Source organism: Pan troglodytes, chromosome 7 (assembly GCF_028858775.2).
Source record: "Pan troglodytes isolate AG18354 chromosome 7, NHGRI_mPanTro3-v2.0_pri, whole genome shotgun sequence".
NCBI lineage: Eukaryota > Metazoa > Chordata > Mammalia > Primates > Hominidae > Pan > Pan troglodytes.
Window position 1 is genome coordinate 92,689,510 of NC_072405.2, and position 72,089 is coordinate 92,761,598.

The following is a 72,089-nucleotide window of genomic DNA, read 5'->3' on the forward strand; positions in this document are numbered from 1 at the left end:
ATTTCTATGAATTAGGAATGCTGAATCTTGCCTCCTTGGTGGAGCCAGGAGAGCATGACAACTTCGTACTAAAGTCAGACACAATTTTGACAGCTGCCTCTAATACATAAACATCTGAGTAAACTTGGGCAAATTCTTTAACTTGTTCATGTCCAATTTTTCCTTATATTAAAATGGAAATAATAAAAATATCGACCTCAAAGCATTATAATAAGAATTAAATAAAATTGAACACAAAAATCAGGGCCGTGTCCAATAGATATTTAAAGATTTATAAGCATCTCTCTTAATGAGTTTTGCTAAATTATTTTCCAGACACTCAAGTAAAACCCATGCAGGGGAAATTCGATCTAGATGTCTCTAGTATTGAATCTACTCCCCTGGGATAGTACTGTATAGTCTCAATTGTGAGCATCTCCCTTTTGGGAGTTACAGAAATCTTGAGACTTTCCTAGATCCAGTCTATAACTATTCCCAAGAGACAAAAGTACTTAATAACCCTGCTCAAAATGACTGGATGGAACCGAACCAAAAAATGTCACTTCAAAATTGGTAGTGAAATTAAATAAAGGGAATTAGGCAAAATAAGTTTTTTCCTATATCAAGGATGTATTCTGTTGTCATTCTCAAAGAAGAAAATGTTGTTAGATGATGAGACTGATCTCAAGTATATGAATAATTATTAAATAGGAAATATTTAGCAGCAGGTTTTTTAAACAAAAAGTAAAATAAGAAGAAATAGGTTTAGCTGGTAGCATCAGAAGAAGTCATTGAAAGAAAGATGATATCTCACACATTGCAAATCTTCAAGATATTGATTGTCTCATTATCTGGGGTAGTTTAGGTAAATCCCTGCTGCTGATGGAAGAACGAGTTACATAACCCATCTACCCAGTTCTCACTGCTTCTATGATTCCGCAACTGCACTTTTAGAGCCAGCATGTAAAAGTAACAAGGGAGGACATCAAAGTTTCTCCTGGAAATAGACAACTTCCTGACATCTACAACATTTATATATATAAATAGATATATATATAAATGTATATATATATATTTTTTTATTTTTTTTAAATTCCTGTCCTAGGAACAACAGCAGAAGACAAACAGGCCCAGGCACTGTTGTAACCTGGCTGGGTGTGTGCACACTCGGGGCAGCACTGACATGCTAGCCCCCTGCCATCTCAGCCCCCTCCAGACTTTGGGCACTGAGGAGCACAGGAGAGAGGCCAAGGTGGGGTTGAGGGTAGCTTGGCACTGGGCTGCAGATGCCCCTTGACACAAACAGCCTGGGTTTCAGGAACAGCAGCAGAAGACAAACAGGCTCACAGATGGAAAGGGGTGGGTCCCCAGTGCAGCCCCATCTCCAAGGTGGGGAAGGCCTGAAGCCTGGTGGCCAGGCTACTAGTCCTGTCAACCATATATATATATATACCTCCACAAGGTAGCTGATTTTTGAAAAACATTATATGTTCAATTCACATTTTGCTCTTTAAAAGTTTAAGTGCACATTACTCATTACTAGTGAATAAAAATTTACAAAGAAGTCAATTTGCTAGGCTACCTTCACCTTTGGGAATAAGAAATATTTTTTCAGATGTTAATACATTACAGTAACAGCTATAATGCAATGTAGTATTGAGTAGTTTGACTTCTTATAAAGAGCAGTGTACTTTTTTTTATTTTAAAATAGCAATAACTTCTATTTTCTTAGAAAATCTTCCTTGTCAGTAGTAATAAACCACAGCCACCTCTAAGTTATTAAGTGTAATTGTCTGCACTGTGGAGCACTTGACCTGGTGTTTCTTCCACTCACTCCTCAAGATAACTTTCATTTTGGCAATTTCACTACTCATCCAGAACTACCCCAGTAGGTGAGCAGAGAAATAAAAAAGAGATATAAGATCCATCAGCTAATTGTCTCCTTTTTAATAGCTTAGGAACAGTTTGATGGAGCTTGAATATAGTTGGTAAAATAAGGTTTGAGGATTATCTGTGATTGACATAACACTTTCTATAGTCAGATGAATTACAATGCATTATCAAGGTTTAATTGAACTAAACTATAATTAGGTTTCTGCTTTGTATGAGGATTCTATGTATCCCAGATCATTTTTGTCATGGATTTTTAAAAATTCTGATACCCTCCAAATATTTTCATTTTTCCTTTTTCTTTTAGGCATTCAAAAGTTGTCCCCATGTGACTTATTTAAATAATCAAACATAAAAGAAATAAATAATATCAGGATTGATACTTATCTTCTGCCTTCATTGACAACAGCCAAGAGCATATTCTGTTTTGCTGCTTCTTGATTTGGAGTAAATCAAAACTTTGCCCAGGGAATATTTGTCTTTCCCTCAAACTGATACACTTCACTTTAAATAATTAGCTAACACTGAACTTAAATTTGCTTTCTTATAGGTCCACCTCCTTGCCACTTCATAATGCCTCTAAACTACCTACCATGAAGGATTATCTCCTCTAAGAATACAAATATTTGTAGTCAGTCACCGTAGCCTCCTGAGTTGTTTTTTCAGAAAACTATTCATATTCAGTTATTTTAATATTTTTCCAAAGTCAGTCCCTCCAACCACTACATTTGTATTGCTCTTTTTAAAATTCCTGTCCTAGTTTTTATTGTATGTTTTCAAGGTTAAGAAGTCAATGAAATATTTTAAGCTATCTCTCTGGAGCTGTGCAAAAAAGATTGATGACCTTCCAATTCATTCCAGAAGTGGTGTGGCTCCCCACAATTTCTTATCAGTTTATATAATAATGATAGCAGCCATGGCCAGACTCTAGTGGTCACTGTGATGATGCCAGCTGTAGTGAGGGAGGTGCAGCCCACGCTGCACACTTCAGGAAACCAGCAGGACCTGAGAACAGGCAGAAGCCTCATTCCCTTCTGAGTTGGCAGGGTGGGAGCCTCTCTCTCTTCGGGTGCAGCTATAGCTGCCCAGCAGTGGCTGCAAACGCAAGCATCCCTGTGCTCTTGGGGGCAAGCAGCAGGAAGGAGCCTTGCTCTCACAGGAACAGCTGCAGCCACCCAAGCCGTGCTGCAGGCCCAGGCACTGTTGTAACCTGGCTGGGTGTGCGCACACTCGGGGCAGCACTGACACGCTATCACCCTGCCATCTCAGCCCCCTCCAGACTTTGAGCACTGAGGAGCACAGGAGAGAGGCCAAGGTGGGGTTGAGGGTAGCTTGTCACTGGGCTGCAGATGCCCCTTGGCACAAACAGCCTGGGTTTCAGGAACAGCAGCAGAAGAAAAACAGGCTCACGGGTGGAAAGGGGTGGGTCCCCAGTGCAGCCCCATCTCTAAGCTGGGGAAGTCTTGAAGCCTGGTGGCTAGGCTACCAGTCCTGTCAACCACCTATAGCTGCCCATGGACCAATCAGCATGCACTTCCTCTTCTCTGAAGCCCATAAAAACCCTGGACTCAGCCAGGCTCAAAAAGAGATGATGGGACAATCAGCTGCAGAGAGGAGCTACCCACCCCAGGGTCTCCTCTCTACTGAAAGCTGAAAAGACATTGGAACATCCAGCTGTGGAAAGGAGCTACTGACCACAGAGTCTCCTCTCTGCTGAGAACTGAACACTCGTCAGGACACCTTGGCTGCAGAGAGGACCTACCCATTGTGGGTCTTGTCCGAGCTGTACTATTGCTCAATAAAGCTCCTCTTCACCTTGCTCACCCTCCACTTGTCCATGTATCTCATTCTTCCTGGGCATGGAACAAGAACTCAGGACCTGCCAAATGTCAGGGCTGAAAAAACTGTAAAACAAACAGGGCTGAAACACACCCCTTGCTCACCACATTGCAGGTGACATGAAAGAGAAAAGAGCTGTGGCCCTTCAGGGACCCCAGACCTAGGAGCTCCCTGGGTCAGGGCTGTGACAACCTCTCTGGGGCTCTGCAGCTTCTGGTGTCTCCAAGCTTCCAGGTGCCATGATGTTCCCCAGTGCCAGCCCTGGAAGCTGCTTATGGTACATCTGGACTAGCTGCAACCTCGCAGCATGACTGGCTGTGCGTGGTGTCCAGACCTCACTCTCACTTGCTCACACACCCCTTGCTGCTTTGCTCCCAGGCATAGGATCCAGGCCAGTAGTGTGAGCCAAGCACAGCCTGATAGGCCAAGTGGGCCCAGTGGGCCCAAGCAAAACTTGGGCAAAGGCACCATTGGCCAAAGAAGTTTCCAGCTGAACAAGCTACACTCCAGGTACCCCATAACAAAAATGTACCAATAATTCAATAGAATCTCATTCTAGATGAAAAAACAAAGAGAGAGTGGGAACAAAGGCAATTCATTCCATAACAGTCATTGAGAGCTCATTTTTCTCCCAAAGGACTGGAAATGTGATGAATGATCTGATCTATTGGGAAATAGCCCTGAAAGAAAATTTCTGTGGGATTTCTGAAATGCTTTCAAGACTTTTGTCTAAAATTACTAATATCATTCAATTTGTTCTCAAAAATGAAAAGTGATCTCCAGTCTTTTCTTCAACCCAACCTAAAAATAAGGAAGTAATAAACATTACTGCTTTAGATAACTTGTGTTTCATTCTTTTTTTTTTTTTAAGAGACAAGGTCTCTCACTCTGCTGCCTGGGCTGAAGTTCAGTGGATGATTATAATTCACGGCAACCTTGAACTTCTGGGTTCAAGTGATCCTCTGGTAAGGTGAGCTCCTGAGAAGCTAGGACTAAAGAAATTTGCCACCATGCCTGGCTAATCTAGATAATTTCTAAAGATACAATTTACATAATACAGTTGTGACTGGAGTTAGCTAGTTCATTTTAAAATATATTGGTATCAATGAAGTCTACTATGGGTGCAGCACTTCTTCCCTATGCCCTACCTCCCACACCAGCACTCCCTTTCTCCAACCAAACTCCCACACACAGACAAACCCTTAGATAACAATCTCTAAACAAACTCCCCTGAGTAAGTGCCTTGGTAAGAGATGCTTTTTATTCATCTATTCATTCTTGTATCCTTTGAACCCAAATAGGTATGTAAATACAGGTTGTTGATTTAATTAATTATTTACTGAGTGAAAATAAGATAAATGAGACTGTGTGCATGATCAAGGCTAAAACAAACGCTAGGAAAAGAAATCAGAAAATATTTTTAAAAATCAATACCCACATTCAAAGCCAGAGTCTAGAAATCACATTTCTAATTGTCTTCTTGATTTTTCTTTTATTCTGGAAAAGATTAAAACACAACTTTTTATATGTATTTAATCCTCTGTTTTCCACCCATTTCATTTAACCTCTGAAATATAGATATCTTGCTTATTCAAAACAGCACACAAAAAGTTAGTTACTGGAAAAAACTATTCTAGTAAGTGTCATTACCCTAAGTAGCACCTAGATCTTTTCACTTATTATAAACACTCTGATAAACCATGCATATGGGGAAAACCCGTAGGCTCAAAATAGAATACAGTATACTATTAAAACTTGCAGAAGCTTTATTTAAAAAATAAAAATAAAAAATCAGCTAGATTGGAGGTGACTAAATGACCCATCTGATTAGTGATTTCCCTAAAACAATGTACAGTGGATTTTGCAGAATAAAATGAATTTATCTTGCAAAACACTCAGACATGAAGTTCAGATGTTTTCAGTGATGTAATAATAAAAAAAAGTATTCTTTTGATCTCTGTGTGATTTTTCTCATTGCAAAACATAAAGAAGGCTAAAATTAACTCTTGTTAAAGCTTATGTGATGATGTATTCTGATCTCATTTATGAATATATACTTTTTGAAATTTTGGACATCGATTTCCAAACTATACCAGATAATGAGTTTTTTATACGATTTTCTAATTTTCCTATGAATAATAAATACTTTTTCTGGAAATTAGATAGATAAAGCTCTATTATTTTACTTCAATGCTCTTCAATGCTTTTCAGTGACCTTCTATCTCTCATCTCTTGTCTTTGTCAACGATTTCTCCTTTTCTGATACTAAGAAGCTTATTTGGTCCTTTGATTCTTTTCTCCTTTTTTTTCAGGTATAATTTGCAGCATGCATTTCACACTTACTAAAATTCTCTATCTTTTATGATAGAAAGCAACATAATTTTAATATTATTCCTTAATGTTTGACCCAGAAAAGCCCCTCTGCTTATGACAAATATTGGTTAATAATTTCCCTGTCAGTTCTAGACTCTTATTGAATCAAAACTGAAGCAACTGCGGAAATCTCTTGGCTTCTATTGTTCTTGATTCCTAAACTAACATGTGCTGGCCCTAAGCTATAACAGGCTGAATGTGACCATAGTGGCCAGAGGTAAGAAGCTGAATTTATATCTGCTGCAGAGTCTCTTGATGACTGTACATAAATTTCATTAGAAAAACCAATATAATGTTGACTAGTAAAACTAATGATACGCCAGGCACAGTGGCCCATACTTGTAACCTTAGCAGCTTGGGAGGCCAAGGTAGGAGGATAGCTTGAGCCCAGGAGTTCAAGACCAGCCTGGACAATGTAGTGAGATCTCATCTCTATAAAAATGTTAAAAAATTAGCTGGTGTGGTGGCACACACCTGGAATCCCAGCTACTCAGGAGACCAAGGTGGGAGGATCACATGAGCCTGGGAGGCAGAGATTACAGTGAGCCATGATTGTACCACTGCACTCAAGCCTGGGCAACAAAGTGAGACCCTGTCTCACATACACATGCAAAATCTAATTATATTATAAAATTATGTAAATTAATTTTAATATGTGTTTTGTTTCCACATGATAACTAGCATTAATCTAAAACCTTTTAAGAGGTAGAAACTTATAATCATCAGGTTTGTTTTTTCTTAATTTAAGTAAATAGCACTTTTGTTTAACCATACTTCTTCAAGGCCAAAGTTTCACTTTCATCTTACTAGTTCTATTCCATGCATCAAGTTATTTTTCCTTACGTTTTTAAAAACCAAAAGCTAACCCTTGATACACATATCTCTCTTGATGATACTTCTTTTCCTGTTTCTTGGGAGATAAAATCTGTTCTATTTCTCAAATTTTTATTAATTTGATATTTTAAAATATTAGCAGTAAATCATGACGTTATATTTTAGGTGCATCTGTTTCACACCTTTCATCATTAAAAATTAAAATAAACTTAAATCACATATTTACATGTATCTGTGGGAGTGTTTACAACATTAATATTAAAAATATGCCTGATAAGTGAATTTTGCAAAACACTGTTAAACAAACTTCATATTTGTTTTTGTTTAGAGAGTAATATTTAAATGATATTACAAATAAACAAAATCAGATTATGTTTTTCAGAATACAACCATTTAACAATTTACAATAATACTATACATGTGAAGGGCATAATAAGGGCTTATGCTGACAAGTTGGACATAAAATTGAGATCTGAGATTTTAAGTATAAAATATACATAACACATCACAGGAGAAATAAGCAAAGTCATGTTGAAATACATAAAGTGTTCAGGGTCAATATAAAAAATTTATTTCAAGGAGATGCATTAAAGGTATAAGTCAAAAATAAGTATTGGAGAGCCATGTTTTGGCAAGGATCACTGAAGCCCTGTCCAAAGGAAATGGCTTCGCTGCCAATGGCTCAATCACACCAGGTCCTCTGGCAAATCTAGTCCTCTCATATTCAGATGCCAACAAATATCTGGATCGTAAGACTTTCCTGCCCTGCTTCAGCAAACTTCAACATATAATTTGGCTTCCAATGTAGACCAGCTTAAAGGGAAAGATTGTGCTGGCTACACTCCCGTAAATATGCATGCACACATGATAGCTCTATTTATTTTTGGAAATTAGCATATTGACATTCTGGTTTTAAATTTTTTGCGATGTATAATTTGAACCCATACTCTGATACATGTTAAGGGCTAAAAGTCATTCATTACATAAATAAATGAATAAATAAAAGGTAGATCTACATACATTGTTCTAATAAATTTAATATTGTGAACCTCTCAATGTGAAAGCCAGACCAAGTGAATTATTCAAGGTATAAGATGACAGGTGAAGCTTATTTGCAATCTGACTGCCGTCTTTTCCTAGAGGTACATCTACCTCATGTAGTGTTTTTCCTCTAAACTTTTACTTCAATCATATCAATGTCTCTGAGAACAACAAGAACACGTTTGCATTTTCCCATAAATGAAGAGAGAACAATACACACTCTAAAAACACATAAATTTGGTGGATCAAAAACACACACTTAAGTATTTCCTCTGCCAAAACCTAGCATTAAAATTATTTTTAGACATAAATTTACAAGGTCAAATAGTAACTAAGTCTCACAGGACAGTAAAAGAGACACTAGAATAAAAGTTTGGAATTGGAAAGCAGAAGAAATGTGGGAACTCATTTAGCAAAAAGTAACACATTTTAAAAAGTTAAAACCTCGGTATCTAAAACTAGTACTATAGGGAAGGCAGAGTAAATTCATTCTGAACTTCTAATAAGCCTGGAAGCAGGTGGCATCAGGGCTTCTGGAGACAGAAATGAAAGCTGCAATAAAGGCAGGAGAGCTGGCTGAAAGTCTAAGCAGTTAGGCCACCCCACAGGTCTCCTACCCACACCATCCAAATGAGTCATGGTGCCTACTCACACTGGCAAAAGATTTGAAGTTCAATTATCTGAAGAGAGTAAATCAGAGGATCTGTGGACTGGGGATACCAAACATGATTTGCAGTCAAGATCTTTTACTGAAAACAGCATTAAACATAGGCTTATAAACAGAATGTTCAGATCCCAGCCCTCTTTTATCATTCAGTCCTTAAAACTCCACTGCCAAGCTTATATCTTATTAGAAGATAAGGGGAAGAAACCTTCTCTGGAGAATCTGATCGGTCAATGAGAAAATACATAAGCATCTTGACATTAGGTTTTCCCCAATAAATTGGCTGTTCCGCCAGCTCAGCTTGCAATCCATTTATTCAATAATCACTAGGCCCTGCTCACATACAGAAATTCTTGTAGGATTATTTAAGTGAAGTTCATTGCAATAAATTTGTATAAAATTGGGTCTTTCTAAGTGTACGATTCAATGATCTCAGACAAATATATACTGTAACAACCACCACCAATATCACAATATGAAATATTTCCATCACCTCAAAAATTATCTTCTGTCCCCTTGCAGACAATCACCTCCTGACACTCTTGAGTTCTTGACAACTACTGATTTGTCTTTTGTCCCCATAGTTTTTTTTTATAAATGTGATACAAGTGGAATCGTAATTTATGTATGCTTTAGTATCTGGTTTCTTTCAACAGCGTAATAGTTTTGAGATTAATCCATGCTGATGCATGTATTAGTAGTTTGTTCCTTTAATTGCTAAATAGTATCCCATTGTATAGCTATCACAGCTTAGTTTTCCATTGACCAATCAATAGAAATTTGAGTTGTTTACAGTTTTGTAGATATTATGAATAGTGTCTAATCTCCCATGAACATTTATGTATGTATGAGTGCCTCTATATATACGTGATATCTTAATAATAGTGTTCTGATATATTAAATATATATATATTTATTTATCTTGGATAGTACATAGTTGTAGAATTGTGGTGTCATATATAGTAAGTTTACTTAACTTTAAAAGAAACTGCCAAATTATTTTCCAAAGTGGTTGTATTATTTTGCCTACTTACTAACCATGTATGAGTATTCCAGTTGCTTCATATCCTTACCAAATATTGGCATTGACAGTCTTTTAATATTATCCATTTCACCTATATGTAAACTGTCGACTTATTGTGATTTCAATTGCATTAATTAATTTGATAGCTTATGAAACAGAGCATATTCTCATGAGATCAATTGCTACCAAAATATTTTACTTGGTAAAGAATCTGCTGGATGTTTTCTTCTTGGGTTTGTGTGTGTGTGTGTGTGTGTGTGTGTGTGTGTGGTTTCTTATTAGTGTCTTTCAAAGGGCAGAAATTTTTTATTTTGTTGTAACCCAATGTGTTAATTTTTTGTGTATGTGATTGGTATCTTCTTCATCCTAAAGAATACCATGCTTGCCTAACTCAAGATGCAAACGTTTTTTGTTTTGTTTTGTTTTTTTCTAGAAATTTAGCTTTTATACTAATTCTCTGACCTGTTTCAAATTAATTTTTTGTGATGACATCAAGGTGATGGTTATGGTTCTTTTGTTTGTTTTTTGTTGTTGTTTTTTGTTTTGTTTTGTTTTTTACCCTTTTTTTTTTTTACCCAGCTTTATTAAGGCGTAACTGCCAAATTCTTTGGCTTTATATTTCATTCCATGTGTCAGTTGTTAAGCCAATACCACACTGCCTTGGTTATTGTAGTTACATAAGTATCTAAATCAGGTAGCATAGTGTGAATTCTCAACTTTTTATATTGAAAATCACTTGGCTTTTCTAGGTCTTTTGAAATTCCATATAGATTTGTTATCTTATCAATTTTTATAGAAAAAAGGCTTCTGAAATTTTACTGAAATTGCACTAAATTTGTAGATCAACTTGCGGAGAATTGGTATCTTAATAATACTTAGTGTTCTGAGATGTGAAAACAGATCACCATTTACTTTACTCTTTTTAAATATACCTCAGTAACAGAGTGTAAATTTTAGTTTACTTGTCTTGCACATATTTTATAAAATTTTCCTAATTATTTCATATTCATATAATATTCTAAATGACATCATTTTCATATTTTAATGTTTAGGTACTTCTTGCCACCCCACATATTTTATTTTTGTATATTGATCTTGTGTCTTGTGAAATTGATAAACTTGCTTATAGCCCTAGTATTCTTTTTTTTATATGCCTTAGGGTTCTTCTGTATAGATGACCATGTCATGTATGAAACAAGATAGTTTCTGTTATTTTGTCCCAAATTTATTTTTCTTGCCACATTGAAAAGAAAAAAGCTATGTAAATGCTTATGACCTCCATCACAAAGTTGAATAGAAGTGGTAAGTTGGTAAGTTTGGACATCCTTGTCTTATTCCCATCCTCAGTAGGAAAGTATTCAGTGCTTCATTATTACATATGAGGTTAGCTATAGATTTTTCTTAGTTGCCTTTATCAATTTGAGGAAGTATCAATCTTACTAATTGCTTAGAGTTCTAAATGTAAACTGATGTTAAATTTTATCAAGTTAACAAGTTTTCCTCCATCTATTAAGATTATTATAAAGTTATCACTTTGTCATGTTTTGAGGATTTTTGTTTTGTTTTGTTTTGAGATGGAGCCTGGCTCTGTCGTCTAGGCTGGAGTGCAGTGGCGCGATCTCAGCTCACTGCAACCTCTGCCTCCGGGATTCAAGCGATTCTACTGCCTCAGTCTCCCAACTAGCTGGGCTTACAGGCGTGCACCACCATAGCCAGCTAAGTTTTGGATTTTTGATAGAGATGGAGTTTCATCATGTTGGCCTGGCTGGTCTTGAACTGCTGGCCTCAAGTGATCCACCTGTCTCGGCCTCTCAAAGTGCTGGGATTACAGCCGTGAGCCACCGCTCCCGGCCTGTAGTGTTTTGATATGATAAAATACACAGAATAACTTTCAAATTTGAATCAAACTTGCATTCTTAGGGTAAATTTTACCTGGTCAAGATGTTGTGAATCATTGTATTGGTTATTAGTTGTTTAGTTTAGAATTTTCATGTCAATGTTCATGAGGAAAAAATAGTTGATAGCTCTCTTTTAAGGTCTGTATATTTGGTATCAGTAATGCTGACCTAATAAAATAATTTGGAAACATATCTTTATTCTTCCAGTTCTAAGATGAGTTCTTGTAGAATTGGTATTATTTCTTCCTTAAATATTTGGTAGATTTGTCCAGTGAAGCCACTTGTGCCTGATGTTTTATTTTTAGACATTTTTGGGGATTACGGTTTGTTAAAAAAAAATTGTTAGTTTTTGTCTTCCAAGGAATCTGGTCATTTTACCAAGTTGTTGAATTGGCTGGCACTAAATTGTTTTATGTTTCCTTATCATTAATGGCCTTAGAATCTATAGTGGCATTCCTTAATTTTGGTGACTTGCATAGTCTTTATTTTTTTCTTAATCCATCTGGCTAGAGTGTTCTTTCACTGTGAAATTTCTTCTTTGACTTATAGATTCTTGAGAAATGTATTGTTTAATTTCTAAGCATTGCAGATTTTTCAGGTATTATCTATAAATTTATTATTATTTATTAAATTTATAGCTTCATGTTCTTTTGCTCTGAGAACATACTTTGAATGGTTTCAACATTTTGAATATATTGAGATTTACTTCATGACCCAACATAAGGCCTATTTTGTGAATATCACAGTTACACTTTAAAATAATGTTTATTCTTCTCTTTTGACTTTAGCATACTAAATGTCAATAAAGATAACTTGATGAATTGTGCAGTTAAATATTCTGTAATGTATTATTTGTTTGCTTGTTTATATTGTCTATCAGTTCTTGAATACTCTATTTTGTTGATTTTTAAAAAAATTTTTTTCTTTTTGCTTTACTTTGTAGAATTTTCACTGACCTTTCTTTCAGTTCATTGATTTTTTTCTCAACCCTGTCAAATGTCATGATAATTACATCAAAGGTATTTTTCATTTCTGACATCATGTTTTTCATCTTTAACATTTTCTTTGCACTGTTTAATGAAGTTTCTATTTATCTGTTAAAATTCACCATCTGTACATGAAGGTATTTTACTTTGTAACTTTTCATCTTGCATTATTTAACATATTAATGATACATAATTATATTAAATTAATGATATTAAAGTCCCAATCTATAATTTTCAACCTTTTGATTTTTCTCTGAGTCAAGATTTTTTGTTATCTGTTTGTTTTGTTTGGTCTGTTTTGCCCTCTTAGCAATGGATTCTACTCCTATGCTTTGTTTCCTTGCACAGGTAGTCCTCAACTTACAATGATATGACTTACAATTTTTTGACTTAACAGTGGTGTGAAAGCAATGAGGATTATGTAAAAAACATAATTCAAATTTTGTGTTTTGGCTCAAAATAGTTTATAATAACTTTACTATAAAATAAGCTTTGTGTTAGATGACTTTGACCAATTATAGGCTAATGTAAGTGTTCTAGGTTTTAGGTAGGCTAGGCTAAACTATAATATTCAGTAGGTTAGGTATGTTAAATGCATTTCCTACTTATAATATTTCCAATTTAGGATTGCTTTATCAGGGTGTAACCCTATTGTGTTAGTCAGGGAGCATCTGTATATCTCATATTTTTTACTGAATGCCAGATGTTATACTTAAAATAGTAGATGCTGAGGTAAATAATATTTATGCTCAGAAATATGCACATCTGTTCTGTTTCTTTCTATTAGTAGAATCACTGTTGAGTCAATCAGTCTCAAGTTGAGCTGTGGTTGGATTTTTACTGTTACTACAGTTATTGCAGTGACTTCCAGTTTCTTCAATTGTAAGCTGCTACTTTTCTGTGCAGAATGTGACATCTGAAATATTGGGAGGTTTTTCTGAGTATTCACGTTGTACCCCAAATAGGCCCTATATAACTTTGCTACAGAAGTGTCTCTCTTCTCTTACCTATTCCATAGAAACAGGTTGCTTTTTCTTCTTAGTCATTACAAAAATAGTGGTATGACACTGAGTTTCTCAGTTCCCTGGTTCTCTTAGGAAAATCCTCAGCAATTGAGCTCAGAGGTAGAGTTTTGTTAGAATTCTCACTCTTCATACAGTGATAGTAGAATTCTGCTCTATATGAGTGCAGGATCCTGAACCTAAGCAGATGGTTCTCTTACACCACTCCTCTCCGATGCAGTAGCAGAACTCCACTGCATATTGCATATCGATTAGGGCAGGGCAGGGGGGAAGGTCATCAGCATGGGAGAAAATACGTGAAAGCAAGTTTCCTGTCCTTCCCCTAGTAGGTCATTCAAATTACATTGTCATAATCATAAACCAAAATGTAACCTTTACTTATGACAAACTTGGTAAAATAATGATAGGTGGATGACATGTTTAAAACAATTTGAGATAAATTTCTAGTGCCTGAGCTCCTACATCACTTAAATTATCCTCAATTTTTTTTAATGGTGTGCTCATTACAGTACTTGTTTCCTCAAAAAGCTTATGGAGTGTAATTTTTATAAACAACTGGTGCAATGAGGAGGAACAAAATCAGCCAACAATGCAATGTTTTCAAACACCAGCCTAATGAAAAATCTCAAATAATTTAATTGACAAAAATTCTGAAGGTATTAGAGCTTGCCTCATAAACTGAAGTTAAATTTACAGTGCCAACGAATAAATGAAATTCCCAGTTGATAGCAATTATCATAAGGGGAAAAGCCACTGTAATAGGTGCGAGTTGGCAAGTGGTACGTTAGTTGGCAGTCTCGGTCAATGCCACAGACTGAATCGACATCCTCACTGAACTATCATCTCACCCATAGAGGTGTTCTGTATACAACATGGTTGACACGTTTTTATAAGAGTACTGAAAAGCTCTTTTGCTATGCCTATTCGGTGTCTGTTCTGTAAAAACATCATAAAAAATAAAGAGGATTTTGTTTCGTTAAAATATATTTTATGTCTAGAAACACTGGCATATTTACTTTTTCAAATTTTATTGACAGGTACAATGTTTTTTAAATGTGCATGTGTTACTACAAAAATAGGTTTGCCATTTAAAAAATATTTCTACTTTACTTACCCGGAAACCTAGGCTAAATTCATGCCAAAATCTCAGGAGCAATTGCTTATTTTATTGAAGTTAAAAAAATATTGAGTTGCTAAACTACAGAGAGCAGTTACGGTGTAAAACAGTAACAGAAAGGCTACCAGCAGGAGGAAGAATTTAAGAAACAAGTTGTCTGACCCAAATGAATAGGCTCTAAACATAGAACAGCTGAGCTGCACCTTCCTAATATTGCCAGGCAGTTTCTGGAGAAATGGGGAATATCCTAGAAGGAAGGACTTGCGGCCTAGTGGGTAAACTGAACTCCAGACTCACTTGCTGAACTCAAAAGAGACACTTTCACTGTGATTAATTGACATGTTTGATATAAAGCCCATAAACAGGAGAAACCTTTTTACTTTACCAAGGAAGCATAAACACGCCATTCACAGACCATTCCATTCCAAAACGCACTTAATGCTGACAATACTGCCTCTGAATCCAAACTTTACCTATGGCTAATCCTCAAATCTGTCTTTTGTACCTGGAGATAAATGTAATAAACATTGAGCAAGTTATTCATAGAAGGAGCTTGAAACTTAGTGTCATTATTTGTGGTTGCTTCCTGGATCTATGCATCCAAAATAATTATTAATATCAATTATAACTTTTATTTGACTAGCATTTTTTTCTTTTATATTATTTTAACTTTTATATAGATCTATTAATATAGATAGATATTAATAATTCAAATATATATGTATACCAGATAAATTAGATTAAAATGGCTACAATGTGTATAAAATATAATAAATAATTTTTCTTAAAGTGGTTATTCAGTTTTCTTAATTTTTTCTATGCATACAAAATAATCTATACTATACAGTATTCTATAAAACAAAATGGTTCTATAAATTTTCTATATTCTTTACAACAAAATATCCTATATTCTATACAAAAAAAATGGTTTTATGTTGTTTCATAAATTTTTTCACTCAACAGTTTTTTAAAAACATCTATCATGAAAATATTACACTTCCACAACATCTTTTTGTTGTTTACACAGTATTCCATTTCAAGAGTGTTTCATATTTTGTTAAATAACTCCACATAATGAATTTTTGGTCAACAATGGACCACATTCTAAGACAGTGATCCCGTAAGATTACAGTGGAGCTGAAAAATTTCTATCACTTGGAGATGTTGTAGCTGTCATAATGCTGCAGCGCAATGCTTTACACAGGTGTTTGTGATGATGCTAGTGTAAACAAACCTACTCCACTGCCAGTCGTGTAAAAGTATAAAACATATAATCATGCACGTAATACTTGATAATTATAATGAACGTCTAAGTTACTGGTTTATGTATTTAGTATACTATTAAGTGTTTTTACACTATACTCATTCTACTTATGAAAATAAAGTTAACCGTTTAACAGCCTCAGGCAGGTCCTTTAAAAAATATTCCAGAGGAAGATAAGGTTGTTATGGGAGATGATAGCTCCACGTGTATTTCCCCTGCAGACCTTCCAGTGGGACAAGATGTGGAGGTGGAAGACAATGATATTCACGATCCTGGCCCTGGGTAGGCATTGTATAATGTGAGTGCTCATGTCTTGGTTTTTAACAAAAAAGTTTATAAATTAAAAAATAAATTTAACAAATTTAAAAATAGAACAAGTCTTATTGAATAAGAATATAAAAAATCGAAACCTTTTCGTGTAACTATGCAATATGTGTGTGTTTTAAGCAAAGTGTTATAACAAAGGAGTCAAAAAGTTTAAGAAATAAACATCTGTACAGTTAAAAGTTTCAAGTAAGCTAAGTTTAATTTATTAAGGAAATTTTTAAAATAAATTTAGGATGGCCAAAGTATACAGTGTTTATAACATCTGTAGTAGTGAATAGCAATGACCGAAGTATTCGCATTCACTCACCACTCACTCACTCAACCAGAGCAACTTCCAGTTCTGCAAGCTCCATTTATGGTAAATACACTATACAGGTGTACTATTTTTCACCTTTTATATGGTATTTTCACTGTACTTTATTTGTGTTTAAATAAAAAATACCTACTATTGTGTTACAATTGCCTACAGTATTCAGTACAGGAACATGCTATACAGGTTTGTAGCCTAGGAACAATGTATACAGTACTCTTATCTAGGTCTGTGTAAATACACTCTATGATGGTCTCATAATGACAAAATTACCTGACGATGCATTTCTCAGTAAGTATTTCCGTTGCTAAGTAACCCTGTGTGTGTATGTGTATGTGTGTATATGAACCTGTCTTTCACTAAAGTTTTGTATACATATTTGCGCCATTTTCTTGAGCTAAATTAATGAATTTTAAAAGGGATGCAAAATATAACTTGAAACTTTGGGTCTACATTCAAAATTCAAAGGTTACTAAAATGTTCTATTTATATGTGGATAATTATTTCTGTCTTTTAACTTTTATCCTTTTAATTATTTGTATTAAAGTTATTGTATATTTTTTCCTTCAAATGTAAATGTCTTACAAACATGGACCATGTAAATTTCTCCATTTATACTTAACTTGGTACCTGGTAAAAAGTAATTTACACCAAACACTAAATGGTGGCAATTATTCATTTCAGTATCATTGACAATATTTGTGAAATTAGTTTGATCATAAGATAAACTTAATAAGTTATTGTTTAAAAAATCAGACTTAGGCCAGGTGCGGTGGCTCACGCCGGTAATCCCAGCACTTTGGGAGGCCGAGGTGGGCGGATCACCTGAGGTCAGGAGTTCGAGACCAGCCTGGCCAACAGGATGAAACCCCCGTCTCTTCTAAAAATACAAAAAATTAGCCGGGCGTGGTGTCGGGCGCCTGTAGTCCCAGCTACTCCGGAGGCTGAGGCAGGAGAATGGCGTGAACCCGGGAGGCGGAGCTTGCAGTGAGCCGAGATCTCGCCACTGCACTCCAGCCTGGGGGACAGAACGAGACTCCGTCTCAAAAAAAAAAAAGAAAAAAGAAAAAGAAAAAGAAAAAATCAGACTTAACTTTCCCATCTAGATTTGAATCAGTTAATGTCTTAAGACGTTTAAGATCTTAAAAAGTAAGCCAGGTAAGAAATGACCTTAGCTATTTAGCAGCTTGAAGAATAAGTTGTCTTGAACAGGCAGATATCCCAAATATACAAAAATCTTTATGATTTGACATTTCTGGCCATTTCCTTCTTAAAATATATCACATCTATTTTTTTCTTGATAGCAAGCATAGTTATAAAGATACATGCAGACTAAATTGAAATGGTGCATATAGTTTATCTTTAAATTTATTGCAATGTTTTAAACATCTATTGTATGTTTGATGTTAGATGTTTGGAAACGTTACAAGAATGAATAAGCTGTAGCTGTCAAAATTGTTGCGATTTAGGAGACAGGTAGGGAAAATCACAAAACTATTGATACAAAGTAGAAATTAATAAAGAAAGTAAAAAACATTATCTTGATGAGTCACAAAAAGGGATTCGTTTTATTTGAAAGATTAGAATAAATTTAAAAGAGAAAATAACATTTATGAGAGCGTTGAAGAATGCATAGGATTCTGAGAAAAAAAAACAAAAAAAAAAAAACGGAGATAAGGTAACCAGATCAAATGTTGGTCTCCCAGGTAAAGGTGCTACATTTCAGAGAAACAACACATATTACTGATACATAAATATGCCCCGTGCAATAAATGGGGCATACTTAGTGTGTTTTTAAATTTTTTATCTGAAATTAAAATTTTATTGGTGTTCTGTATTTTTATTAGCTAAATATGGTGACCCTTGAATGGAACAGTTACAGATACAGCAAACTATTATAAAATGTAGGAAGTTGGTGAAAAATGGGTATTGTTTTGAAAACCGCATGCCATTCAATGTGACCAACAAAGAGAAGCAGTGCTGATAAATCGATGGCACTAGAAGATCTAGGTTCAAGTCCAGATTTCCACATTGGCCTGTACTTGCATGATGTTAGACAAGTTGTCAAACATCCCAGTTTTGTTCTCCATTTATGAGATTATTTTTCATTATCCTCCTGATTTCATATAATTATGAATATTATGAGATGGGGATTCATGATCCTACTTGGAGGGTTATGAAAGTTTTATATATCTACCTATCTATCTATCTATCTATATATATATATATATATTTTTTTTTTTTCCCTCCAAATATGAATGTCCATGGTATAGGAACAGGGTAACATGTCCAAGGCTATGGTATAGGAACAGAGTAACAGGGACTTAATGTAGAGTAGAATTTGATCTCTAAATTTAAAACAAGAGACATCAAATAAAGTTTATATTTGTCACAAGCGAAGAGATAGTCAAAATATTTGGCAAAGACTGTGATACTGACCAATCAGAATAGATACAATAAATAATCTAATTCTTTTCTTCATAATCACATGAGCCTGTCTTGTCATATACCTGGCTTTCTCTATAATGTGAAACTGCCAGAGCTTAAGTGCAAAATCAGGAGCAAGAAAAAAAAAAGCTTACAATTTACCATCATAACTAACAGTATTCTGATTTTATCACATCCCCAAAAGCTCTTCATTGGATATCTTTTAAACAATACTTATAGTTTCATTTTCTGATTGCAAAAATATTACATATTTGTACTGGAAAATTCAGAAATACAGAGAAGAAAAATGATATATTTGATTGAGTGGATAAATAAAAATACTATTTTATAGAATTAACAATAGTTAAAAAAATTTGGGAGGAGACTTGACACCCTAACAGTGATGACAACAATAATACATTCGCACACATATACACATACTATGCTAAAATCTACAAATAAATGGAAAATAACATTTTAGACAATCAGTTTAATATACACAAAGGATAAGAACAGGAAATTCAAGGTAGAAATATAAATTATCAATAAATATATTCAAGGATGTTAAATCACAGTCAAAGATATTAAACACAAATGAAAATTTTAAAAAAAAACAATAGTTTATCTTAATATTATGAGATGGGGATTCATGACCCTACTTGGAGGGTTATGAAAGTTATATATATATAAATATACAATGAAATAATCTTTGTTGTTAAATATATGGGGATATTGGCAGTACCTTCTCTTGGAGATAGGGCAAATTCAAATATCATTTATGGAGGATCACTTGAAGTATCTACAAAAAATTTTTTAAGTGCAAATTCAAATAGTTGATAATACAAAACTCCATTTCACAGGAAAATAAAAATCGTGTATAGACATATATGTAAGGATATTCTCTGTTACATTAGTTGTAATTTTGAAAACATTAGATACAGTCTAAACTTCTATAATAACAAAATCACAAAATCAATTATGGCACATCCATATAGTATCATAACATGAAGGTAATAGAGACTGATATATAGCTATACATGCATTTTGTTTAAAAGGTGATTATGAACTATTTTACATAAAAATAAATTTATATCTATTAATACATGTGTATCAAGATATATTGCATTATTATATGATATGTACTGACACTCATTATATATTGCATGAATATATATTACATTATTATTTTAAAAATAAGAAGTATATAATTGTGTGTGATTGTGTGAGAATGTGTCTGTTTGCATATGTAAAGTGAAATTTCTTCTGGGGCTAGAACACGAGGAAGGATAAAAAGAGAAAGCAGCAGCTTCTGGACACAATGAAAACAAAGTCTTATAAATGTGACATCTTTTTGGATTAAAGTATGCACAGGGACAGAATGTGAGAAAGAAGAGATTATCACAGATTTTTAAAGAAATGAAGCTATCTGACGTTGTAAAAAGAGGCTCTTCCATTATGAAAAATGGATAAGTTTATATTAATATGTATGTGGCCCTAAAGAATGGTTGACGCCAGGGCTTTAAATTGAAGAGTTGTCTTCATAGAAATTACAGGCCTTGGAACTAATGAGTTTGTACCAGAGGAAAAAAAGTATTGAGAATAAAAGACTCATGAATTTATGAGTCATGGACTCAAGGTAGTCAAAAGTTTGATGAAAACTAATCTGATTTATCATTACACACTGCTGCTTTCTCCCTGCAGGTAAAATTCAGATCTCACTGATAGGCTTTCCTCCTTTTAGAATGCAGATCTCTGAGGCATGGGACTGTATGTGATCCATAATGCTGAAGGCTGCCAACCAGCCAAGATGGATGACAAAAGTTGGAAAGCACTCGTTTAGGCCTGGATCTCATAGTCCTCTTTATTTTATTACGATTGGTATATTCTCTCATAGTTTATATGTATATTTACTGGCTACTTCATAATGATTCTTTCAATAATGAAAATATAATCCATATATAATTCTTAGGTAGTTTAGTCAAGGTTTGAAATGTCAATCATTAACAGGAAAAAAATGAAGGAAACACCTCTTGTGGCAACTTCTTCAGATTACCATCAGACTTTAAAGAGATACTGTAACCACTGAAATGGCACAGCTGAGTAATGACATTTCACCATATATTTCAGTACTGTATATTGCATTAAACCAAACAAGGATAATAATCATCTGAACTAAGAAACTGTTTGGCATACTGAAGAGGGTAAACTGCAGACCTTTAAGTATTAGTAATTGAGCATATTAAAAAAATTCATGGCGAATTCCAAGTCTCCATTTTGGGTGTTTATTAGGGTCCCTAGTTAAAATAGGAAACATAAAAAATGCGTTAATTTCTGAAACATAGTCAGCTGACGTTGCTTTCTTGAAAGTCAACTAGAGATTACCAGTAAACTATTTTTATCCTGAGCAAACAGAGTTGGAGTGGGTGAGGGAGTTGGAAATGGAATTTCAAATTTCAGGGTCATCAACTTCAGTCATCAGAGGAGTCGGTGGGATCAGAGTAAGAATATGTAAAAAGAGAAGAAAATAAAAGATAAGGTACAAGATGTTGGTAGTAGAAAAGTATAATCTAGTATTATAGACTGATATGGAATATTCAACTTAAACTACACAAATATCATATGGAATAGCTAATGTTACATTTTTTACTTTGCCTTGTCTTTGAGATTAAAAAACTTTTATCTGTTATTTCACTTTATGATAGTCAGTAGTGTTCTGAATCAATCCCTGTTTCTTTCTAAACCTGTTGCTTTACAATTGTCTTTTCATACCTAGTAACAGTAATTGTAATTTGCTAGGACTCCCAACAGAGATTATTATTTCATACATATGTGTAATATATTTCCTATTTTAAAAGTAAACATTAGCACTAAATTCCTATAATGTCAAGTATTTTCACTGTGTATACATTAAAAATAAAGAGCAAAATTTGATATAATTTAACATAAAGGATACCTGCTTGCTGCATCTTACTTTATGTGATAACAACAAATTCACCCAGCAAGTAAGATGTTCTATCGTGCTCATTCAAAAAACTTTGCTGTTCAACAAAGATATTATCTATAGAACTATCTTATTTTGTAAAAAAAAAAAAAAAAAAAAAAAAAAAAAAATTCAGCCCCACTAGCCCATCAAAGTGTGTATAAGTGCCTATCATAGACCTCCTGAAAAAGGGGATTAACTTATATCTACATCTGGCACATTACTGTAATTTCACAAAATTCCAAATCCCACAGACTTTTGTAAACACTTCACAGATATGCAAGAAAAATCTATTTTTTTCACGGTGCTCCCAGCTCAGTAATGATAACTGGTGCCAGGATTGTTCTGTTACTGTTCCATATAACTTGAGTGTTCCATAGGAGCAGTAAGTTTATGACTACAGAATATGATTTAGTGTTTTCTACCTTCCACACAACATGTTATTTTTAATCAATTTGAGTATATAAAAATGTAACATATATTGAAACATTATATTGAAAACAACCAAAATTATCTTAACCAAAACTCCAGGTTCCAAAGAACTTCTTCCATAGAGAATTTAGTTTTAAACATAATTATTTCCCATAGGACAGATCTTAAGACCCTTCTCTACTCATTTTGAACATTTTGATCAAAGGTATCAATTTTCAACTAGCATTTAATCAGGACTGGATGTTTGTTTGTTAGAATCTCTATGACTAGCCATTACACAGCTTACCTGGGGCTTCATAAATTAGAAAGTTGAATTTGTTAGTGTTGTATGGATTTTCTTAACTTCCAAAGTCTAATAATAATCATGCTAATAGTCAACCTGGCACTGAGCTGGGACCTGTGTACACTTTGCCTGTAACTCTTACAGTATCCTGAAGGGTAGATCATATCAAGCTCATATTATTTATAAAGAACTGAGACTCAGAGATGATAAGTAAATTATACTAAATCATATAATTAGTGAATGATAGAGAATAGATACGAAACCAAGATTTTCTCTTCTAAAGCCCAATTCCAGGGTCAAGATAGTACAGAGATGAGTTTGTTCATTTGTTTGTTTCTTTGTTTTGTGTGCTTCTTAGCAGTTGCGGTTATTGAATAAGTCGGCCCAAGGGGCTACTTTAGTCAAAAACTCAAAAGTATTTCAAAATTCTGAAGAATGACCACATAAATCTCCCCTTGATGGCACATAAATTATTGCTTTGCAAGTCATTGTCATAGAGCAAAAGTAAAATATGGTAATTGTATATTCCCAGCCGTGCAGTCTCTAAATTTTTACCTTTCTAGTCGTATATCAGGAGTTTTGGGGAAAGTGCCTTTTTTATGCAAGTTTTCCTCTTAACATGACTGTCACTGTACTTTGAATAAATTCAAGTAAAACAGTGGGATACTCAAAGACTATAGAATAATTGTGTTTTCTTTTTTCAGCAGCTGCTTGTGGCTGACCAGGAAAATTACAATTAGGAAGCAGACACTCTAGTGGGCCCCACAAGAATACAAGATGATAAAAAAAAAATCAAGACTACAATGAACCAAACATCTGCATAATTTTAGCTACTATGCAAACAATAGGGCTGCAGTGTTTTGTGCATACAGAAAAGACACAGACTCCTGCCAAAAATGAGAAGAGATGCTGAATTTATCAAAAGTGGGAGGCCTGCTTCAAGGATTTGTTCCATTATGCTAATAGCACTGCAAAAAGTTTAACTTCCTTTTAAATTATGCTTGCCTCCACCTCTAATAAAACATGAACCCTATGCACTCTTTTCATTAATTTTTTCCTAAAATGTGAGATAATGCAAAAGGATAAAATGAAGTGTAGTACTATCCAAATTGTAATTAAAATGCTTCAAAATGAGAACTTTATTAATATTTTACATCCCTCTTCTAGTAAAGATTCCTAACATACAGAAAAACCTTCAACCAAGAATAAACTCATTATTCCAAATCCATAATTATTATAAATTGTGAAATATAGCTTTTTGCTATAGCTTATAGCAGATGATAGCTGCGATTGTAGCATTTAGACTAAAATCATGTGTAGAAATATATTTGCAAAATAATTGGTTGGTTTTTTTCCAAGCACTGGAGATAAAGTAGGCTACTGCAAACTTTAAGAAGGGATGCAGAAGTAGGCATAAGAGAGAGACTATTTCTGCTATAGTACAGTAGTCCCCCTTACCCAAGGCCTTGCTTTCCACAGTTTTATTTACTTATAGTCAACCACTGTACAAAAACATATGAGTGTAGTACAGTAAGGTATCTTGAGACAGAAAGAGAGTGACCATATTCACATAAATTTTATCACAATGTATTAGTATAACCGTTCAGTTTTATTATGTTTGTTAGTCTTACTGTACCTATTTTATAAATCAAACATTATTATAAGTGTGTCTGTATAAGAAAAACAGTATATATAGAGCTCAGTACTATCCACGGTTTCAGGCATTCACGTTTGGTCTTGGAAAGTATTCCCTCAGATAAGGGGGGACAACTGTAGATGGATTATATAAGTAGCCCCAATTCTTTGCCTCTCACTGTAGTCACACTCACCCATGCAACATTCAAGGTGTCTCAGAATTATCTTACCCAACATTCCACCCCTACCAACACTACCTCAAATATGGATTAGTCTTGTGACTTGCTTTGCTTAATGGGATGTTATCAGATATGATGCTAGTAGACATAATGTAAAAAGAGGCTTGGAAATGTATTTGTGCATTTTCCCTTGCCTTTGGCTCCTCTTTCAGAGAACATTCCTGGGCTACTCTTTTGGGGGATGAAAGACATGTGAAACAGAGCCAGCTGAGGACATTATTTATAAACCATTAGTTGTGTAAATAAAACCAGGCAAGGTGAGGAGAGCTACCTATTTGACTCACTACTGACCATAAAAGCATGAATGAAAGTAGCCAAGATCAGTGGAGCTCATTCCAAATAATCCAAATGCTGTAAACTTGTGAACCAAATAAATGCTTATTGCTTTATGCTACTGATATATCTTAGTTCTGTTATACAGCATTATTGTGGCAATACATAAATGATACATCAATCTAATGCATTAAGTAGCAAAATATAACCTATCTGCAGTTATCTCCAATGAAATAATATTCCATTATTAGTGGAGTGGAGGCAGCACTCGTAGTAAATAACCATGAGCTAATGTTCTGAATGAATTAATTGTCCTCTTTGTCTCTTCCTACTAAATCTACTTTTCTTTGGAATTATGATTTTTTTTTCTTCTGGGTGGATGAATTAGTCTGTTTTCACACTGCTGTAAAGAACTATCCAAGACTAGGTAATGTATAAAGGAAAGAGGTTGACTCAGTTCTGCGTGGCTGGGGAGGCCTCAGGAAACTTACAATCATGGTAGAAGTTGAAGGCAAAGCAAGGCACATCTTACATGGCAGCAGGAGAAAGAGAGAGAGAGAGCACAAGGGAAACTGCCACTTTTAAACCCTCAGATCTCGTGAGAACTCACTCACTATCATGAGAACAGTGGTGGGGGAAAACAAAGAAATGAAGAATAGTTTCATCCACACTTGTGACGGTTAATTTTGGATGTTAACTTGACTGGGTTAAGAGAAACCCAAATGTCTGGTAAAGCATTAGTTCTGGGTATGTCTGTGAAGATGTTTCCAGACGACATTTGCATTTGAATTACTGGACTAAGTAAGGAAGATCTGCCCTCATTCAACATGTGTGGGCTCTATCCAGTCGGTCGAATCCCCAGATCAAACAAAAAGGCAAAGGAAAGGTAATTCTACTCCCTCTTCTATAGCTGACACACTCATCTTCTCCTGCCTTTAGATATGACAATACCACATTCTTTGACCTTCAGACTCAAGAACTTGCACTAGTGGTCCCCCAAGTTCTTCTTTGGACTTGACTGAGCTATACTGCAAGCTTCCCTGGACCTCCAGCTTAGAGACAAATTGTGGGACTTCACAGACACTATCATTGAGAGTCAATTCCCATAAAAAATCCCCTCTTATACACCAATGTCTATCTGTCTTTCTTTCTATCTATCCATCCATCTATTTATTCTATTGGTTCTATTTCTGTGGAGAACCCTAAGACAATACTAGTATTCCTATCACAAAATGATGTATTGCTGCCATTATTTCTTCTAGTGTGAGTGTCTGTGTGCATGTATGTAGTCTGCCACCAGAAACACTCACACTTATTTCAAGTAAAATGGATGAAGGGGAATGCCAAAGAAAAATTGCACCAGACAAGTAAAACAGGCAAAGAAGACTTTTTTTCAAGACTATTTAAATAAGGGAGCAAGATTAAACTCAAATCTTATTACACAAAATGGAGGATAATTTTTAACTGCTGGAATGAGATAGCAAAAACAAAAAAAATACTGTAGAACATTAGGGGAGAGATAGAGCAATGTGATTAGGCACCTGTGTTTGTTAATTGGCCTTGATGAAGTTAGGCTCCTACCCTCCCACAGACCCTGGGAGATGGAGGTGCTGTACTTTTTTTTATGATTGCTTTTGAGAGAGATGACTCCTAGTTCCTTGATAAAGACATTCCTGGGTTGTAAAACTGGCAAGATGCTGGGCAAACTTTTACATAACAAATGGATAGAGAAAGAATAAGTTTGCAAGTTTTCTTTAAAAATGCTCTGAGGAAAGCAAGCTTGTGGACCTGTAATTACAAAAAACCTGTCCGAAGTTCAGTCAAGCTGAGGTAAATGTTAAGGTTTTCTTGGTCAGGAATCACATGGAAACAATGATAGAAAGAGAATTGAAAAATTATATCCAGCCATATTCTTTTTACTCCTTCAATTTGGGTATACTTGGTTTCTTGGTTCTTCTTGTCTCTGCTAATTGACTGCATTCTTCTTTGCACAGAAAAATTTTCTCTAGTCTTTCAACAAATATACCAGTAACATCAGAACATAATTTTTATGTATCAAAGAATTAACATTGGCCCTGATGCTATCTATGCCATTGATTCTCATTATGTTTTATGAGATCACTGTGAACACTGAATTAGAGAATACTGAACCATTGCTCTGAGGAAAAATATAGGGTCTAGGTTTCTGTGAGCCTCTGATCACATTTCTGTCAACCAATAAATATATCACCTTGTTTTATACATATTTATATTTTAAAATGTTTTACTTATTAACTATATATTATTGATCCAATAACATTGAAATTATGGCCAACAGTACCTTTCTGACTATTTTTTATTGCAAAAAGAAGCACCTCAAAAAACACAAAGAAAAGAGAATTCTGATGTAAGTTGAAATAAAGAAAGTTAATGAAAGAAATACTTTTCAACAACCTATGTATTTAAGTAGAAGACAAGTTCATTTCAGATTGATCTACAAAATAAAATGAATAAGTAATATTTTCCCATAATAACTCAATTACATTTTTTTTTTTTTTTTGAGGCAGAGTCTCACTTTGTCTCCCAGACTGGAGTGCAGTGGCGCGATCTTGGCTCACTGCAAGCTCCGCCTCCCGGGTTCTCAATTACATTCTTTTAAGAATAAAAGCCTGTCAGCTGTGACATTCAGTTAAAAGTTACTTTACTATATATCTGGCAACAGGTATCAATATAGCATATACTTCAGGCTAAATATTTTGGAAGCAAAAATTCTGTGTATTTGTTGTGAACCATTCTAAATTGCCTCTACTCTGGCTTCACATTATGATCAAACTGACCTATGAAAAGAATGAAATATTTCAAAGTCTGGAAGAGACCTTATTCCTCATTGTTTGATTATGTATAGCTATTATCCTAACTTTAGTCATAGATTTTTGCCATTGTCAAAGTGATTGTTGACTGATATGGTTTGGCTGTGTCCCCACCCAAATATCATCTTGAATTCTGACTCCCACAATTCCCACATTGGGGAGTTACAATTTCCACATCGGGGAGTTACAAGTCATGGGAGGAACCTGATGGGAGGTAATTGAATGATGGGGAGGGGGGTCTTTCCCATGCTGTTCTCGTGATAGTGAATAAGTCTCATGAGATCTGATGGGTATAAAAAGGGGATTTTCCCTGCACAAGCTCTCTTCCCTGTCAGCGGCCATGTGAGACATGCCTTTTATCTTCCACCATGATTGTGAGGCCTCCCCAGCCACATGGAACTGTGAGTCCAATAAACCTCTTTCTTTTGTAAATGGTCCAGTCTTGGGTATGTCTTTATCAGCACCATGAAAATGGACTAATACACTGACCTAAAAATATATGGCAAATCAGGAAATACATTAAATGAAGCACATTTATTCCTGTTGTAAAATACAATGGTTATATAAAATAACTGACAACGTTTCTCTGTACCTATGATAGATTACTTTGAATATTATTTTTAAGATACATTTTATATATGCCATGTTAGAAGTGGAGGAATTACTATAACTCTCATGTAGTCTTATCCACCCAATCAAATCATGTTTCTGATAGCAAAGAGGGGGTGATTTTTTAAAAAAACAATAAAAGTTGCTACTTTTTTGAAATCTAATACATGTATTTTAAATAAGTGAAAAAATTCAAAGCCAGAAACAAGCAATGAGTATTCAAAAATATATCACTTTAAAACAAGTGGCATTTGGTAAGGAAATAAGTTAATTTGCAAGGGTAAAACAAATTATTTAAAAGCAATTTTCCTCTGAGCTATAGGTTTGCTTTTAAAAGTATGACTGAGGGAGCATTTTTAAATTGATCAAGTATCTAACAATGAGATGTTTTGGTATAGGCATGCAAAATGTAATTATGACATCATTGTAATATAGGCTACTCAGCCCCTCAAGCACTTATCCTTGGTGTTACAAACAATCCACTTACATCCTTTTAGTTATTTTTAAATGTACAATACATTACTATAAACTATGATCACTCTATTGTGCTTTCATAGGTTTATTTATACTTTCTATTTTTTGTACACACTAATCATCCCTATCGCCTCCCACAACCCTCCCACTACCCTTCCCAAACTCCAGTAATCATCTTTCTACTCTCTATCTCCATGAATTTAATTGTTTTGATTTTCAGATCCCACAAATAAAGTAGAACATGAGATGATTGCTTTTCTGTGCCTGGCTTATTTCACTTAGCACAATGACCTCTAGTTCTATCCATGTTATTGCAAATGACAGAATCTCATTCTTTTCATGTATAAATAGTACTCCATTTTGTATGTGTACTACATTTTCTTTATCCATTCATCTGTTGATGAACACTTAATTTGCTTCCAAATCTTGGCTATTGTGAAGAGTGCTGCAACAAGCATAGGAGTGCAGCTATCTCTTTGATATACTGATTTTTTTTTGGTGGGGGGAGGGTATATACCCAGCAGTCGGACTGCTGGATCATATGTTAGCTCTATTTTTAGTTTTTTGAGAAATCTCCAAATTTTTCTCCATAGTGGTTATTTTGGCCAGGCTCAGTGCCTCACACCTGTAATCCCAGCACTTTGGGAGGCCAAGGTGGGTTGGTCACCTGAGGTCAGGAGTTTGAGACCAACCTGGCCAACACAGTGAAACCCTATCTCTACTAAAAATACAATAATCAGCTGGGCATGCTGGGGCACACCTGTAGTCCCAGCTGCTAGGGAGGTTGAGGCAGGAGAATCACTTGAACCCAGGAGATGGAGGTTACAGTGAGCAGAGACTGCACCATTCCACTCCAGCCTAGCTGGCAGAGCAAGACTCTGTCTCCAAAAAAAAATAAATAAATCAACTTTTTTTGCATTGATCTTTCATATTATTTTCATTTCAATTTCATTTATTTGTGCTCTAATCTTTAATATTTCTTTTCATCTACTAATATTGGGTTTTGTTTTCTCTTGCTGTTATAGTTATTTAAGATGTGTCATTATGTTATTAAAACTTTTTCCTTTTTTGATGTAGGCACTTATAGCTATAAACTTCCCCCTTATTATTGCTATTGCTGTATCCCATAGATTTGGTATGTTGTGTTTCCATTATCATTTGTTTCAAGAAATTTTTCAATGTCTTCTTAATTTCTTCATTGGCCCACTGGTTATTCTGAAGTATAGTATTTAATTTCTATGTATTGGTATAATTTCTAAAAATTATCTTATTAATTTCTATTTTTCTTCCATTGTGGTCAGAGAAGATGCTTGATATTATTTCAATTTTTTAATCTTTTAAGACTTGTTTTGTGACATAATATATGTTCTATCCTTCAGAATGATCAATGTGCTAAGAAAAAACATGTCTATTCTGCAGCCATTGGATGAACTACTCTGTAGTATCTATTAGGTCCATTTTTACTATAGTGCAGATTAAGGCTGATGTATGTATATTGACTTTCTGTCTAGAAGATCTGTCCGTGCTGATGGTGGAGTGTTGAAGTATCCAGCTGTTATTGTGTTAAAGTCTATCTCTCTCTTTAGCTCCAATAATATTTGCTTTATATATCTGGGTGCTCCAGCATTGGATGCATATATATTTAAAGTTGTTATATCCTCTTGCTGAATTGACCTTTTATCATTATATAATGACCTTCTTTGTTTCTTACAGGTTTTGTCTTGAAATCTATATTGTCTAAGTATAGCAACCCCTGCTGCATTTTGGTTTCCATTGGCATGGAATATTTTTTCATCCTTTCATTTTCAATCGATTTGTGTCTTTACAGGTGTAGTGTGTGTTTTGTAGGCAATTAATCATTGAATTCTTGAGTTCTTTTTTTTTTAAACCTTTTCAGCCACTGTTTGTCTTTTGATTGCAGAGTTTAGTCCATTTACAATCATGTTAATAATGACAAGAAAAGACATATTCCTGCCATTTTGTTTTTTGCTTTCTGGTTGTTTTGTGGTCTTCTCTTACTTCTTTCTTTCCTTCATGTCTTCCTTTTAGTAAAGGTGATTTTTCTCTCATGATATGATTTAGTTTCTTGCTTTTTATTTTTTTGTATCTGTTGCATGGTTTATGGTTTTGTGGTGTGTGTGTGTTTATTTTGAGACAAGGCCTCTCTCTGTCACCCAGGCTGGAATAGAGTGGCACGATCATGACTCACTGCAGCCTCAACCTCACAGGCTCAATCAATCTTCCCTACTTAGCCTCCCTAGTAGCTGGAACTACAGGTGTGCAATGACATGCCCAGCTAATGTTTGTATTTTTAGTGGAGATGGGGTTTCAGAACATTGGCCAGGCTAGTCTCGAACTCCTGAACTCCAGCAATCCATTTACCTTGGCCTTCCAAAGTGCTGGGATTACAGATGTGAACCACAACTGCCCAGCCAGATTTTTGATTTCAGGTTACCTCAGGCTTGTGAACAAAAAACACTGTTTGCATAAACAAACAAACAAGGAAAAAAAAACTCATGAAGACTCTATGCATTAATTCCACACCTCGACTTTTAACTTTTTTTGTTTCTATTTATATCTTATTGTACTGTCTATGTCTTGAAAAGTTGTTGTAGATATTATTTTCAATTGGTTCATTATTTAGCCTTCTATTTAAGAAAAGAGTAGTTCACATACCACAGTTGCAGTGTTACAATATTCTGTGTTTTTCTGTGTATTTACTATTAAAATACCAATGAGTTTTTTACCTTCAGACAATTTGTTATTGCTCACTAACATCCTTTTCTCTCTGATTGAAGTACTCCCTTTGGCATTTCTTGTAGAACAGGTCTGGTGTCGATGAAATCCCTCGGCTTTTATTTGTCTGGGAAAGTCTTTATTTCTCCTTCATGCTTGAAGGAAATTTTTGCCCTATATATTATTCCAGGGTAAAAGGTTTTTTTTCCTTCAGCACTTTAAATATGTCATTCCATTCTCTTCTGGCCTTTAAGGTTTCCACTGAAAAGGCAGCTGCCAGATGTGTTGGAGCTCCATTAATGTTTCTTTGTTTGTTTATTTTCTGTTACAACTTTTAGGATCTTTTCTTTATCCTTGATCTTTGAGAGTTTAATTATTAAATGACTTAAAGTAGTTTTCTTTGGGTTAAATCTGCTTGATGTTCTATTACCTTCGGATATTGATATCTTTCTGTGGGTTTGGGAAGTTCTCTGTTATTATCCCTTTGAATAAACTTACCCCATCTCTTTCCCTACCTCCTCTTTAAGGCCAATAACTCTTAGATTTGCCCTTTCGAGGCTATTTTCTAGATCCTGCAGGCATGCATTGTTGTTTTTCATTCTTTTTTTGTCTCCTGACCATGTATTTTCAAATAGCCTCTCTTCAAGTTCACTAATTCTTTCTTCTGCTTGATCAATTATGCTATTAAAACACTCTGACACATTCTTATGTATGCCAATTGCATTTTTCAGCATGAGAATTTTTACTTGATTCTTTTTAATTATTTCAGTCTCTTTGTTAAATTTATCTGCTACAATTCTGAATTCCTTCTCTGTGTTGTTTTGAATTTCTTTGCAGTGATTTTGAATTCTCCGTCTAAAGGGTCACATACTCTGTTTCTCCAGGATTGGTCCTTGGTCCCTGGTCCCTGGTGCCTTATTTAGTTCACTGGGTGAGGTAATGTTTCCAGGATGGTGTTGATGCTTTCAGATGTTCTTTGGTGTCTCAGCATTGAAGAGTTAGGTATTTATTGTAGTGTTTGCAGTCTGAGCTTGTTTGTTCCCATCCTTCTTGGAAAGGTTTTCCAGATACTCAAAAGGGCTTGGGCATTGTGACCTAAGATGTATGTGCTTTAGAAGGCACCCCTAGCCCAGTAACACTGTGGTTCTTACAGACTCAGAGGTACCACCTTGATTTTCTTGGACAAGATTCAGAAGAATTATCTGAATTTCCAGGCAGTGACTCTTGTTCTTTCCCCACATTCACCCAAATGGATGGAGTCTCCTGTTCTGAGCTACCTGGATCTGGGGAAAATATGACACAAGCACCCCCATAGTCATCACCACTGTAACTGCACTGCACCAGACCTGAAGCCAGCACAACTCTAGTTTCACACAAGGCCTTCTGTAACCACTCCCTGGCTATAGCCTATGTTCTCTCAAGGTCCTGGGGCTCTACAATCAGCAAGTGGCAAAGCCAACCAGGCCTGTGTCTTTCGCTTCAGGGTGGTGAGATTCCCCAGACCCTGGGTATGTCCAGAGGTGCTGTCCAGGAGCCAGGGACTACAGTTGAAAACTTAGAAGTCTACCTGCTGTTCTATAGTACTGTGGCTGAGTTGGCACTCAAACCACAAAATGAAGTTTGCCCCACTCTTTCCTCCCCTTTCCACAGGCAGAGGAGCCTCACTCCCTGACCACCACCACTTCAGGCCCATGGGGAGTACTGCCAGATTTTAGCCAATGTTTCCTCAAGGCGCAAGGGCTCTTCAGTTTGCTTGTGGTGAATGATGCCTGGCCTAGGACTCACTCTTCAGGAAAGTAGTCTCCCCTCTGGCCCAAAGCAAGTCTAAAATGCCATACAAAAACCAAGTCCTAGAATTAGGGACCCCAAGAACCCACTGTGGTTGAGCTAATACGTAATATGCAAGACAAAGTCCCTTTTACTTTTTTCTCCACTTTTCTCAAGTGAAAAGAGTCTCACCCCATAGCCACCACAACTGGGAATGTGCTGAGTGGAATCTGAAGCCAGCAAATCTGAGTGTCACCCAAGGCACTTAATGTAATACCTGGGTATCGCTGTTGGTTATTCAGAGCCCAAGAGCTCTTCAGTTAGCAGGTGATGAATCCTGCCAGGATTCGGTCCTTCCTTTCAAGGCATTAGGTTCCTTTCTGGCCCAGGAAAATGCCTGGGAGCTAGGGCCTGGAAAAGGGGCCTCAGGACTCTGACCCAAGCCTTATCCTGCTGTAGCTGAACTGGTATCCAAGATGCAAGACAGTCCCCCCGACTCTTCCATCTCCTCTCCTCTAGTGAAGGGAAGCAGTTTCTTTTGCAGCCATGAGCTGTGAGCTGGGATTAGGAGAGGTGATGCCAGCACTCCCTTGGCCACCCCAGATGGTATCTCTCAATAGGTCATGTGCCCCGGCACCCACCCAGTCCACTGACTCTGGGCTCAGTTCAGCACTAGGGTTCACCTAAGTGTTGCAGTTCTTGTGGCCTAGAGTGCCTTTCAAGATTATTTAGGGCCCCAGAGAACTTGAGCCTGAGGTGGCAAGGCTTGCAGGAACTCAAATTCTGAATGCTGGGATAGAAGATTCTGACTAGGGCTAGTTTAAATACTACCTCCTCGGGCGGGCAACAGCTGAGTTCGGTCTGGTTTAGTTTTCTGCTACAATAGGGCAGCACTGAGTTTAATTCCTCTCAAATACTGTGAGCACCTGATCCCCAGCACACAGAAAGACTCTCCACGGCACACCGCTGCTGCCGGGGATGGAGGAGGGACGGTATCGGCGATTCGAGACTGTTTTTCCTTCCCCTTCAGTGCCTTTTTCAGCAATATGAAGTGAAAACCAAGTACTGTGAGTGCTTTCCTGATATTGGGTTCTTATGAAGCTTTTTTTTTACACGTGTGTAGATAGTTGTTAAATTGGTGTCCTTATATGGGGGATGATCAGCAGAGAATTCTGTTCCACCATCTTGCCCTGCCCCCTCCCTGTAGATCAATTTTTAAAATGGAATTTAGGCAATATCCCTTTATGTGTACTCATTGTTCTTTATCATAATCATGATATTAATAGAAGCTGTTACATATGTCATATACCAGGGCTTATATAACATGTGAGCCAGATATAGAACCTACTTTAATACACTCAGAGACCTAAAAATGATGTTTATATTTTCAAAAATTAAACAGAAGATATTTTGATGTTACAATTATATAGACTTCAAATATAAATGTCCATAAATAAGGTTTTATTGGAATGCATTCACACCCAATTATCTGTGTATCATCTATGAGTGTTTTTGCATTAAATTTATAGAAATGGCTGGTTAGGATGAAAATTGTATAGCCCACTAAGCAGAAAATATTTACTAGCTGTCTCTTTACAGAAAAAGTTTACCAACTCTTGTTATACCCTATAATGTATGCAAATAATATAAAAAACAAACTTTTATTTACCTCAAGTGATTATAAACAAACATTTATCCATTCCCACCTTGAGCCTTTCAGAATTTCAAAAAATACCAGGAGAAGGGGAGCAAGCAGATGGATGGAAAGTGGGAAGAATTCAGCATTCATTTAAATCTCTTTCCATCTTTCAAAAAACATGGAATAATTTATCTAAAAGAAAGAAAGAGAAAGAGATAAAGGGGAAAAAGAAAATGTCACTTGAGAATAAAATGTTTGATTTTTAATATCTTCAAGCAATACAATTTAAAGTTCCTATGATTATGTCACTTGATTGCAGAACATTTAAATGAATGAATTCTGAAAATAAGTAGTGCCAGACTCCCAAAAATGTGTAATGTATTTTATAATAAGGCTGATAGGTCAATTAAATTGGTAAGAGATGAAATTTCATACATACAGCCTTAAAAATTTTATGTGTAGCTATGTAGTTACTTCAAAGATAGGTTTCACCTTCTGTGAAACTCCTAGTGGCAGCATACCTATTTAGTAAGGACAAACCACCAGGCCTGGAAAAGGAAAATAATGTGAATAATCAATTTGTCAAGAACCTGTAAATAAATAAAAGTGTTATTTTACTTATCTCATACACCCAGAGCTTATTTATTAATAAATTTTCTGAGCTCAAAAAGGAAAATGCTCAGCTAGACCTGAATATTTTTCTACCTTCACTATAAAATCTCAACTTTTATGTTCAGTGTTAATGAAAGAGATATAAGTATATAGAAAAGAGAACAGGCACTGAATTATTTATAAAGGTGAATAATAAAAAAGCGTAGGAAAACTGGGTACCTTGAAAGATGGTGATGAAATATGAATCATTGTCTTGATGACTTCTGATCACTGGTTTGATTAATAGACCTCTGTAATCATCAGATTAAATCAGTTCCCTTACCAGTATGCATATATAAATTTGTAGTAAGAATAACTAATTTGTTTTACTCCATATAAATAGCTTTTGTTATGTTCAAAATTTACTTTGGAAGCCAGCATACATGGCAAATTAAAACAGATATATAGTGTGTATCATAAGGCAGGAAGGAAAATATGCATTGCTAAAATTGTCAACCCTTATATTATCTACAATCTTATGAATACTTAAACAATATCCTCAACTCATCCTTACTTAAGAAAGTGATGTGACAGAAAAAAAAAAATGCCACAGGTTAGGGATCCTCCGGCAACTGTAGATCAGTGCATATGGTACATCATTACCAGGCTGATTTTAATGGGGTTTTAGAGCTTTAAATTTCACATCACAGTTGGCGCTGATATGCATTTTACTGTTATTGCCTTCTCTTTGGCAAATAAGGATAATTGATGATTTTAGTGGATTTTGAGATTTCAAAGCAATGTCTATATTTAGCTTTGATTTTGATTTTTTGCACTATCTCCAGTTGTTCCCAAGTTCAATTTTCATGGGTAATTGTTATTTAAACTGAACACCAGGAATTCAGTTTTAAAATCATTTTAATGTTTAATTCATTTATTGTCAGGTTGGAGTATCCAACCTAATACCATCTTTTTGACATTAGCATATAATATCTGATTCTCTATTTTTATCATGTAACCAAATACATTATGAAAATTCTAAAATTTTATTGTAATTTTTATTCTTGATTTTCTGTTAGTTCATATCAAATAATTTAAGGAGCAAAAATATTAAAGTTGCATATACTGACTTCTAAGTCTTCCAATTTGTGAAAATCATCATAATTTCTATATTTTCTGAACTCTTAGGAGGTATATATTTAATATCAGTAAATTTAATACAAAAGTATATTATAAATCTTTTCTAAATCATTTAGATGTATATCCATAATGCTTCCATAGTAATACTGTAATTGACCTAAGGACCAGGAGTGTATCTCACACTACTTTTATATTTCTCAAAGCAAATGACATAATACCTGGCATATAAGACTTTCCCAGGGAATTTCTACTAGAAATACTACAGATTGAAAAGGATCAAAGGAAGACATCAAGTTCCACCCTGACCTTTCCATTTTGAAATAGTGAAATTTCTGGAATACAAGTGGAGCACATTCCACCTGAACTAAGGTGATGCCTTCTCACTAAAAAATGAAGGCAGGAGACTTGACCATTGTTTGGGTAAGGATGTAAAATAGAAACGTACTTACTCCCTTGGGAAATTTTCTCCACTAAACTTTGATTGCATGTAAACTATTGTTTCATGTAACCTCGTTTTTAGCAACACATTTCAAGTATTATTTCATGTAACCTCGTTTTTAGCAAAACATTTAAGGCAATAATAATCAACTTGTAATAAGTGCTCTATAAATGTTTTTATTTGTAAGGAATTGAACACAGTTAAGTTATAAAATGAATGTAGTTTCAGAATAATACTACACTTCACAAAATGAATAATTGGACATTCTGAAGCCTATTAAAATATATAATATTTAAAACATTTCAATTTCTGTAACATCAATATTACCAACACTTCATGAATTCTTATGCAGATCATAATTATAGGCACTGTGATCTCAAATGCACTCTAGGACATGGTATATCAGTTGATTACACTGTGGTCATTTCCCTTTCTTCTTTCTCTGTGGAAGCCTGTCTTGTAAAGGTATTCCCCACCCCTTCTTCCAATCTCAACTCTAATTTTTACCAAATGGAAATGTCTGAACCAGCCTTGGGGAAAGCTAACATCACCTTTGGAACCAGGGGTTCAACAATGAACATGAACAAATTCAGGACAATCAGATGCAAGAAGTATGTTGTGAGTCTTTAGACAAAATTCCCAGGGTCTAAAGAGGAAGACTTAGAAAGCAATGATGTCTCTTTTTCCTTCGATTTTGCCGAGTTATGATGTATGAATATGGCCCTTGCAATCACAGCAATGTTCTTACTATAGGCGCATGAATGAAGCCATATAGTGAATGTTGGTGAATGATGGGATTCTCATTGAGCCACTGTATTAACCAATTTAAACCACCTTTCATGTATCATATACACATACCTTTGGACTTCCTGCTATGCACAAAAATGCATGTTATTAACATTACATGAGCCAAGTCTGATGAAAGTTTTTCAGTTATTTGCAGATCAAACACATCCTATCTCATGTCCCATGAACTTCAGTAACTCTTGAGCATTTGTTGAGAAATACACATAAAATTATAATAATTGACCTTGAGAGTTTACCATTTGCCTGGTACAGGACTCATTACTTTTAAGTGTGTTACCTCAATAATCCTCCCACCAACACACAAAAGCTAAGATATATATAATATATTATATATTATATTATATATTATATATTATATATATCTTATATATATAATATATAATATATAATATAATATATTATATATTATATATATCTTATATATATAATATATATATTATATATATATTTTTAGCCATATTTTATGAACAGAGAAACTAGGACTTATACTCTAAGTCACAGAACCAGGATTTGAACTCAGACAGTTTGACTTAAGAGCTCAAGTTATGCCTCTTCTCTAAAAGGTTATGTATTCTCACAAGAAACTCAAAGATTTAGTGAGTTCCATATACTATTTCAGATATGGAATTTGCAAGTCAGAAAATAGGAAACAAATTGAGTATAAGGTTGGTCCAAAATTAATTGCTGTTTTGCTGCTGTTTTTAATGGCAAAATTAAAAACTCAAATTCTATCTACCAACCTGATAGAATTTGAGTAGGAAGCATGAAGAGAAGGTGTATTAGTCTCATCATAGTGCTATGACAAAATACCTGAGAGTAGGTAATTTATTGGTTAACATTTCTTTCATTTATTGTTTGCAGATGATTATTTAATTGTCCCAATGTCTTTTTTTTTTTCAACTTTATTTCAGGTTCGTGGGTACATGTGCAGATTTGTTACATGAGTAAATTGCATAATGCTGGGGCTTAATATCCAAATGATTACATCAACAAAGTAGTGAGCATAGTATCCAACAGTTAACTTTTCAACACTCACCCCCTTCTTACCCTCCCCTCCCAGTAGTCCCCATTGTCTATTGTTTTCATCTTTGTATCCTTGTGTACTCAATATTTAGCTCCCACTTATAAGTAAAACCATGTAGTATTTGGTGTTCTGTTACTGAGTTAATTCACCTATGATGATGGCCTCCAGCTCCATCCATATTGCTGCAAAGGTCATAATTTCATTGTTTTTATAGCTACTTAGTATTCCATAGTGTACATGTACCACTTTTTTTTTTTTTTATCCAGCCCAACGTTGCTGGGAAACTAGGTTGATTCCATCTATTTGCTATTGTGAATAGTGCCATGATAAACATGAGCTCAGGAGAATTTCTGGTAGAATGATTTTTTTTTTCTTTTGGATATATACCTAGTAATGGGATTGCTGGGCTGATTGATAGTTCTAAGTTATTTGAGAAATCTCCAAACTGATTTCCACAGTGGTTGAACTAATTTACCTTCCCACCAACAATACAAATATTCTGTTTTCTCCACAACCTCACCAACATCTTTTATTTTTTACTTGTATAATATAGTATCTCATTGTGATTTTGATTTGCATTTCTCTGATGATTAGTGGTGATGAGCATTTTTTCAGTTATTTGTTGGCCACATGCGTCTTCTTTTGAGAAGTATCTGTTCATGGCCTTTGACCATTTTTTAATGGGGTTATTTGTTTTTTGCTAACTAAATTGTTTAAGTTCCTTATAGATCCTGGATATTAGATCTTTGTCACATGTGTAGTTTGTGAATATTTTCTCCCATTCTATAGCTTGCCAGTTTTTTCTGTTGAAAGTTTCTTTTGCTGTGCAGAAGCCAGTTAGTTTAATTAGATTAGGTCCCACTTACCAAATTTTGTTTTTGTTGCCGCTACTTTTTGGGACTTACTCATAAAAATATTTGTTAAGGCTGATGTCCAGAATGGTATTTCCCAGATTTTCTTCTAGGATTTTTATAGTCTTAGGTCTTACATTTAAGTCTTTAATCCATTTTAATTTAATGTTTACATATGGAAATGTAGGGGTTCATTTTCAATCTTTTGCATATGGCTAGCCAGTTACCCCAGTACCATTTATTGAATAGGGAATCCTGATCCCGGATAATTTATAAACAATATACATTTGTACCTCACAGTTCTGGAGGCTGGGAAGTCCAAGATCAAGATGCCATTAGTTTTGGTGTCTAGTGAGGGCCTGGTCTCTGCTTTTAAGAAAGTAACTTGAATGCTGTGTTCTCACATGGTGGAAAGGATGGAGGGTACAAAGAGACTTACCTATCTCTCTCCAGTCCTTTTATAAGAAACTAATCACATCCACAATGGCAGATCCCTCATAGCCTGAATACCTCCTAAAGGCCCCATCTCTTAAACCTGTTGCACTGGGGATTAAGTTTCAACACGAAAGTTGGAGGAGACACAAATATTCAACCTATAGCAGAAGGACAGGTAAAAATAGCCAGGATACAGTAAAAAAACATTCAGACAAAGGGCAGGGTGTGAACAAAAACAAAGGTGGAAATGAGGTTGTTCTTTTCTTTTCTTTTCCTTTCTTTTCTTTTGAAGGGTGGTGATAGTGCCACGATTCATGAGAAGATTGAGATAAAGAACACTTAGAGGACTGGTAGGTAATATAGCCGAGAAAATAATGCCCCTTCCCCCACAAAGATGTTCACACCGTAATTCCAGATACCCGTGAATATGTTATCTTAATTGCAAAATAAATTTTGTAGGTGTGATTAAAAGTTATAGACCCTGAAACGGAGGGATTACCCCAGAATATATGGGTAAGATCAATCTATTCACATGAGCCATGATTCCAGTCATCAGAGAACTTTCTTCTGCTGGAAGAGAATAAGAATGAGGCAGAAAAGAGAGCCAGGGAGATTTGAAGTATGAGAAAGGTTCAACATAACATTAGTCTCTTTGAGGATGGAAAAAGTGGCCACAAGCCAAGGAATGCAGATGACCTCAGTAAACTAAGAATGATCCACTGGCTGACAGCCAGCAAGAAAACAGGGAACTGAATTTATAGAGCTAAATTCTGCCAACAACTTGGGTGTCTCTGAAAAGAGATTCATCCCCAGAGCCTCCAGAAAGACTCGCAGACCTGCCTACACCTTGATTTTTGCCTCGTGTAACCCAGTATGGCTGAGGCACACTATGCCAGGAGTTCTAACAATTAGGAGATAGTAAAAGAGTGTTGTGTTGTTTTTAGCCCCTAAATATGGGTAGTTTTTATAGGCAGTAATAGAAAACTATTAGAAGTGCTAAACAGGTACAGAACATCAGACAAAGTGAACATAAAATCATATAAGCTAATGTCTTTCATATGATGTTCTACAGAAAACTAATTTTTGAAGTAAAAATTCCTGCATTAAACAGAATTAACAAAGTACTTAATCACTTCTTACATTTAATTTGACAATAAAATGCTAATGTGAATGTCTAAGAAAAGGAATATGTGGTACTTTGTAAACTTTAGGTTCACATTGTCTAGGATTTATGGTAAATGGCTGATCTCTTCATCCCAGTTAAAAATGTATTCAATTAAACAGTAATTTTAAAATTATCTGAAACTATATTTACCTGTTAATTTACTTATATGACTTCAAAATTTGTTTTTCAGATTATCTGATTATTTTCTGAGATCTGAGTTTTTATCTTTTTTCATTTTTCTTTTTTAAAATTTTCTTCATTATTCCATATACTTCATTAGCTATCAGCATTTTTTAGAGAAGGTTAAAGTTACTTACTATTTACAAACATGTAAAGTACTCCCATCATCATAGGGAAACATTGTGGAATTTCTATGTAGTTATATGTTCAGTATTTCAGTCTAACAAAATTATATGTTAAAAACAAAGCACCAGGGTATGAGATTTTCTAACCCATGAGAATAGAATGTTTTCCCATTTATCTATGTTGTCTCTGATTTCTTTCAGCACTGTTTTGTAGGTCTTCTTGTAGAGATCTTTCCCCTCCTTGGTTAGCTATATTCCTAGGTATTTCATTTTCTTCCTGACTATTTTAAATGAGATTATATTCTTGATTTGATGCTCAAGCCTGGACATTAGTAGTGAATAGAAATGCTAATGACTTTTGTACGTTGATTTTGTATCCTGAAATTTTGCTGAAGTCATTTATCAGTTCTAGGAGACTTTTAACAGTCTTTGGGGTTTTCTGGATATAGAACCATATTGTCAGCAAAGACAAATAGTTTGACTTCTTCTTTTCCAATTTGGATGCCTTATATTTCTTTCTCTTGCATGATTGCTCTGGCTAGCACTTCCAGTACTATGCAGAGTAGGAGTGGTGAGAGTGGGCATTCATGGTCTATTTCCAATTCTAAAATAGACTAGTTCCAGCTTTTTCCTGGTCAGTGTGATGTTGGCTGTGGGTTTGTCATAGATGGCTCTTATTATTTTGAAGTATGTTCCTTTGATGCTTAGTCTGTTAAAGGTTTTTAACATGAAGGAGTATTGGATTTTGTCAAAAGCTTTTTCTGTATCTATTGAAATGATTTTTTTGTTTTTAATTCTGTTTATTTGGTGAATCACATTTATTGATTTGCATATGTTAAACCAACCTTGCATCCCAGGAATAAAGCCTAATTGATCATGGTGTATTAACTTTTTAATGTGTTGCTGGATATGGTTTGCTAGTATTTTGTTGAGGATTTTTACTATGTTCATCAGGGATATTTGCCTAAAATTTTCCTTTTTCATTGTGTATCTGCCAGATTTTGGTATCAGGCTGAAGCTGGCTTCATAGAATGACTTAGAGAGGAGAACTTCCCCTTTGATTTTTTTTGGAATAGTTTCAGGAGGATTGGTAACAGTTCTTTGTATGTCTGGTAGAATTAGGCCGTGAATCCATCTGGTCCAGGAGTTTATTTGGTTGGTAAGTTTTTTATTACTGATTCAGTTTCAGAACTCAGTGTTGGTCTATTCTAGGTTGCAATCTCTTCCTGATTCAATATTAAGAGATTGTGATTTTCCAGGAATTTGTCCATTTCCTCTAGATTTCCTAATTCGTGTACATAAAGTTGTTTATAGCAGTCTCTGAGGATCTTTTATATTTCTGTGGGATTACTTGTAATGTCTTGTCATTTCTAATTATACTTACGTTGATCTCATTTTTCTTTGCCAATCTTATTTATTCTTTCAAAAACACAACTCTTGGTTTTATTGATCTTATGTATAGATTGTTGTATCTCATTTTTGTTCAGTTCTTCTTTTTGTGCAAAAAGAAGGTTTATTTTATTTATTTTATTTATTTTATTTTATATAAGATTTATGTTGTATCTCATTTTTGTTCAGTTCTTCTTTTTGTACAAAAAGAAGATTTATTTTATTCTGCTAGCTTTGGGTAAGTTGGCTCTTTTTTTCTAGTTCCTTTAGGTGAAAAGTTAGATTGTTAACTTGAGATCTTACTAACTTCTGGATGAAGGCATTTAGCACTATAGACACATTTCTTAATAATGCTTTACCTGCATCCCAGAGGTTTTGGTAAGTCGTGTCCCTATTTTCATCAATTTAAAATAATTTTCTATTTCTGCTTCAATTTTCATCTTCATCCAGGAGTTACACAGGAGCAAGTTGTTTAGTTTACATGTATTTTTTGCAGTTTGAGGGATCTTCTTGATATTGATTTCTATTTTTATTGCACTGTGGTCCAAAAGTGTGCTTGATATAATTTCAATTTTTTTTGAATTGAGACTTGCTTTATGACCAAGCATGTGTTAAATATTAGAATATGTTCTGTGTGCAGATGAAAAATAAATGTATATTCTGTGGTGGTTGGGGGAGCGTTCTGTAGGTATCTATTAGGTCTAATTTGGTCAAGCATCAAGGTTAAGTCCAGAGTTTCTTTGTTAGTTTTCTTCCTTGATAATCTGTCTAACACTGTCAGTGAGGTTTTGAAGCCACTCACTATTATTGTATAGCTGTCTAAATCTTTTTGTAGGTCAAGAAGAACTTGTTTTATGAATCTGGGTGCACCGATGTTGGGTGCATACAACTGTAGGATAGTTAAGTGTTCTTGTTTAATTTTACCCTTTATCATTACAAAATGTCCTTCTTTGACCTTCTTAATTGTCATTGATTTAAAGAATGTTTTGCCTGATATAAGAACAGCAGCTCCTGCTATTATTGGTTTTCTGTTTGCATGATAGATCTTTCTCCATCCCTTTACTTTGAGCCTGTGGGTGTCACTACATGTGGGATGGGCCTCTTAAAGACAGGAGATGATTGGTTATCATTTTGTTATCCAGCCAACCACTCTAAGTCTTGTGCGTGAGACATTTGGCCCATTTACATTCAGTGTTAGTATTTCTATGTGAGATTTTGATCCTATTATTGTGCTGTTACAAGTTGTTTTGTAGACTTGATTGTGTAGTTGCTTTATAGTGTCTATGAGCTATGTGCTTAAGTGTGTTTTTGTTGTAGCAAGTATTATTCTTTTGATTTATGTTTAGCACTTCCTTAAGGGCCTTTTATAACACTGGTCTATTTGAACCAAATTAACTCAGTGTTTGCTTGTCTGAGGTGGATTATATTTCTCCTTCACTTATAAATCTTAGTTTGGTGGGATTGAAAATCCTTGGGTAGAATTTCTTTTCTTTAAAGATGTTTAAAATAAGCCCCCAATCTCTTATGGCTTGTAAGTTTTCTGCTAAGAGGTCTTCCACTAGCCTGCTGGGATTCCCTCTGTATGTGACCTGACCCTTTTCTCTAGCTGTCTTTCAGAAATTTTTTTTTTTTTGCATTGATCTTAGTGAATCTGATGACTATGTTTCTTGAGGAGGGCCATCTTGTATAGTATGTAGCTGGGGTTCTCTGTGTTTCTTGAATTTCCATGTCAATCTCTCTAGTGAGATTAGGAAAATTTTTGTGGACTATGTCCTCTAATATATTTTCCAAGTTGTTTATTCTCTCTCCTTTTCTCTCAGCAATGTGAATGAAACATAGATCTGGTAATCTTACACAATCCCATATTTGTCAGAAGTTATATTCATTTTTAAAAATTTTTTTAAATTTATTTGTTTCAGACTGAGTCGACTTGAAGAACTGGTCTTAGAGCACTGAGATTCTTTTGACACCTTGGTCTATTCTGCTGTTAATACTTCTGATTATATTGTGAAATTCTTGTAGTGAATTGTTCAACCCTGAAAATTCAGCTTTGTTCTTTCTTAAAATGTCTATTTTTTTATTTCAGCTCTTAGATCATTTTACTGGATACCTTGAATTCCTTGGATTGGGCTTCAAATTCCTCCTTAATCTTAGTGAGCTTCCTTGCCATCCAGATTCTGAATTCTATGTCTGTCCTTTCAGACATGTCAGACTTGTTAAGAATCATTGCTGGGGAGCCAGCAGACTCATGTGAAGATAAGGGGACACTCTGGATTTTTGAATTGTCAGAGTTATTGCACTGATGTTTTCTCATCTGAGAGGGTTGGTATTCCTTTTACTGTGGTATAAATTGAGTATAGTTAGTTTGCTTTGTTTTTGGATGTTTTCAGAGGGCTGAGGCTCTGTTTAAGGTCTTTCTTTGTGGCTGAATTATTGCCCTTGGTTTTACAGGAAGGTATATTCACAGAATAATTTCGTTGTTATAGTTTGAGCTGCAATCCGTTAGATGCCACTTAAGTTTAATGGCCAGTAGATAGGCTCTTACTCAGTCACACTCTTTCTTTGTTTTTCTTGATGTTTAGACCCACACTTTGCAGTGTGGTGGAGAGAAAGGTGACCCCCCTCATCAAGTCTGGTCCTGGGCATTGGTCAAGGCCCTTCCAATCACTGACACCGTGCTCTCATTTCTTCTGTTAGGTGTTCCAGGCTGCAGGTCTTCCTCGGGCAGAGGAAGATAGGCCACAGCCTTTTCAGAGCCACTCTGTGGAGGAAGGCATGATTTGCTCCTGCACCAGCCTACAAAACCACTCTTCTCACCCCTCTCAGTGCTCTGAAAGTGTGGGCTCCTCCTTTCTTTGAGTTCCAGGCACAGATTTGAGCTCAACACTCTCAAGCTGCACACCACAGCTCTAAGGCACTGGGACTGGCTTATGGCTCCATCCTCTGGATTCTCATTGTTGAGTTCTGGGTGCACTGGGAGGTCTAAAGTTCTCTCAGGTCACTGGGAACATACTCAGATAAAGCAAAGCACACAGGCTGGCAGTGGAGGCTGTACTGTGCACATGCTCCTGTGGGGTGCCCGGGCAGGGCCCCCGGGAGGGGCTGGCAGTCAAATGGTCCAGCATAACAAACATGCCCCAGTCCTTCACAGAAGCCACCCCGACTTTCACCTGGCCCAGCATTCATCTGGTAATAGACTTTCTCAGAGGGAGATAAGGATCTCTTGGGGATGGGCACCTATTACCACCGCATGCACAAAGGACCCTGGCACCATGCAAGCTGAATCCCTGTCTGCCTACTTTCCTGGTAGATCCCCCTGCCAGTTCAAACATCCATGGGGGAAGTAGGGTCCCTTGTAGCTAGGATCCCAGAGTTTCATGGAAAGAGTGGGCAATCCCACAGTTCCTTTACTTCTTCTCCAGGAGCTATATGGGGCTGGAAACTAACCCTAGAATTTGGGTAGCTCACACAGGCTTCCCAGCTTTCTCCCTATTCGGCCTCAGTGTCTACATGGTATGTTCATCCACCCTTGGCATTTTCTATCCAAACATCTATTCAAATTATGTTGGTTTATTCAAAATTTTGGTCTCTCTCAGTGGGAGCAATGCATCCTGGCTACATCTAATTGGCCGCCTTATCCCTCTCTCTCAAGGTTCAGTATGACTGCTCAAGAATTCCTGGTGAAAATAACTAGAGTCACAGCCACACTGAAATAAGAGGGAGTATTCTTTCTGGCTGAGATTTTAGAACATGCATACACACAGAAAACTTTAAATGAATTATTGAATAAGACTAAAGAAGAGTCTCAATAGAGAACCATCCAAGTAATAAATAAAATGATGTCATGCATGAATAGACATAGGAAGCAATAAAAATTTATTAGGGCAGAATAGCAGAAATCAATAGCAATATAGTTTTCATCTGTCAAAGTGGAAATTAATGTGTAGTATTAAAAGATTTAATACATCAGATTAATATTACCAATCAATTACGAGTTATACATTTTTATGCATATAGGCTGAACAATCCTGAATTAAGTATTTTAAAATGTCTAAACAATAGGAAACAATGAGCTTTTTACACAATGTCTGTGAAGTTTATATGCTAAACATGCAATTTGTTCAAAATCAAGTATTTCTGTTTTTTTTTTTTGCAATTTCTTTTATTATACTTTTAAGTTCTAGGGTACATGTGCACAATGTGCAGGTTTGTTACATATGTATACATGTACATGTTGGTGTGCTGCACCCATTAACTTGTCATTTACATTAGGTATATCTCCTATGTTATCCCTACTCCACCCCATGACAGGCCCCGGTGTGTGATGTTCCCCTTCCTGTGTCCAAGTGTTCTCATTGTTCAGTTCCAACCTATGAGTGAGAACATGCAGTGTTTGGTTTTTTGTCCTTGCGATAGTTTGCTGAGAGTGATGGTTACCAGCTTCATCCATGTCCCCACAAAGGACATGAACTCATCCCTTTTTATGGCTGCATAGTATTCCATGGTGTATATGTGCCACATTTTTTTTAATCCAGTCTATCATTGTTGGACATTTGGGTTGGTTCCAAGTCTTTGCTATTGTGAATAGTGCCGCAGTGAACATACGTGTGCATGTGTCTTTATAGCAGCATGATTTATAATCCTTTAGGTATATACCCAGTATTGGGATGGCTGAGTCAAATGGTATTTCTAGTTCTAGATCCTTGAGGAATCGCCACACTGACCTCCACAATGGTTGAACTAGTTTACAGTCCCAGCAACAGTGTAAAAGTGTTCCTATTTCTCCACATCCTCTCCAGCCCCTGTTGTTTCCTGACTTTTTAATGATTGCCATTCCAACTGGTGTGAGATGGTATCTCATTGTGGTTTTGATTTGCGTTTCTCTGATGGCCAGTGATGATGAGCATTTTTTCATGTGTCTTTTGGCTGCATAAATGTCTTCTTTTAAGAAGTGTCTGTTCATCTCCTTCGTCCAATTTGTGATGGAGTGGTTTGTTTTTTTCTTGTAAGTTTGTGTGAGTTCTTTGTAGATTCTAGATATTAGCCCTTTGTCAGATGAGTAGATTGCAAAATTTTCTCCCATTCTGTAGGTTGCCTGTTCACTTGGATGGTAGTTTCTTTGGTTGTGCAGAAGCTCTTTAGTTTCATTAGATCCCATTTGTCAATTTTGGCTTTTGTGGCCATTGCTTTTGGTGTTTTAGACATGAAGTCCTTGCCCATGCCTATGTCCTCAATGGTATTGCCTAGGTTTTCGTCTAGGGTTTTTATGGTTTTAGGGCTAACATTTAAGTCTAATCCATCTTGAATTAATTTTTGTATAAGGTGTAAGGAAGGGATCAAGTTTCAGTTTTCTACATATGGCTCGCCGGTTTTCCCAGCACCATTTATTAAATAGGGAATCCTTTCCCCATTTCTCGTTTTTGTCAGATTTATCAAAGATCAGATGGTTGTAGATGTGTGGTATTATTTCTGAGGGCTCTGTTCTGTTCCATTGGTCTATATCTCTGTTTTGGTACCAGTTCCATGCTGTTTTGGTTACTGCAGCCTTGTAGTTAAGTTTGAAGTCAGGTAGCTCGATGCCTCCAGCTTTGTTCTTTTGGCTTAGGATTGTCTTGGCAATGTGGGCTCTTTTTTGGTTCCATATAAACTTTAAAGTAGATTTTTCCAATTCTGTGAAGAAAGTCATTGATAGCTTGATGGGGATGACATTGAATCTATAAATTACCTTGGGCAGTTTGGCCATTTTCACGATATTGATTCTTCTTATCCATGAGCATGGAATGTTCTTCCATTTGTTTGTGTCCTCTTTTATTTCATTGAGGAGTGGTTTGTAGTTCTCCTTGAAGAAGTCCTTCACATCCCTTGTAAGTTGGATTCCTAGGTATTTTATTCTCTTTGAAGCAATTGTGAATGGGAGTTCACTCATGATTTGGCTCTCTGTTTGTCTGTTATTGGTATATAAGAATGCTTGTGGTTTTTGCACATTGATTTTGTATCCTGAGACTTTGCTGAAGTTGCTTATCAGCTTAAGGAGATTTTGGGCTGAGATGATGGGGTTTTCTAAATATACAAGCATGTCATGTGCAAACAGGAACAATTTGACTTCCTCTTTCCCTAATTGAATATCCTTTATTTCTTTCTCCTGCCTGATTGCCCTGGCCAAAACTTGCAACACTATGTCGAATAGGAGTGGTGAGAGAGGGCATCCCTGTCTTATGCCAGTTTGCAAAGGGAATGCTTCCAGTTTTTGCCCATTCAGTATGATATTGGCTGTGGGTTTGTCTTAAATAGCTCTTATTATTTTGAGATACGTCCCATCAATACCTAATTTATTGAGAGTTTTTAGCATGAAGTGCTGTTGAATTTTGTCGAAGGCCTTTTCTGCATCTGTTGAGATAATCATGTGGTTTTTCTCTTTGGTTATGTTTATATGATGGATTACGTTTATTGATTTGCGTATGTTGAACCAGCCTTGCATCCTAGGGATGAAGCCCACTTGATCATGGTGGATAAGCTTTTCGATGTGCTGCTGCCATCACAAAATGCCATCACATTTTGGCATCACAAAATGCCATCACATTTCGGATTGCCATTATTGTATTGAGGGTTTTTGCATCGATGTTCATCAGGGATATTGGTCTAACATCCTCTTTTTTTGTTGTGTCTCTGCCAGGCTTTGGTATCAGGATGATGCTGGCCTCATAAAATGAGTTAGGGAGGATTCCCTCTTTTTCTATTGATAGGAATAGTTTCAGAAGGAATGGTACCAGCTCCTCTTTGCATCTTTGGTGGAATTCGGCTGTGAATCCGTCTGGTCCCAGACATTTTGATTGGTAGGCTCTTAATTATTGCCTCAATTTCAGAGCCTGTTATTGGTCTATTCAGGGATTTGACCTCATCCTGGTTTAGTCTTGGGAGGGTGTATGTGTCCAGGAATTTATACATTTCTTCTAGATTTTCTAGTTTATTTGCATAGAGGTGTTTATAGTATTCTCTGATGGTAGTTTGTATTTTTGTGGGATTGGTGGTGATATCCCCTTTATCATTGTTTTATTGTGTCTATTTGATTCTTCTGTCTTTTCTTCTTTATTAGTCTTGCTAGCGGTCTATCAATTTTGTTGATCTTTTCAGAAAGCCAGCTCCTGGATTCATTGATGTTTTGAAGGGTTTTTTGTGTCTCTTTCTCCTTCAGTTCTGCTCTGATCTTAGTTATTTCTTGCCTTCTGCTAGCTTTTGAATGTGTTTGCTCTTGCTTCTCTAGTTCTTTTAGTTGAGATGTTAGGGTGTCCATTTTAGATATTTCCTGCTTTCTCTTGTGGGCATTTCGTGCTATCAATTTCCCTCTACACACTGCTTTAAATGTGTCCCAGAGATTCTGGTATGTTGTGTCTTTGTTCTCATTGGTTTGAAAGAATACGTTTATTTCTGCCTTCATTTCGTTATGTACCCAGTAGTCATTTAGGAGCAGGTTGTTCAGTTTCCATGTAATTGAACAGTTTTGAATGAGTTTCTTAATCCTGAGTTCTAATTTGATTGCACTGTGGTCTCAGAGACAGTTCGTTATAATTTCTGTTCTTTTACATTTGCTGAGAAGTATTTTACTTCCAACTATATGGTCAGTTTTGGAATAAGTGTGATGCGGTGCTGAGAAGAATGTATATTCTGTTGATTTGGGGTGGAGAGTTCTGTAGATGTCTATTAGGTCTACTTGGTGAAGAGCTGGGTTCAATTCCTCGATATACTTGTTAACTTTCTGTCTCGTGGATCTGTCTAATGTTGACAGTGGAGTGTTAAAGTCTCCCATTATTATTGTGTGGGGGTCTAAGTATCTTTGTTGGTTTCTAAGGACTTACTTTATGAATCTGGGTGCTCCTGTATTGGGGGCATATATATTTAGGATAGTTAGCTCTTCTTGTTGAATTGATCCCTTTACCATTATGTAATGGCCTTCTTTTTCTCTTTCGATCTTCGTTGGTTTAAAGTCTGTTTTATTAGAGACTAGGATTGCAACCCTTGCCTTTTTTTGTTTTCTATTTGCTTGGTAGATCTTCCTCCATCCGTTTATTTTGAGCCTATGTGTGTCTCTGCACATGAGATTGGTCTCCTGAATACAGCACGCTGATGGGTCTTGACTCTTTATCCAATTTTGCCAGTCTGTGTCTTTTAATTGGAGTATTTGGCCTATTTACATTTAAGATTAATATTGTTATGTGTGAATTTGATCCTGTCATTATGATGTCAGCTGGTTATTTTGCTCGTTAGTTGATGCAGTTTCTTCATAGCATCGATGTTCTTTACAATTTGGGATGTTTTTGCAGCAGCTAGTACCGGTTGTTCCTTTCCATGTTTAGTGCTTCCTTCAGGAGTTCTTTCACGGCAGGCCTGGTGGTGACAAAATATCTCAGCATTTGCTTGTCTGTAAAGGATTTTATTTCTTCTTCACTTATGAAGCTTAGTTTGGCTAGATATGAAATTCTGGGTTGAAAATTCTTTTCTTTAAGAATGTTGAATATTGGCCCCTACTCTCTTCTGGCTTGTAGAGTTTCTGCGGAGAGATCCACTGTTAGTCTGATGGGCTTCCCTTTGTGGGTAACCTGACCTTTCTCTCTGGCTGCCCTTAACATTTTTTCTTTCTTTTCAACTTTGGTGAATCTGACAATTATGTGTCTTGGAGTTGCTCTTCTCGAGGAGTATCTTCGTGGCATTCTCTGTGTTTCCTGAATTTGAATGTTGGCCTGCCTTGCTAGGTTGGGGAAGTTCTCCTGGATAATATCCTGCAGAGTGTTTTCCAGCTTGGTTCCATTCTCCCCATCACTTTCAGGTACACCGATGAGACATAGATTTGGTCTTTTCACATAGTCCTATGTTTCTTGGAGGCTTTGTTCGTTTCTTTTTACTCTTTTTTTCTCTAAACTTCTCTTCTGGCTTCATTTCATTCATTTGATCTTCAATCACCGATACCCTTTCTTCCACTTGATCAAATCAGCTGCTGAAGCTTGTGCATTCGTCGCATAGTTCTCGTGCCATGGTTTTCAGCTCCATCAGGTCATTTAAAGACTTCTCTACACTGGTTATTCTAATTAGCCATTCGTCTTATCCTTTTTCAAGGTTTTTAGCTTCTTTGTGATGGGTTCGAACTTCCTCCTTTAGCTCGGAGAAGTTTGATCATCTGAAGCCTTCCCTCAACTCATCAAAGTCATTCTCCATCCAGCTTTGTTCCGTTGCTGGTGAGAAGCTGCGTTCCTTTGGAGGGGGAGAGGCGCTCTGATTTTTAGGATTTTCAGCTTTTCTGCTCTGTTTATTCCCCATCTTTGTGGTTTTATCTACTTTTTGTCTTTGATGATGGTGACGTACAGATGGGGTTTTGGTGTGGATGTCCTTTCTGTTTGTTAGTTTTCCTTCTAACATCAGGACCCTCAGCTGCAGGTCTGTTGGAGTTTGCTGGAGGTCCACTCCAGACCCTGTTTGTCTGGGTATCAGCAGCGGAGGCTGCAGAACAGCAAATATTGCTGAACAGCAAATGTTGCTGCCTGATTGTTCCTCTGGAAGCTTCATCTCAGAGGGGTACCCGGCCGTGTGGGGTGTCAGTCTGCCCCTGCTGGGGGTGCCTCCCAGTTAGGCTACTCGGGGTTCATGGACCCACTTGAGGAGGCAGTCTGTCCATTCTTAGATCTCACACTCCATGCTGAGAGAAGACCTACTCTCTTCAAAGCTGTCAGACAGGGACATTTAAGTCTGCAGAGATTTCTGCTGCCTTTTGTTCAGCTATGACTCGCCCCCAGAGGTGGAGTCTACAGAGGCAGGCAGGCCTCCTTGAGCTGCATTGGGCTCCACCCAGTTGGAGCTTCCAGGCCGTTTTGTTTACCTACTCAAGCCTCAGCAATGGTGGGTGCCCCTCCCACAGCCTTGCTGCTGCCTTGCAGTTAGATCTCAGACTGCTGTGCTAGCAATGAGTGAGGCTCCGTGGGCATGGGACCCTCTGAGCCATGCGTGGGATATAATTTCCTGGTGTACCATTTGCTAAGACTGTTGGAAAAGTGCAGTATTAGGGTGGGAGTGACCCAATTTTCCAGGTGCTGTCCGTCACAGCTTCCCTTGGCTAGGAAAGGGAATTCCCTAACCCCTTGCGCTTCCCAGGTGAGGTGATGCCTTGCCCTGCTATGGCTCATGTTTGGTGGGCTGCACCCTCTGTCCTGCACCCACTGTCTGACAAGCCCCAGTGAGATGAACCCGGTACCTCAGTTGGAAATGCAGAAATCACCTGTCTTCTGCATTGCTCATGCTGGGAGCTGTAGACTGGAGCTGTTCCTATTCAGCCATCTTGGAATCACCCCTATTTCTTTTATTTTATGCCCTATATGTTTTTTCACATTGACAGTATCAACTAATTCAAAAGTTAGAAATCAGGTGTCATGTTTCTTTGTTTTCTCTTTCTTCTATTTTTGGTTTTTGGTTTATTTTTTCATAAGCTCATTGATGTATGCTTAATATGATTTTTGTTATTGATATAAATTGGAAATACTATGTGGTGAAATAAAGTATTGACTCTAAATATAATCCAGATAATAAAATACACGTAGTGAGGCTTAATTTTATTCTTACATTTTCAAAATGATTGACTCTAAGTATTTTAAATAATTTCGTAAATATTTATACACTATATATTAAATATATACTATGTATATATTTCTATTGTCAAAACCTTTATAAATATGGTAACTTTTAAACACAAAACACCAGTTGCATACTTAACAAAGTAGATCAAATGCTTTTTTTTTAAATCCCAGGTATAAAATTTATCTGAGATTAATGTTGAAAGTTTTATATTATAAACTAACATCAAATAATTTTTTTTTACACAACTTTCCACTAAAAATAATTTGAAGATGGCAAACTCCTTAGTCCACCAAATATAAGAATTGATAGGTACTGATGTTTTTTGTGGTTACTACAGAGGGCTTTAACAGCATTAATAGTCAGAAGAACTTTTCTCACAAGAGTTTTTATTGATGCACATTTATTTAAAATGATTTGGTTATCATAAGTTACAGAAACATGGTAAAATTTCAGTCATACATATTTACAAATAGACATGATTTTATACTTTTATTTTGTTAGTCCACATTTAATTTTTTCCAATAAGTAAATGTGACTTCCTCCACTTATTTTTTTCATAAAATGTAGCATCATTTATCATTATATCTGTTCTCCTTCTGTCTCTTATCATTTCTTTCCTTTTCACTACCCTGATTCTCCCTTATATATACAGACACATCCTCCCCAAGGGACTATTGAAGATGCCTGAGATGCAAGTCACGAGCTGAAGCTCTGCAACTTGCTTGTATACAATGTACTAGGTAGCATGGGATACTTACAATATCTTATAAATTTGATAATACAGAGGCTTGAAGAGACTCTTTTAGCCTTAAATGAAACCAAAATAATTTCACTCACTATTTCTCTTTTGGTTATTCCGACGTATAAAGAAGGAAAATATACAAGTGTTCATGTCATGAGAGGTACTGAGTCACTGAAAATAAACTGGCCTAGAAGCAATACCAGGATTGAGAGAGGTAAGTGACTGAACTCCATTTAGACAATAACCACTCTGGGATGATCCTTTAAGACAAAAACCAGCCTTAAAAATGGAAAATAATTCAAAGAGTGAATGATTATATAAAAGTAAAATGAGAATAAGTAAAAAAGTAATCTCAAAGTTTCTGCTTAACTTTCTAATTATCATATTCATTTTATCATTACTAAGGATTATATTTGTAATATTCGTAAATTTAAGAAACAGTTTTTGGAGTCTGGAAGTGCAGGCACAGAAAGACAAAGATTGTGTGATCTCACTTGTATGTGGAATTTTAAAAAGTCAAACTCATAGGAACAGGTGGTTGTCAGGGGCTGCTGGGGAGAGGAACAGTGAGAGGTTGGTCCAAGGGTAAAAAGAGTTAGTTAGATAGGATGTATAAGTTCTAGAGACCTATTGTATGGTATGGTGACTATAGCTAATGCACTGTATAATTGGAAATTGTTCAAAGAGTAGATCCGCAATGTTATCTCAAAGAAATAAGTATGTAAGGTGATAGATATGTTAATTAGCTTGACAATCATTTTTCTATATATATACATATATATCAAAACATTACATTGTGTGCCACAAGTTTATACAATTTTTATGTCAATTATACATTACTACAACTAGAAAAAAATTAAATTAAAAACAATCCAAACAGATCTTTTCTATTAAAAAAAGCAAAATGGTCTCTATTAAATCATATGATTGGTTTTCTCTGCCATCTCTAAAATAAGTACAATTATAATGTTATGCAGTTTTTTTTGTTTTTGTTTTTGTTTTTGTTTTTGTTTTTTTGACAGAATCTCTCTCTGTCGTGAGGCTGGAGTGCAGTGTCGTGATCTCGGCTCACTATAACCTCCACCTCCCAGGTTCAAGCGATTCTCCTGACTCAGCCTCCTAAGTAGCTGGGACTACAGACACATGCCACCACACTGGGCTAATTTTTATGTTTTTAGTAGAGATGGGGTTGCACCATGTTGGCCAGGATTGTCTTGATCTCTTGACGTCGTGATCTGCCCACCTCGGCCTCCCAAAGTGCTGCGATTACAGGCGTGAGCCACCACACCCGGCCTGTTTTACAGTTTTGAACTTAAAATTTATGAGCTGTGGAGACACACTTGAGCTGCAGTCAGAATCCGGGATGGAAGGAGCTACGGGGATGCTTTTCTCCATGTTCTCTGTAGATCCATTGACTGCCCTTCTCTGCAGTGATCAGTGCCTTGGGTGTTTATCTCCTTGGTCTGCAATAAGTGAATTTCTTTTATCCACTTTTTCTGGTAAGTTTCACCCAATAAGAGGCATAGCCAGGAGGTTACAAAACAAAAATGGAGCTCAGTATTTCTTCTTCACTTCCTGCCTCAAGTTTCTGACAGTAGCTGAAACTTTCTATGATGAAAGCTTCAACTGAGAAAGCCCCTCCCACATGAACTTAACAATCCCTAGGCTCCAGCAATACTCTTTCTTCCTCCTTGCTCCTTCAGGCCAAGGAGTGGTAATGGCTTGCCACTCAACGTATTAGTACCCTGGAGTCTAAATATTTGTTGTTGCATCCTCTATCTTCACTTTTACCTCTCTAGTCTGTTTAAATTTCCATCAGAATGTGCCTTTTCTTTCTGTCTGGAACTGTGACTAATACAGATGAGAACACTGTTGGCTTATAGAAATGTATCAAGTGAGAAAAAAAGTCACAAAATATTGCAGCACAAAAGTCATTGTCAAAGACCTTACGACTCATGTGGAATTACATCTGTATTTTTAAGGTCTACTATCTAAGATAGTTAGGAAATTGGCTTCAAAGGAACCCACTTAAAAAAGAAAAGAAAAGGAAAAAAAGTAAGATAGAAAAACTAGAATAGCCAAAACAATTTTGAATAAGAATAAAAATGAAAGATTCACTCCACCTAATGTCAAAACATGCTGTAAAAATTACTATAACTTACATTAAAAACAATAATCAAGACTATATGGTATTGGTGAAAAGATAGATACATTGATCAATGAAACAGAAAGTCCAAAAATAGATCCACATATAAATGGTCAATAGATTTTCAACAAAATCCAAAGACAATTTTATGTAGAAACAATAGTGTTTTCAACAAATGGTATTAAAACAATTAGGCATGAATATGTAGAATAAAAACCCTCAATCCATATCTTGTATTATATAAAAAAATTAACAAAAAATTAATTATAAACCTAAATATAAATCTTAAAATTATAAAACTTCTAGAAAGAAAAAATTATAACCTGTGTGCAGGAAAGATTACATAGGTATGATACTAAGAATATAATTTGTAGAAAAACTGTATGAAATGGATTTAATAAAAGTTAATATAGACTTTTTTTTTAAAAAAATGATAAAACACATCCAACAGACTGGGAGAAAATATATGCAAGCTTAATCCAAAAAGGAAGTTGCATGCAGAATATAAGAATAAAGAATTTTCAAAATTAAACAATAAAAAAATCTTCAATTTATAACTGGCCAAAAGATTTGAACAGACAAATCACAAAGATATACACATGGCAAATAAGCAATGAAAATAGGCTGAGTGTCAGTTGTTAGGGAATTGCTAATTAATTACAATCAGATCCTGTATACCCATAGTAGAATGGTTAAAATAAAAGAAACTAACAATTCTAAGTGCTGACAAGGATATAGAACAAATGGAACTTTCATAAATTGCTAGTGGGAATCCAAAATGGTATACCTACAACAGTTTGCCAATTACTTGTAAAATTAAATGTACACTTATCATGTGACCCAGCCACTCTTTGGTGATTATCTGAGAGAAAATAAAATCTATGTCCCCATAAAATCCTGTATGTGAATGTTTATGGTGTTTTAATCATAATAACCCCAAACTCAAAATCACCCTGATGTTCTTCAGTTGTAAATGATTAAACAAACTGTAGTGAATCCACACAATGGAGTACTACTCAGTAATAGAAATTAATTAATTACTGATACATGTTAAAAAGAAAATAAAAGATTGAATGAAATATTGATTGTGCTAAGTGAATGTAGGCAGACTCAACAAGCTACATACTTTATGATTCCATTCATATAGTATTGTTGGAAATATAAACTATAGGAACAGAGAAAGGATTATTGATTTCTAAGGAGTGGAATTGGGGAATTGGGAATTTATGGCCAAAATAATTTTGAGGAAATTTTTTTTTTACTTAATGAAACAGTTTCATATGTCGATTGTGGTGGCGATTACACAATCAGGTACATTTACCAAAATTCACACAACTTTATACACACACATACAAACACAAATTTGTTGTAATAAGTTCTACATCAATAAACCTTACTTTAAAAAATGAACAGAGACGTTTTATCAGACAGTAAGGAAATCTATTTGGCCAGAGACAATTATTTTTATTCAAAAAGATATTGCTAATGTGGTCTGACAAAAGTATAATGAAACAAATATTAAATGTGTCATTGGGAGAAGATATGTTTATTAATGGATGATTATATTAGCTTTCTGGGCAACAAACCTAAATATATCTGCTGATATTGATCTTCTATTCAACTCAAACTGGATAACGTAATTTGTTCTTAATATAACTTACTTGTTTTTTAAAGCATTATTTCATGCCCTTATTTTATTTAAACTGAGATCTTCTTGGTTTCAGACCTTTATCTCAACCTATAGGTAAATATGTTTACAACTATAAATCTTCTATTAAACATATTATCTAACTTCTTCCACTTAGTAATCTTCATATTCGACAACTATAGCTTAGGTATCATCATACTAATTATATTCAAATTTTCCCTATTGCCTTAAAGGTTTCTTTTGGCAGTTTGTTTAAATGAAGACCCAAAATTCACATATTTCCTTTTTTATGTATAACATTCTAATTCCAAAACAACATTTAACTATTAGCACTTTTTATTTTTGGTCCATTCAGTTTTGAGAAAAGGTTACTTAGGCTATGCAATATTCTATATGAGATTTGATTGATTGTTCTTTGTAGTATTATTTAAATTATTTATTTATCACAGCTGGTAGCTCCTATAAACATCAAGCGAACTTTAGAGTCTTGATTGATTCAGGTCTATATTTTTAGACAAAAACTCATCAAAATATTGCTGTGCATTTCTTAGCATCATCATGAGCCACATCTCATTGCCCCATTTTAAAATGATGCTAGGATTGATCACTACTCAAGTGGTATTAGCTTCAAACATTCATTATGAAGTTGCTCATCACTCTTTCACCCAATGACTTTGGCTTTCAATGATGGCCATTGCCTAGATCCATTCTTTCAGTAAGAATTACTAAACGGTGATTTTTCTATTATTTCTTCTGCATTTATTCTCTAAAATTCTTCTATAAAAAACTCTCCCTCATCAACCACTTTGCAACTCTGAAATTCAGTTTATACAGAAAAGGCAAGATATAATAAGCAGTTGATTCTTTACCTTTATTTGTAGATGTGTTTTAGAATAATGAATTGGAACCCAGTCTCCAATGGTGACTAAGGAACTTTATACAAGTTTGTAAGCATGTGAGTTTAAATGGAATTATGTAAACTCATGAAATGTTATATATACAATGTGATCCAACCCTTTGCAGTTATTTTATTGTTTTTCTCCTTCAAATGTTGCCATATTATTCCAGCGTGAATTCAATTGAGATGGCGCCTGTTTCTTTTTCATATGACTTAGTTATGCCTTGAGAGATTCCTCGCTTTTTGGCACAAAATTGTGTCACAATTTTATATTTTGTATTTATTTCCCAAATGAATGTTCTTGGCACCTTTGTCAAACAAAGAATATATTTTTTGAAGTAGCCCAAGATTGTTTCACTAAGAAATGGTAGTATGATATTACAATTTTTGGTACTAGAAATTCACATTGATTGTCTTTGCTTCTAGACATTTTCAATGTCATGTTGGGAGATCATATTTATAAGACAAGAAAAGCTATGACTTGGTGCTGATGTTGCCAAATTTGAGTAAGGACTATGTAAGACTTTTAAATACTATTAACTATTGAATGCAGTTTGGAAGGTCTTTGTGGTATATATTTTTTTTAATTTTTAATTATGGATATATAATAGTTACACATATTTATGGGGTACATGGGATATTTTGATACAAGCATACAATGTGTAATTATTAAATTAGAATAAATGGGGTATCTATCACCTTAAGGACTTATATCTTTGTATTAGGAGCATTTCAATTTTATTCTGTTACTTTGAAATATAAAATAAACTATTGTTAACTATAGTTGCCCTGTTGTTCTACCTAACACTGGATCCTATTCCTGTTATCTAACTGTATTGAACCTATTGCCATCCCCCTTTTTTCCCTCCATCCCTCTCTACTCTTCCCTGCCTCTGGTAACCATCATTCTGCTTTCTATCTCCATGAATTCAGTTTTTTTAGCTCCCACATATGAGAAAGAACATGCAATATTTAACTTTCTGTGACTGGCTTATTTCATTAAACATAATGTCCTCCATTTCCAACCATGTTATTGCAAATAACAGGATATCATTCTTTTTTATGGTTGAATAATATTTCATTGTGTATATGTATATTTTCTTCAGACACTGATGGACATTTATATTTACTCAATATCTTGGCTGTTGTGAATAGTGCTTCAATAAATGTAGAAGTGCAGATATCTCTTCAATATATTGTTTTCCTTACTTTCGATATATACCCTGCCGTGAGATTGCTGGATCAAATGGTAGTTCAAATTTGTAGTTTTTTTTTTTTTTTTTTTTTGAGGAACCTCCATACTATTCTCCATACTGGCTGTACTAATTTACATTTCCACCAACAGTACAAGAGTTCCCTTTCTTCACATCCTCGCCTGCATCTATTACTGCCTGGTTTGTTTTTTGTTTTTATATAAAAGCCATTTTAACTTGAATGAGATGATATCTCACTGTAGCTTTAATTTGCTTTTCTCTGATAACTAGTGATGTTGAGCATTTTTGCATATATTTTTGGGCATTTGTATGTCCTCTTTTGAGAAATATATATTCAGATCTTCTGCCCATATTTTTATTGGATTATTTTATCTCTTCCTATTGAGTTGAGTTTCTTATATATTCTGTTTATTAATCCCTTGTCAGATGGGTAGTTCACAAATATTTTCTCCCATTCTGTGGGTTGTCTCTTCACTTTGTTGTTTCCTTTGGTGTGAAGATTTTTAGCTTGATGTGATCCCATTTGTCCACTTTTGCTTCAGTTACCTGTGCTTCTGAGGTTTTACTCAAAAAGTTTTTGCCCAGACCAATGTCCTGGAGTGTTTTGCTAATATTTTTTTTCTAGTACTTTCATAGTTTCTGGTCTTAGATTTAAGTTTTTAATCCATTTTGATTCGATTTTTGTATATGGTGAGAGATAGGGGCCTAGTTTCATTCTTAATATGGATATCTAGTTTTCCCAGCACCACTTTTTGAAAAGACCATCCTTCCCCCAATGTATGTTCTTGGCACCTTTGTTGAAAATGAGTTGACTGTAAATGCATGAATTTATTTCTGGGTTCTGTATACTGTTCCACTGGTCTATGTGTCTGTTTTTATGCCAGTATCATGGTGTTTGGGTTTCTATAACTCTGCCATATAATTATAAGTCAGGTAATATGATGGCTCCAGCCTTGTTATTTTTACTCAGGATGGTTTTAGCTATTCTGTTTTTTTTGTAATTTGATATAAATTTTAGAATCTTGTTTTCTATTTTAGTGAAGAATGTCATTCGTATTTTGATAGGGATTATATTGAATCTGCAGATTGCTTTGGTTCATATGAACATTTTAACAAAATTGACTTTTTCTGTCTATGGACATGGAGTACCTTTCCATTTTTAGCATATCTTTATTTAATTTATTTTATCAATATTTTATATTTTTATTGTAGAGGTCTTTCGCTTCTTTGGTTAAGTTTATTCCTAGGTATTTTATTTTATTTGTAGTTATTGTAGATGGTATTACTTTCTTGGTTTCATTTTCAGAATTTTTGCTTTTGACTTAGAGAAATGCTACTGATTTTTGTATGTTGATTTTGTATCCTGCAATTTGACTAAATTTGTTATCAGTTCTATTACTTTTCTGATGAAATCTTCAGGTTTTTAAAAATATAAGATAATATCATCAGCAGATAAGGGTAATTTGACTTCTTTCCAGTTTGAATGCCCTTTATTTCTTTCTCCTAATTACTCTGGGTAAGACTTCTAGTACTAAATTGAGTAAAAGTGATGAAAGTGGGCATCCTTGTCTTGTTGTAGCTATTACAGGAAAAGCTTTCAGGTTTCAATCATTCAGTTTGATACTAGCTGTGGATTTGATATACAGGGCTTTTATTTTATTGAGATATGTTTCTCTATATCCAGATTACTGACAGTTTTTATTTTAAAGGAATGTTGAATTTTATCTAATGCATTTTTGGCATCAGTTGAAATGATTTTATAGTTTTGTCTTTCCTTCTGTTGATATGATGTATTATATTTACAGATTTGTATATGTTGAGCCATCCTTGCATCCATAGGGTGAATCCCACTTGACCATTTTGTATTACTTTTTATGTGCTATTAAATTTGGTGTGCTAGTGTTTGGTTGAGGATTTTCTTAATCTATGTTCATCAGAGATATTGGCCTGTAGTTTTCTTTTTGTTGAGTTGTTGTGTCTTTGTCTAGTTTTCATATCAGTATGATACTTTCTTCCTAGAAGGAGTTTATAAGTATTCCTTCCTACTCAATTTCTTGGAATATTTTGTGTAGGATTGGAATAGTTTTTCTTTAAATGTTTGGTAAAATTCAACATAGAAGCCATCAGATACTAAGCTTTTCTTTGATGAAAGCCATTTTATTACTATTTTTATCTTGTTATTTGTTATTGGTCTATTTGGATTTTTTTATTTCTTCATGATTCAATCTTGATAGCTTGTGTGGGTCTAGGAATTTATCCACTTCTTCTAGATTTTCCCATTTATTGGCATTTACCAGCTCACAATGTTCTCTAATGATCCTTGAATTTCTGGAGTGTCAGTTGTAATGTCTCCCTATCATCTCTGATTTGATTTATTTGGATTTTCATTCCTTTTTTCTAATTTAGTCTGAATGATGGTTTGTCAATTTTATTTTTTTAAAGCAATGTTTTGTTGATCTTTTGTATTTTTTAGTCTCAATTTCGTTAATTTCTTCTCAGAGCTTATTATTTTTTTTCTTCTACTAAATTTTGATTTGGTTTGCTGTTGCTTTTCTAGTTCTTTAAGATGCATCATTTGGTTGTTTATTTGAAGTTTATTTTTTATATTTTTTATTTATTGCTATAAGCTCCCTGCTTTTGCTATATCCCGTAGGTTTTCATATGTTGAGTTTCCACTTTTGTTTGTTTCTTGAAATTTTTAAATTTTTTTCTTAATGTTTTCATTGACCCAATGATTGTTCAGGAGCATATTGTTAAATATCTATGTGTTCATATAGCTTCCGAAGTTTCTCTTGTTATTGATTTCTAGTTTTATTCCATCGTGGTCAGATAAGATGCTTGATATGATTTAAATATTTTTTGAATTTTCAAAAGACAGTTGTGGCCTAATATATGGTTTACTCTTAATAATGTCCAGGTGCTAAGGAGAAGAATGTGTATTCTGTAGCTGTTAGATGAAATATTTCATAAATGCCTATAGAATCATTTGATCTATAGTGAAATTTCAGTCAAATGTTTCTTTGTTAATTTTCTGCTTGGATATTCTCTATGTGTTAGAGCATTTGCATTCCTATAAAGAAATATGTGAGTCTGGGTAATTTCGAAAGAAAAAGTTTTATTTTGGCTCACAGTTCTGCAGGCTGTACACAAAGTAGTGTCAGCATTTGCTTCTGGTAGGGCCTCAGAAAGCTAACAATCATGGAGGAAGGTGAGCCAGCTTGTCACATGGTGAGTGAGGAAGCAAGAGAGAGAGGGGGAGGTGCCAGGCTCTTTTTAAATGACTAGCTCTCAAGCGTGAACTCACAGAGCAAAAACTCACTCATCACCATTGAAATGACACCAAGTCATTCATAAGGAATTCACTTCCATGACCCAACAACCCCCACCAGACCTTGCCTCCAACATTGAAATTACATTTCAACATAAGATTTGGGGAGGACAAATATCCAAACCATATCACTATCCAATGATAAAAGTGTGGTGTTGAAGTCCTCACTTATTATCATCTAGCAATCTATCTCTCTTTAGCTCTAATAAGAGTTGCTTTGTATATCTGGGTCCCTAATATTGAGTGCATATATATTTACAATTGTAATATAGATAATTTTAATGGATATAATATTTGAAGTTGAAAGGTTTTTTTCTTAAACATTTAAAGTATGTCATTCTACTCTCTTCCAGCCTGAAAAGTTTCTATTTAGAAGTCTGCTGCCAAATGTATTAGAGTCCCTTCATATAGTATTTCCTTCTTTTTCTGTTTTTAAGATCCTTTCTTTATCATTGACTTTTGAGAATTTGAATAATATATGCCTTTAACTAGTCTTATTTGGGTTGAATCTTCTAGGTATTCTACAAACTTCTTTTACATGTATATTCATATCTTTAGGTTTGGAAATTTCTCTGTTATTATTTCTTTGAACAAATTTTCTACCCTAAACTCTCTCTACATCCTCTTTAAGACCAATAACTTAGATTTTTTTTTTCCTTTTGAGGCTATTTTCTAGCTCTTGGAGGTATGGTTTGTACTTTGTTCTCTTTTCTTCTCTGGCTGTGTATTTTCATATAGCCTGTTTTGAAGCTCGTTGGTTCTTTGTTCTGCTTGATCCAATTCAGCTCTGGAATTTCTGCTTGATTTTTAAAAAAATCATTGGACTCTCTTTGTGAAATTTCTCTGATAGAATTCAAAATTCCTTCTCTGTGTTATTTTGAAATTCATTGAATTCCCTCAAGACAGTTATTTTGAGTCCTCTCTGAAAGATCATGTATTTCCATCACTCCAGGATTTGTCACTGGTGATTTATTTAGTTTGTCTGGTGAGGTTGTGTTTTTCTGGATGCTTGTGAATGGTCCTCAATGTCTGGGCATTGAAGAGTTAGGAATTTATTCCAGTCTTCACAGTCTGGTCTTTATAGCTGTCCTTCTTGAGAAGGCTTTCCACATATTCAAATCGAATTGAGTGTTGTGATCTAAGCCTGTGGTCAGTGCAACCATATGAGTACTAAAAAGTTCCCTAGGCCTAGGAATGCCACAACACTTGCTGAGTTCTAGAGGTACCATTTATTGGTTGGGTTGGGTAAAAAGAGAGAATTCCCTGGGTCACCCGGCAAAGTCTCTGGCTCTCTTCCTTCTCTTTCCTCCAGTCAGAAGGAGCCTCTCCCCAAGCTGGGCTGCCTGGAGTTGGGGGAGGGGTGATATAGGCACATCGTTGGCTACCACAGCTGGTGTTACACTAAGTCACATGCACCACAAGTCCACTGCCTCTAAGCCCAGGGTAGCTCCAGTGTTTGCACAAGTACTGCAGTCCTTGTGGTCTGACTGCCACTAAAATTGAACCCAGGACCCAGACCACTTCAGTCAGCAGGAGGTGGAGCCAGGCTTAGGTTCCTCCTGATGGGACTGAGAACTCCCCTCTGGCCCAGGGCTGGTCTAAATGCTCTGTCTGTGGGAACTGGCAGAATTCTGTTGTGTTCTGCTGTGAGAGGGCAGCACTGAGTTCCAATGCTAAGTTTCACATTCACTTTTCTTTCCCTCCCCCAAGAATACAGATTTCCTCTCCCTGTGGCACCGATGGATGATAGGGCAAGTGTGGTGTAGGAGACGCACAACTGTCTTTTCTACCCTTTTCGATGCCTCATTTCTTGATATTATATTAATATTAGGTACTGTTTTCACTCTGATTTTTTTGGTTCTTATGAAGGTATTTTCTTGCGTGGATAGTTGTTCAATTTGGTGTTCCAATGGGGGTACAATTGCTGGAGGGTTCTATCCAGCCCTCTTGCTCCCTATAAAGATATTTTATAGCAGACATACTTGGAAGACAAAAATAAGATCTCCCTCCAAGCCAGAGGGCAGATTTATTTGCTGACTAGGAGAAAAAAGAAATGCCTTCCTCTGGGCAAAGTTTGGGCAGACTTTCTAGCATCCTTTTAAAGATTTGGGGATTCCAAAGCTAAAGGTTTCTCATCTGTGACACAAATCTATTGTATGTGCTACATTCACCAGGGCCCCCTTGTGTCACTCAAGGAACTTGGGAGGCAAGAACAATTTACACAAAGACGATACCCATGCTTCTTATTATGCCATGAGTTATAAAGTCCTTTGTCTCTGTTCTAGGAATATCCTGTCTTCCTCTAGCATTTGTGAAACTGGAGTAGTCTAACTTGAATAAAATCTCAGATCCTTCACAGTTCTTCACATAGCTCAGTAAAAAATGAAAACAACTTTTTCCAATAAGAAGCTCAGTGAAGTTTTTAAGTGCTAGGTAAAAATAAATCAGAATTTAACATGTTAAGAACAGTATACTGCACAAATAAAACAAGCGATCAATGTACATGGAAATGTTAATAGTGGTTTTCTCAGATTTACAGTATTGTGAGTAATTTTTTATACACTTCACATTTTCACTTTTCTCATAGTAAGAATGTATTACTCTTATAATAAAAAATTCAGTGATGTCCCAAAATTTACCCTTTTTAAAATAGTATAATTATATATTTTTAGTTATTTAAATATAGTTAAAGTAGTTGAAGGAGTCATTGACATATTTTTTCTAAATGAAGAAAAAGGATTTCTTCTTTCAATCAATGAAAAGGCTGATTTAGCCTTTAAAAGCTATATGAATAAATATGAAAAAAATAGCAAAAGCTTTTTTATAAAACATGTTGAATTCAAGATAAACTATAAAAAGACATTTTATAATTAGCAAATTTTGAAAGGAACAAGAAAGGATGGCTCAATGAAGGTTGTAGGCTGCCTTTCTAAAATGATGTTTTTCACAACCCATTTAATCATGAATCTTTAAAGGAATCATACCTGGAAAACTAAAATATAAAACAGATGAAAGGCAAGTTCCCATTGTTGAAATAGGGCTGAGGTGACACTTGCCAGCAGTCCCCTCTATGATAACCCTGGTCACAGTCTAAATGTCACTTTGCTGGAATATAGAAAAGAGCAATAAAATTAGAACTGAAAATGTTAATAACAAGGAAGCCATGGTATATACAAGCGTTATTTAATTCTGTGGATAATAAAATATCCCAAATCCTTGAGATGAGTCTGTGAACAATAACAGAAAAGAAAGGAGAAAAAAAAATCAAAAGAAAGTATCTAAAGCCTAGAAGCTTATTCTGGCTAAAGGGCAGAGATTTATGTTGGCAGCAGCTAATGAAAAGAATAACAATGCTGTGTGGCAAGAAAGCAAAAAAAGAATACATTTTCATAATCACTACCTTACAATAAAAAAATCCTCAGATTTTGAAAGCAAAATTGTATAATATGACTGTGGTACGCATAAGGTCCAGGAAGAGCAAAATAAGTTTTATAAGTCCTTAAAGATCAGTTTATTCATTGGAAATGTCATTATGTACATAATATACACTATAACCATATGTACAGGCAATTGTGCCATAAGAACAAACTTAAGCATGACATAGCTATAGAATACTAAACTGAAGAGAAACAAGACTAATTCAAAATGATATAAACCAGCTTGAATGTGATGCACACAGAGGCAGTTAGTATGTTGAATGAGCAGGCCTGGATTTAGAAAACTTAATTGTTCTCTCTTTGTTCATTTAAACCCATTTAGTGGAAAGATTCTTCCCCTTCCCCTAGATGAGATCTAACACAAGCCCAGTAACTTTTCCAGTCATTCTCATATAATAAACAGGCCTCCCGGTTGAATAATGGGTATACACAGTCCTGTGTAACAAAAATAAATAAACTTGTTGAAGCCAACTTCAACTTTCATCTCCAGTTTAGGTTCAAGATCCTGAATCTCCAATTCTTTATTTTTAGAAAAGAAAGGAAGGGGGGAAAAAGCTGAAGAAATGAAAGTTGAAAGAAGAGAAGGAAAGAGAAAGGAATAGAAAGCAAGTCAAGCGAAAGGAAGATAAATATCTAAACTTCATGTAAAGGTAGAGCTCCCCACCCCACTTGGACCTGCTTCAAATTGGTGGGTTGAGAGTAGATATCCTTAGCTCATCTCTCTTTCCTGGTGACCATCTCATCCCCAGGAGGCCTCTGGATTCTGCAAGTCTCAAGAGAAAGGGGTAGCAGGGGATGGGAAGTAGAGGTAAGGTAAAGAAAATGTCATACTTGAAAGTGTCAATCTAATCTGACTTCCATTTCTGATGACTTCTGCAAACGTTTAAAGCAAACTGTTTCTTTTATTATTTCAAGTTCCAGTATACATATGCAGGATGTGCATGTTTGTTAAACAGGTAAACATGTGCCATGATGGTTTGCTGCACCTATCAAGCCATCACCTAGGTATTAAGCCCTGCATGCATTCGCTATTTATTCTGATGCTCTGTCTTCCCCCATTGCACCCCTGACAGGCTCTAGAGTGTGTCATTTCTCTCCCTGTGTCCATGTGTTCTCATTGTTCAGCTCCCGCTTGTAAGTGAGAACATGTGGTGTTTGGTTTTCTGTCCTTGTGTTAGTTTGCTGAGGATAATGGCTTCCAGCTCCATCTATGTTCCTGCAAAGGACATGATCTTGTTCCTTTTTATGGCTGTGTAGTATTCCATGGTGTATATATACCACACTTTCTTTATCCAGTCTATCATTGATGGGCATTTGGGTTAATTCCATGTCTTTGCTATTGTGGATAGTGCTGCAGTGAAAATACATATGCATGTATCTTTACAATATAATGATCAATATTCCTTTGGTTATATACCCAGTAATAGGATTGTGGGTCAAATGGTATTTCTGGTTCTAGACATTTGAGGAATTGCCACACTGTTTCCACAATGGTTGGACTAATTTACATTCCCACCAACAGTGTAAAAGCATTCCTAATTCTCCACAACCTCACCAGCACCTGTTGTTTCTTGACTTTTTGATAATTGTCATTCTGACTGGTGTGAGATGGTATTTCATTGTGGTTTTGAGTTTCACTCCAGTGATGATCAGTGATGTTGAGCTTATATATACATATATATATATATATATATATATATATATATATATATATATATGTGGGCTGCATGAATGTCTTCTTTTGAGAAATGTCTGTTCTTGTCCTTTGCCCATTTTTTGATAGGGTTGTTTTTTTCTTGTAAATTTGTTTAAGTTCCTTGTTGACTCTGGATATTAGACCTTTGTCAGATGGATTTCATAGATTAAAAATTTTTTCTCCCCTTCTGTAGGTTGTTTATTCACTAAGATGATAGTTTCTTTTGCTATGCAGAAGCTCTTTAGTTTAATTAGATCACTTTTGTCAATCTTTGCTCTTGTTGCAATTGCTTTTGACATTTTCATCATGAAATCTTTGCTCATGCCTATGTCCTGAATAGTATTTCCTAGATTTTCTTCTAGGGTTTTCATAGTTTTGGGTTTTACATTTAAGTATTTAATACATCTTGACTTAATTTTTGTATTAAGTGTAAGGAAGGGATCCAGTTTCAATTTTCTGCATATGGCTAGTCAGTTCTCCTAGCACAATTTATTAAATTGGGAATCCTTTCCCCATTGCTTGTTTTTGTCAGGCTTGTCGAAGATCAGATGCTTGTAGATGTGAAGTCTTATTTCTGAGTTCTCTATTCTGTTCCATTTGTCTAGGTATCTGTTTTTGTACCAGTACCATGCTGTTTTGGTTACTGTAGCCTTGTAGCATAGTTTGAAGTTGGGTACCATGATGCTTCCAGCTTTATTTTTTTGGCTTAGGATTATCTTGGCTATCTGGGGTCTTTTTTGGTTCCACATAAATTTTAAGATAGTTTTTTTCTAATTCTGTGAAGAATGTCAATGCTTCTTGAATGGGAATAGCATTGAATTTCTAAATTAGGCAGTATGGTCATTTTCACAATGTTGATTCTTCCTATCCATGAGCATGGAATGTTCTCCATTTGTTTGTGTACTCTCTGATTCCCTTGAGCAGTGGTTTGTAGTTCTTCTTGAAGAGGTCCTTCACTTCCCTTGTTAGCTGTATTCCTAGGTATTTTATTCTCTTTGTAGCAATTGTGAATGGGAGTCCATTCATGATTTGACTCTCTGCTTGTCTATTTTTGGTATATAGGGATGCTTGTGATTTTTGCACATTGATTTAGTATCCTGAGACTTGCTGAAGTTGCTTATCAACTTAAGAAGCTTTTGGGCTGAGATGGTGAGGTATTCTAGATATAGGATCATGTCATCTGCAAACAGAGACAGTTTGACTTCCTGTCTTCCTATTTGAATACCTTTTATTTCTTTCTCTTGCCTGATTAACCTGGCCTGAAATTCAAATACTATGTTGAATAAAAGTGGTGAGAGAGGGCTTCCTTGTCTTGTGCTGGTTTTCAAGGGGAATGCTTCCAGCTTTTGTTCATTCTGTACGATATTGGCTGTGCTTCTTAGTGGCTTTTCTCTCTGGGGTGTGTACTGACTGCAGCTGCCATAGAAGTGGCAATCTTGTCTTTGGCTTACTGCTTAAATTCTCCCCTCAGGGTCTGCATTTGTCACCTCTCCTGATTAGGATTCCATTCCACATCTGGCTGCCAGGAATCACACACCTCGTACCAATCATCAGTATGAGCAATTTAATAACCCCGCAAAGCCTGCTCTCTGCTGCCTGGGCTCCTTCAGCCACTGTCACCTCTAGTTCAGTTTGTTTATAGATGTAAGTCAGGCATTTGTCTACTGTCTTTCAAACACCCAGAGACACAAGTTAATTATCATAGCAGTGTTCCCTTGGATGCCCTGTTCCCAAGGCTTAGGGTGGTTGGTAAGTAAACTTCACTCTTCCCCACAGAGAAGCAAGGATATGGATCATGTCAGAACACTCGAACAACTTATCTAAAGGAATCCTCTCCCTAATCCCCAGGGCAATGAAACTTCAAACCTTTAATACCTCAAGTGGGTGAGTGTCTACAAAACCAGTCTTCAGATGTCCCTTTTCCAAGTCCTACCACTTCTTTTTAGATTGTACAGGGACAATTTATAATTATATAATTTTATGGGGTACAAAGTGGTATTATAATTTACTAATACGAGGTGGAATAATTAAATCAACAAGTATATTTGGAATGTGGAAACACTTAACCACCTGCAGGTTATTATATGTCCTTTAGGCTTCAACCAAAACTAAGAGAAAAATAGTACAATTTTACATTTTGTAATATTAATTAATGAGGCAAAGATGATTTTTGTGCACATGAAATATTTCTCTTTCAGTGGTGACAGAAAACTATCTGAAATGAAAACGTGGTTATGAACATAGAGAAGACTGTAAGTGGGAAGAGTCCCTTCATGATATTAAGAAATAACTTAAAAACATCAGACAAAACTATTGGTGTATAGGAATGCTTGTCTGTTGTGACTCCGGGTGTTTGAAAGACAGTAGACAAATGCTTGACTTACATCTATAAACAAACTGAACTAGAGGTGACAGTGGCTAAAGGAGACCAGGCCGCAGACAGCAGGCTTTGTGGGGTTATTAAATTGCTCACACTGATGATTGGTATGAGGTGTGTGATTCCTAGGAGGCAGATATTCATATATATATATATATATATATATATATATATATAAAATCTGTTATATAGATAATACATATACACACACACCCCTCTGGGAGCCATATACACACGCACCCCTCTGGGAGCCATATATATATATATATATATATGAATACACACACACACACATATATATATAATACTGGTAAAATAATAAATCACCTCTTATTAATACACTTAACTTTAATAAGCAAGATATTACAATACAGATTGAAGGTCAAATTTTAAACTCAAGCAATTGTCTCCCTGAAGTTGAACTATAATATCTCCAATACTCACACCACACATCTGACATACGCACACATGCTGTGCTGATCAAATTGATGGTTATTTCATGTGATTTGGAAATGGTTCAGAACACAAAGATTCTAAGTGTTTCTAAAGGTTTGGATAATGACTCTGGAACTTGGGATACCACAGTAAAACAAAACCAAACACAAAATATGTGTAGTAACAAAAAGCAAAGTGGATAATTAAAACAATTATCTTGAGTATTCGTGACTAATTTGTTGAAATAATCCACAAAATATTCATATAATAACAATTACAGACTATGAATGTGAAGTGTCTGGAGAAAGGCATCATCTCAAACCAGCACTGCACTGTTTGGCAATGAAGTACTCCTATTTTGAGGGGGAAACAAGGCTCTCTTTAACAATTTCTTGTTTAACATATGGTTACTGAAGGCAAGCCTCTTTCTGCAGAAAGAAACACTTAGGACCATATGCAAAAAGAACTGAAATATAGTAGAAGGATGTGAAGAC